This window comes from Lagenorhynchus albirostris, chromosome 3, assembly GCF_949774975.1.
Source record: "Lagenorhynchus albirostris chromosome 3, mLagAlb1.1, whole genome shotgun sequence".
NCBI lineage: Eukaryota > Metazoa > Chordata > Mammalia > Artiodactyla > Delphinidae > Lagenorhynchus > Lagenorhynchus albirostris.
The window spans coordinates 119,886,264-119,958,352 of NC_083097.1; the positions used below are offsets into that span (position 1 = coordinate 119,886,264).

Sequence of the window (72,089 nt, forward strand, 5' to 3'; positions counted from 1 at the left end):
GTCGATTCAAATTAATGATTTCAAACTAGAGAATGACCCAGACTCCCACAACTTAGTTTCCCATTTTCCGGCTGTATTTGTACAGAAGCCAGAGAAAATCTATCTTAATTAACTTTTCTTGCACCTAAATCTTCTTTCAGTGAGGGAGAGAAGAGCTAGGAAGGACTTTAAGTAACCAACTAAAGGGCAGTCTTTGATTTTTTTCTGCCATTGGGTCTATGTCTTTGTTTTCCCGGGAATAAAATGTCTTTTGGGCACTGAACAGAGAACAACTTGGATACCTCTCTTCATGTTTATAGTCTCAGAGAGGCTGCTCTACCATAAAGTTGCGATTCCTAGGTCTGAACATTTCAGAAGCAGCTATGTTTTAATTTTTATTTCTTTTGCTTGAAGTAGATCCTAGAAAAGTTCACTCTTTCAATCAGTTTTTCATTTGACTTAAAGCTAGGCTCCACTTTGAGGTATCTCTTTTGCCTTTATTGTTCAGGCGTGGATGGGAATGCAGTCCCACCAATTCTGCTGTTAATCAACTGTTGCCCACAAGTAGGTACTCCAGGTGCCACATGTACCCTTCCTCCTCTAGCCAGAAAGCACGCACCTGCATATACTCCTCATCCAGCACACGGCAGGCACTTCGTAAATGTGCCTGAATGGGACCATTTAAAAAGTGAGTCTCACTCTTTAAAAGCAGAAGAGAGCATAGCATGACTTTCAGTGCTGCGTGTCAAAGGAACTTTTAAGAAATTCTATTAGCTAAACCAACCGTGGTGACTTCCTGTCAGAGCAGGAGGCAAGAGGCATTTCCCAGCATTGACAACAGATTTGGTTTGGTCAGACTGCTTATACGGTGCCCTGACGAAGTGAGCGATAAAACAGTGTGTAACATTTCTACCTCAACCAGAGCAGGATCCTAGCTGTCAGGTGTTGGAAACAGACTCTGTCAGTGAGAAGTTAATAAGTTTAAGCTGGTTCAAAAGGGCTTCTTCAAGGGCTTTAGCATGCCTTAGAAACACGCTGCCATTGACCAAGAGTCAGTCTCTCCTTTCTTCTTAATCCTTAGCCCTTAACAGTTAAACTCAAGACCTAAACACTCCATTAGCTTTCAGATGGTGATTTCAGATTTTACGAGTTTTTAAATCTCAGTTTCAGATTATCTTTGATGTTCAGGCCTTTCTTTTCATGCTTCATCTCCTAAGAAAATGGCCATTGAGGCTCTCAGATAGGCTGTGCCCTCTCATATGGTAACGGCAAGCCTGGACCACATGGGCTATGATCTCATCCCTCATCCATCTCTTGTGATCTCACTTGCTGTCAAAGTCCAGCTTTCTGGTCCACTCTTTTCTGGCTCCTCTCATCCACTATGGAAGGACTGGAACATGTATTTGCTTCTTCATGTCTCCTGGGTCCTCAACTCTTTTCAAGGAGCTGTTGGAACAAGTGCTCCATTGTGGACCTGATGATGGAAGTCCCTAGTGGATGTGCTCTGTCTCTTCAGTTATTATCATGGAAAGAGGGTTGTTTGATTCAACATTTTCTGTTTCATTACCAACTCAACGGACACTCAAATCAATGTGGTCTTCCAGTTCAGCTTTGACCTTCCTATCCATTTAGGAGGGAAAAATACTCTGACCAATCCAAAGTATTAACAATTAATGTAAGCAAGTATTAGCTGAGTGTGGTATGACTGCCTTATATGGGGAGATTTTGAGATGTGAGAGGATATATCTCATAAGATTGTTAAACAAACATGGTTCAGGTGCTTCTGTCACACTAAATATTTAATCGAATCATGCTTTTCCTTTGTTTAGAACCCATTAGTAGCCTCCCACTGTATTTAGAGTTTAAACTTTGTGCCAATGACCCCCAGCCCTGCAAGATATGGCCGTTTTTCCTAACAACTTTGAGGAAATGTTGAAGTATAATAACCTGCATATATTTATAATGATCTGCACATATTTAACACATACAACTCATTCAAATATTAGAGTAGAATATCAGTGCAGGGGAAACTCCATGAATTTTGAAGTCCCCCAAATTCTTTAGAATTTATTTCTTCCTATAAAGGCAAGACGAACACAACGGTGACCTAATGGGATAAGACGTGTTTAAAATATGTACAAGAACTCAAGGGACCTTTTTCAAAAGGCAAATAAATAAATAAAAGGAGCAGTCTGCCTAATTTGGATGGATGGTGGCCCTGACTTGGCTCACTGGAGTAAGGGAATAGACCCAGAGCCCTTGAAAAGTCTCAGGCAAAACTTGGAATGGAATTCAGAAGAAACTATGCCAGTTGGCAGGCGAAGGGCATACTTCCCCTCTTGCTTTGCTTTTGTATGGAAAGTTTGCCACTCTGACACAGCTGGTCAGACACTTCAGATAAACCATAAAATCCAACAGGATCAGGGAGAGCTGTCGGACTCGTTCGATGGCGGGACTTTACTGTAAGGCTTGGGGCCCTTCAGATTTGCTTAGAAATGTAACTGGGAGAGACTGATGAGTTTTGGAAAAGGGATCCGTTTTAGTTTGCTCTTCGCAAAGGATGCAGAAAACTGAACTTGACAGAAGGATGAGAAGCAGGAGAATGAGTAATCATCCCTACAACCACAACATCTAAGAAAAAGCGAAGCAAGCCACTGAAACTGACAATACCTTTTTATAGCCTCAATCCAGAATCAATACAAAAGGGCTGCATCTAATAACTTCAAGAGGCTGCATTGTACTTGATGGTAATCTACGTTGAATCCCTAAAGCCTCTGCTTCCCTGCTCTGTGACCTTGGGTGAGTTAGTCAACCTCTCTGAGATCTGACAGTCTCATTTGCAAAGGCAATAAAATACCAGTATAGATTGTGCACGGTAGCTGTGGGGATTACACAGGTCTATGTCAGAATGCTAGCACGGTACTAGCCAGGTAGCAGGTACTCATAAGTTATAGCCATCATTACTATTTTATTTTTAGGAGAAATACAAGCAAGTAAAGTTACTAATTTGGCCTTATGGGGCTTTGGGTTTGAAAAATCGCTTCAACAAATTTGAGCACTTAGCATGATTTAGTCTGGGGAATATGGTGGGAAACAGCACGGGAAAGTCCCCTTTTCCTTCACAGAGTGACAATCCAGAGAGAAGATACAGACAACAAATAAGTAAACAAATAAACATGGTACTTTTAGGTAAATATTAGAGCTTTGAAGAAATTAGAGAAAGAAAACAGGGGCTACGATATGCTTGCACTGTGCATGAAAACAATGGCTGAACCTGTGACATCTGGGGGAAGGATGTCAATCCTAAAGGCTGACGTGAGGTGTATAGATTTGGCCCAGTGAATTTATATCCCACAGTCATACACTTATGGAGTCTTAATACATCAGGTTCCAAACAAATTGGTTCATTCATTTCAAAGGGATTTATTTCAGGACCCTCATACTTCTTTTGGTCTCAGGCAAGTTAGATTACTCACTAAGGATTTTGGCAGAACCCTCAACATATGTGTATTTTTAGTACTGGGTTTGTGTGTAAGAAAAATACATATGGAGGGGCTGAATGGATAATGGGAGAGGAGAATAAAATAGCAAACTGTGTTTCTCAAGTGTCAGCTCTGTAGTTATGGAATAGAAGTTATTGGGTGATTTATGGAGTATATGAGGCTAAAAAGCAAACATAAGCAAAATACCAAATTGCTCAAAGTCTCAAAAGTGAGGGTGTCAATTATCAAAGAGCTTGAGCTGACAAAGAAGAAGGGCCAGAATGGGGGATGTGGGGAGACAGAGACGCTGACACAAAATGGTAAGATTTTAGGAGCATGCCCTATTTGAATGTAATGCCCCCAAGTAGGTTTTGAAAAAGTTTGGAAGAACTTCCCTTCCTAGGCCCAGCTGAACAATGTAGCCTCTGAGTAAAGAAGGAAATCGTGGTCTGTATCTTTGAATTTTTAGTGTGACCCTGAAAATGTGCACTATGATTTAAGAAGAGGTAAGAAGAGTTTTCAACAACAGAAACAGCTTTTAAACCTGACTGTAAAACACTTAGAGGGCTCCATATAAATGCTGGTGAAGAAGACGGCGACCTTTGATAACAGCTCCATCTCATGAAGTTCAAGTTGTTAACTGCATATACTTTACACGCAACATACTTTAATATAATTTATGTCACCACTCTGAAACCTAGTCTAGGGAATATATCCCAGATTTGGTTCAGATTCTTCTTTTCTGTTATCCATAGCTGAGCCCCTGATTCAAGCTAACATCATTTAGTTCTTCTGTAGACTCTTTAGCCTTAAATCTACCTTTTATTTTAGTTTACCATTTTTCCTTTCTCTGAAATGTCATCTTCCCAATCCCCTTCCTGGCTTCCTTCTACCCTTCAAGGTTTAGCTCAAACGTCTCTTCTTCAGCGAGCCACTTCTTAAGCAGAATCACCCGCTTCCTGGAGCATCTTATATATGTTTTTATGATCCTTTTGTTCATCATCGTCACGTCTATCACTTATTATGTGCACGCTCTGCACGGGGTACTAGGTTAAACATATTACATAAATTCCTTAATTTAACACTTGCTAGAGCCTCATGAGATAAGTATTATCATTCCAATTTACTGATGAGGTTAAGTAACTTGCTTCATTTCATCCAGCTAATAAGAGATGGCAGCAAGATTTGAACTTAGTCTTCTTTTTCTAGAGTCCATGCTTTTGAGTCCATGCTGTGTGGCTTTCATCCCAAGTTCCTTGCTTTTGCTGGTGCTGTAGTTTCTGTTCATATCTGTTTCCCTACCTAGATGACAAGCATGTACAAGTCATACCTAATTTGGACGGATGGGTGAATTACAGGACTACCAAGTTCATCCTTTGGTTCTGTCCATGTTCCAGTAGACAGAAGTATCAGAGGAGTCAAGGTTGATTACTGAGAGGTCACTTGAAGGAAAATGCCATAGACAGAGCTGGTAGCAAGAATTAAGGGTCAGAGATGAAGAAGCCATTTAGGGCAATGGAACTTACATAGAAAGCAATGAAAAAGCAAGCTCTTGTTCAGGGCAAAATTTAACTGGATACAAGGTTTAATTAAACACACAAAATAAAGGACATTCTTTTTTTTTTTTTTTTTGCGGTACGCGGGCCTCTCACTGCTGTGGCCTCTCCCGTCACGGAGCACAGGCTCCAGACGCGCAGGCCCAGCCGCTCTGCAGCATGTGGGATCTTCCCGGACTGGGGCACGAACCCGCGTCCCCTGCATCGGCAGGCGGACTCTCAACCGCTGCGCCACCAGGGAAGCCCAGGACATTCTTTTTTACTTGGTATCCATAGTGCCTGGCCAACTGTGATAAACTTTTTTGATTTCCTGATTATATAAACTTAAAAAAAGTCTATACTCTCCAATCATATCAATTCCTTCTCATTTAGGACTTGTACACATTTATAATTCTTATTGTCTTGTATTGTTTAAGAGTTCTTATTGTCTTGTATTGTTTAAGAGTTCACACTCCTTGCTGGGCTTAGATCTCTTCAAGAACAGTGCATGTATCTTACTCATCTTTGTGGTCCAATGTCTAGAATCACAATTAGCTTAACTACAAAAGGCAGGCCAGTGCACAAATAAAACTGAAGCAAGGAAGAACATTTCCTACAACATTTGTGAATTGATTTGACTATATACCCAAATCTTTGATTTCTACAGACAAAATACACAGTACTTTACTAGATAGATAAGGATTCATTCAACACCAGATAAATGCAGACAATCACAGGGAATTTCAGAGACAGTAGATCATAACTATGCTTCCCCTCTTTCTCCATTCTTCTGGAATGGTAGAAATACAAATCCTTTCACAGCTTACCATCAAGGCCTTGAAATATTTAGAAGGTAATATTTACTGGAGAAGTAGGCAAAATGGGCAAGTTTTCATCCCTGAAATAAGTTTTCTTACTACTAAAAACAGCATCTGGTGATTGAGAGAACAATCGATCATTTATTTGTGGATTGCTTCATTCATGCAATGAACATATATGAAATGCCTTTTGCATGTGAAGCTTTAAGCTAGCTACTAGGGATCTAGCAATGAGCCCAAAGAGAGGTGGTCACCGCTCTCTTGCTGTTTATTTTCAAGTGAGGGAGACAGTCATCAAGCAATTTAAAAAGAACAAAAATTGCTCCTGTGATTACTGCTACAAAGAGAGCTGTATGGGGCAATGAGAGAAAATAGGGGAACGAGAGGCATGGTCTAAGCCCAGTGTGGAGACGTGGGGACAGAGCTATCTTGTTGGGTGTAAGACCGCATTAGGGATTCTGGTATTTATCCCAAGAGCAATGGGAGGGTTTTAAAGCGCTAAGCTAATGTAATTAGTTTGTGCTTTCAATAGACCACTTTGCTTATAGTGTGGATAATAGGATGGAGAGGGCAAGAGAGGACGTAAAGACACCGATTACACGGTTATTACGTTGCGCTTAGTGAGAGTAGATAGTAACATGGACCAGGCTTAGGGTCTCTGGACACTGAAAACAAATTAGTTTCACTGCTCTGACTTCAAAGAGAAACCAATGAGTTTAGCTAAACCTACTGAGGCTACTTGTTAGCAGGTGGAGGGAAACGATAGCTGCACCACTTGGAAGAAAAATATCACCTGTTTGCTTCTAGTTCAGATATTTAAACTTGAACATCTGACCTAATCAAGATTCTTTAGCTTGAGGAAAGAAATGGATATTTGAGATAATCGGGGACCAAAATACGTGCTCACAAAGGTACAGGTTTAGAACTTGATTTCTTTCTACCTTCAGCTGTAGTTTATTCACAATTCTTCATTGAAAAGAGTAATACTCCCCACACCCCCCCAAAAAAAGGGTTTTAAGACAGTTAACAGATTAAATTAATCCATTTACTCGTTCATTAAAAAAACTTTTTTTTACACCTAAACTTTGCACAAGGCACAGGATTAAACCATGATTTGACCAGGGGCAGGGTCTTATTTGATCTTTGCATCCCCAGTGCCTGCTTTTTTAAACTGAATGCATAAGGAGAAGAAAGAAAAGCTCATTAACTGCAGAGGGACTTCAGATTAGTGGAAAAAAAAAAAAAAGTAAAAGGACTTAATACCTTAATGCTACACGGGAATGGGAAACTTTAGGTGGACTTTGAATGTTTTCTATTTCAATTTCCAATCTGACTGTCTGATTTGTAATTTACATTTGTTTATAGTTGTCTTTATGCCAAGACTGGCTTCTTTCCATCTGTATGTACAAATGTAATAAATTAAATAGTTATTGGTGCTGTGGTTATCTATGGTATTTCCAGAGGTCTTTAGTGTAACCATGAAAATAAACACTCAACTTTTTCTAAAAATTCTTGCATACTGGGAATTGGATGGTGGATCCCAGGGAAACCTGATACACCAGACTTGTCTTTTCTCCTCTGTCGGTTTTGACTGCACAGGGCGGCACTGCTTGGGGGAAACAGTGGGAGTCCGGGTCATCAACACATATTTTCTGAGTCTAGAGAGCTGGGTGTGCAAGGAAATGAGGGCTCGTAAAGATGCCTATAAAGAGGAAGGGATGACACTGATTAATGTGTACTGGCCAGAATCAATGCTATGAGCCTAGCGGCTCTGGGGAGCTATTCACAAGGGCGGTGCATGTTTTCTTCTGCTTTATAGCTACTGGAAGGCCAAGGTAACTGACTCAAGGTCACAGAGAAAGTAAATCAAGGTTCAAGCTAGTCCTAGACCCATGAGCGCCAAACTACTCTTTTCTCTTTATTGGTAAAGCTCTAGCCTGAATCATCTTCCTCCTGAAGATTTGCTCCTCTCCTGGGTTAACTCCCTCAGTTAGAGGCACTATCATTCATCCTGCTGGCCAAGCCAAACCCCCTTGTGCTCGGTCTCAAAAGCTTTCAGCCTCAGGCAGGTGTCAAAGATACATGAAGTGGACAAAATAAGGCAAATGCATATAGAGAGCCTTTGAACAACTGCAGGCCATCAGATACAAATTAAAAAACACATGCGAGTCTGAACTGCTAGCCTGGTCTTAGAGTCATCCTCAACTTCTCCTTTCTCCCTCAGCCATACATCTTAAAGTTTACTCTGCCCAAGTGAGCCTACCTTTAACATGACAATTACATCTTGTTACTTTTCTCTCTTCCTAGAGTCACTGCTCTGGTTCAGTGTCTCATCTTCTCTCTCGTCCTACCTGACCTCCCTGACGCCAGTTTAGCTGCTCTACTCTCCCTGCATCTTTCCACTGCATTGTCAACAAAGTCATCCCTTTAAAGTCCAAATGGGACTGTGTTATCCCACTGCTTATGAACTTTGATAGTTTCCCACTACTCATGGGGTAAGGTGAACCTCAGCGTGGCTCAACCAACCTAATTTTGAGATGAGAGCAGCCTCATCTTTTCCCATTCCTCCTCTCTTGTCCTCCACTCCAAAATATCAGACTATGTGCTAGTCTCTAAATATGCCCCATAGAGCATCCCTCATGTAGGTGGGGTATGAACTCCTGGAAATGGAAATGCGTGAACCAACTGTATGTTTCAGCACATACATTTCAGCACGGTCTCCCCAGAGAGGTATGTCTGGCTGCATTCACTGGCAATGGCTCTTCAGATTTTCTCAAATCCTCTAAAGTCATGACAGCTTTCTGGTCATAGCTTCTTCTAGGTCACGGGTCACACAACTGTCAGTCAATCATTCCAAGCTGCAGCTATACTATGATTGGCCTCATGCCATTGAAGGGATGGACGATCTTTATTGTTTGTGCCCTTGACTACTTCATGAAGTGACTCAAGAAGCAAAGCTCACTTTTTTTCTTTTTTTAAACACTGAACATGGTATTCTTCCTTTGTCTTCGTGGGACTTATAATCCAGGACTGATACTGGCAAGTCTTTCACCAATCGTTATGGGTAAAACCTGTTTCCTAGAATACAACATCAATGGCAGAAGGAAAGGTCACAGAAGAGAAAACCCAACACATCAGATGAGAAGAGTGTGGTAAGGTGTTCACTGGCTGAGAATTACACTGGTCACAAGTTTATAGCACAGTTGACTGAATATATAATATCTGCTTATTGTATGTGTCTATCTACCTACCTGTCTGTCCATCCATCCATGCATGTGTATATATATATTTTTGAAGAAAATTCTTTAGAAAGAGTGTTGCAAAGGACTGCATGAACGGGGATACGCACATGCACTTGGGCGTGCCATTCCCCCGGCCTTGGGGGCACTCTTCTCTTCTCTCCACTTGGTGAATTCCTACTCCTGTTTTAGGCCCTGTTTAATTGTTACCTAGACCCTTACTATTCATGGACCAGCAGCACTGGCCTCTCCTTGGAGCTGGTTGTAAATGCAGAATTTCAGACCCCATCCCAGATCCACTGAATCAGTATTTGCATTTCAACGATATCCCAGTAAAGCTTGAGAAGCAATGGCCTAGTCTTCCCTGCCAAATACAGGGAAGTATTTATGCCAAATACACTTGGCATTTAGTATTTATCGCACTGAATCATGATTTGTTGCTTATATGAACCTGTAACAGGAGAAGGTCCTTGATGATGTTTCCCGAAACATGCCAAGACTAATTAATGCAGAGGTCTGTTATTTATTATGACATCTGTAATAATACACTCTAGATTAGCTGACCCAATTTCTTCTCCCCTTCAGAGGTTTAAAAGCTAAAATCCTGATTTTCTAGCTTCCCTTACAGCCAAATATGGCCATACAACAGGGCTGCTAATGAGATGTAAGTAGAAGTTTGCTTTCTCTTTTGCCTGAAACACGGACACAACATTGGAGGTACAGCTCTGTTGCTGCCATGAGACCAAACAGCTCAAGCCAAGGATGGTAGACCAAGAAGACAGAGAAGTCTGGATTCTTGAGGGCATCCTTCTGACCCCAAACTGCTTCTCTGTAGGCTCCTTATGTGAGAGGAGAATGCACCTTTATGTGTTTAAATGACTTCAGTCAGTTAGCTATTAATCGAGCTGAATGCATTTCTGACTAGTACACCGTCTAATCATTCTGAGAGGGAAAATTGAATCTGCTCTCTTTACTGGTCCTTGCTGAACGTTCTCAAGGTGGAATAGAATCAGGTGTTAGAGCAGTGGCTTTTTGCTGTTCCCTTTAAAAGAAAAAAACTATTTCCCTAAATAATCGATTTAGAATAACATTGACTTGCAATATTTCCCCAGTGGGAAACAGGGACACGGGGCAGCTAAAATTTACATGACTTGAAATTTTGGTGAAAACGTACATCTTGGTCTATCTGAGAAGTTAGTTAAGGTCTCTGGTCAATACTGGAACAGAAACCTCTTCCCCTGTTCTCCTTGATACCTTGACTGTCACAAAAATGGGAGGGGGCAGGCACACGAGGACTTTTAAAAAATATGGCAATGATGATTGCTTTAACAGGAGCTTGTGAAAACATCTGTCTCTGAGTTATGTTTATATCCAGCCGCACTGCTCTACTCCCATGGCACGGGGACACTTTGGGTCATTACCGCCTCTCAATCTCTCTCCTATGTCAGTTAAGCACAGGCTACATTTCACCGGGAAACACTGTGATGGCCAAAGAGAAAAACACGGTGCTGATAGCCATAATAAATGTAGTGGGATTCTGCGGCATCAGCCTGTGTGGCGTCTTGCTCCCCACGCTACCCCATAAACTCTGGGTGGTATTTTGCCCCCATTGCATGGCTCTATCTTTGTCGGAAGCTGGCAGCTGCTTCATGGCCCATGACTGTCAAAACTACCCTCAGGATCGAAATCACGCAAGCTGATTAGTCCTGGAAAAGTTATGTGTCTATTTCTTGGTACATCTGGCCTCTGACCCACAATCTGGTGTCTCCTGGAGTCTAGGAGATTATCCTTTGTTATCCTGTAGTTGGGCCCCATCCTACCTAGAAGAGCCACATTCTCAGACTGTCCCAGATGGGTGCTCTATTTACGAATACCGAGAGAGGACACGGGCACAGCAGCTCAAAGGCATGATAAACATGTCTGAGGCCATCGCCTGAAGCACATTCTTTTTGAACACCCTCAACACGGAAACCTTGGTCCTCTGAGGCTTGAATTTGAGTTTGAGAACCTGACAAGAGACATTTAGAGATCGGCCTGGTAATCTAGCTGCAGAACGTGGCTTTTTGTAAAAAACCATCCAAATAAGGAAACAGACACACAAGATCCACTCTGATCCTAGTCTCTGAAGGTTCTTTCCAAAGAGAAGGGTTCATCTGCCTAAAGAATGAAGTATGGCTGGAGCAAGTGCTCATGGGAAGCCAGAAGACCATGGTCCTGATATGGGACGTTGTGCTGTCTTCCTTAGATCATCAGCTTCATTTCTTAGTCCGTTGGTTCTCAAACGTCGGGCTGCGTTGGACTCGCCTGAGGGGTTTTGTGAAGCTCAGGCAGCTGGGTCCTGCCCTCAGGGTTTCTAATGCAGCCGGGCTTGGTGACGGGACTTGATAATTTGCATTTCTAATGAACGCCCCGGTGACGCTGCTGCTGCTGTTCCAGGACCACACTCGGGGGACCCCTGCTTTCGTCCAACCTCGCACTTGCATCCCATCAAGCCATCTAACGGCTTGACGGTCAATCTCAAGATTCTTTTCTTTTAAAGCAGTGTGCCCCAGTCACATAGCTTTTATTGTACCCCAATTCTCAATTATCCCAACCTCTCGTATTTTATGATGACGTGGTTCACGATGCTAGATCTCAGACAGCGTATAACCAGGCACGCCAAGTGCGAGATCAGGCTAGAGAGAGAGACTTGCCGTCAGAGACCTCAGGGGAGATGGAGTGAGCAGGATATGGAGGTGTAATAGCCATAAGCCATGATGACAACTACTGCACAGGACGATCGCCCATTCTGAACCCCGTCAGTGAGTTCGTGAAAGGATTTCATTTGCTTCCAGCGTGTAAAATTTTAGTATTTCTAACTCGTGGAAGGAGCTGCTGTTCCTCTAGTCACAAGTTTGTCACCTTCTCCCGGTTTGTGTGCCCAGGTGTTCTAAATAGGTATTTCCCCCACTTTCACGTCGTCTCCTTCCTGCTCAGGTACACGGCAGCTGAGCACCTGGTGCGTGTTCAAGATTTCTACTCAAGACTCCCTGGTGAGTTTTCAATTCCTTCCCCACTTCTCTTCGCCCAGAAAAGGAATCTCCCACTAACTCCAAAGTACCAGCTAGCTGTGTTAGCAATCCCTGTAGTTTTGGGGCCATGGATTAGAATCTTATTTGTCCCTTCAGTAAAGGCTTAATTATTCAGACTTTTAATATTCTCTATTTCCTTTCAAAAAAATCATGGTGGTGCTCAGAGGAAGGCCAGTGACCTCCAGGAGGCCAGCTGTCCTTTCACAGAGCACGGCCACCTAGCCTCTCTTCCAACCCCACCAGGTGCCCGTCCCCACCTGACTCACATCTATCAGGCAGAGGGCCAGGCCCTATTGTCGAGCTGCAAAGGGGCTGAAGCACATCCTCTGCTCTTAGACAGTTACGCAGTGAAGAACATCCAGTTCTCATTTCGAATCCCTTTCCCTTCCTCTTCTTGTTCCTCCTCCAATCCCTTCTCGTGGAAAGCCACGGGGAGAGTCACTGGAAGAGTAACTCTGCATATCCAAAGTCACCTGCCTCCATGAAGAGGACACTTAGGACCAGAAAACAATGCATGTTTGACAGAGATTTACAAGCACAAAATGGGGGGAAGATAACCCTTGTCTGACAGTTTGTTTCCTTTTATCCTTGCAGGTCAGGGAACTTCAGAAGCAGGGCTCATTCATCTTGGTTTGGGGACACACCGTGTGTGTTTAGTGCTCTGAAGAGCGCTAAACAACCACAGGATTTCTAAATATTTGCATTCCATAACTGTCCTTGGACAGGATCTGCTGGGTTGAGTCAACCTGGGGCCACTTTCCCCCCTTTTCTGGTGAGGAGCTGCTGACTGGGGAACCGCTTTCACTTCCTCCCCTTGGGGGCTGATGGGCGCTCCTTCAGCCTGGCCGCATCTCTCCTTTAAAATGGTACTTCACAGGGTCCCTACCCGTCTGCCTGCCCCTACTGCTGAGACCCGAAGGGCCTGACTTGCCTGAATGAATAAGCCTTGTCGTTCCCCACTGCCAGCCGCTTGGGTTCTCTCTGAGTCCCTCCTCTTTTCCTAACTTCTCCTCTCTTTCCCAGGCCAAGATAAACCTTAAACCAAATCCTCCGGATAGGGGAGTTTCCTGATGTGTCTGCTGACAGCCAGGGATTGGAGTATTAGGGGATGAGACAAAAAATATTGAGTGTGGCATTTTAATGGAGTTGTAACTCAGTTTGATGGGACAACTTGGGAACTATAAAGGCACCTGGCAATGAGGATACTGGAGACTAAGCATCGTGATATTTTTTTCTTCCCTTCACAAGCAAAGAAAACAAAGCCGACCATTTTTCACCTATGACACGAGAGGATGGGAGGGTGTTTCTACAGAAAGTTTCCTCTCATTCCAGTTCTGACATTGACTAGTGGGTTTGGCTTCATAAAATTCCAGATGCATAAATTTCCTGGGGGTAAGGAAGTGATTTTTTTTTTTTTTTAAAGGATGTATTTTGGCTCTTGGCACTACTGACCACATTGAAGGCCGACCCCAGGACCTCAGATGAAGATGTTTTGCCTTTGGGAGGTACTGTTTTTCCCCCTTCCTGGTTGGGGCCTTCTCTGATACAGCCTCTCACTGAAATGTTCACACGTACGGGGACCAGCTGTGGATGCTGGCGTGTGGTTATCAATGTCAGGGTACACTTCAGTGCACAGCTGTGTGTAGGCCTCATGTCTTTACTGGGCTTTATTTCAACTGAAGTCGGATCTCAGTGCCCGTCCTACCAGCCAGCACGGCAGGAAGGCTAAACTCAGTCATGGCGGGAGCCATCCCCTTCCTGGGTAGCACAGGAGGCTAAGATCACGCCCAGTCTTCAATCTGTCACGGTTGCTGCTGACATCCTCACCCTCGAGTTCTCTTCAAGCCCTGCAGTCTATTTCTGTGTCTCACTCATGGACGGTAACTTTGCCAAGGCTGGAGAACACCTGCCCAGGCTCAGCCCCGTCAGGTGTACCAGGCAGCCTTCCCCTTCCGAGTCCTGCCCCCTCCTTGGGGTGGGGATTATGAGTGGCACTGACATCTGACTCTTCAATAGCTGTCTGACTTTCCCCTTCCCAGGCACAGAGACTTGTCTCCTTACTCTCGCCTCACTCCTGAGGGCATTCCTCTGTCTGCCTCCTCTTCCTTTCTGAGGGTATTTAGCACCATCTCCTCAGATAGGAAGAGCCCTTGTCTTCAAAAGCCTTCTGTTTTTTCTGCCCTGGAAATCTCTCTGAGGCAAGGAAATAGCAAAAGCCCAGCAACTGGAATAAAAAGGTTGGAGGAGGGGCTTTGGAAAACGTGCACAGGGCAAAACTGAAGTAAATTGAAGTAGATTCAAAGTAATGCTGGATATATCTAAGATGTGGCCACACACACACACACACACACACACACACACACACACACAATGGAATATTATCCAGCCATAAAAAAGAAAGAAATTTTGCCATCTGCAACAACATGGATGGACCTAGAGGGTATTACCCCTCAGTAATTGTTCACAGAGAAAGACAAATACTGTATGTTATCTCTTATATGTGGAATCTAAAAAAAAAATGAAATGAAGGAACAAATATAACAAAAAAGGAACAGACTCACAGGCATAGAGAACAACTAGTGGTTATCAGTGGGGAGAAGGAAGGAGGGAGGGGCAATAGAGAGGTAGGGGATCAAGAGGTACAAACTACTACATATGAAATAAATAAGCTACAAGGATATATTGCACAGCTCAGGGAATAGAGCCAGTCTTTTATAATAACTATAAATGGAGTATAATCTATAAAAAAATTAAATCACTATGTTGTACACCTAAAACTAATATAATATTGTAAATCAACTCTACTTAAGTAAAACAAAAACAAAAACATTTCAGTCAGGGAAGCGAGCATTGTACCTAACCATGGTTACACCTGCAAAATGATGCTATAATACAAAGGGAATATTTCGTCCTGAGGGTGGAGGTGCATGAAAAGATGGAGAAATCGTCACAGTGGGTGGTGTGGTATTGTAAGCATGAAATGTCAGCAGAAGGTAAACTTCTTCCAGGCCCCTCCTGCACGCAGCATCCAGAGCAGGAATGAGAAGGATTAGAAGAGAAATAAAAGCAAATTGGCTAGGGATTCGGTTGGTGGAGAGACAGTAAAATGAGGAGATGCTGTTACTTTTATTTGGAAGGGAGGGGATGTTATAAAGGACATTTTGGGTAACGGATAAATGGAAAAATTAGGAAGGATCTAGTAGAGCTCAGCAATAAATTACCCTCACAGGTTCATAAATAATAGTTCCTATTTTGTAAAATGTGTACTACTTGACAGGTGCTACCCTAAGTATAAACAGCATTATCCCTATTTATAGATGAAGAAACTGAGGCTCTAGAGATACCATATCAGAGAGCTACAAAGGGATGGGCCTAGACTGGGGCCTGGGCAGCCCAGTGCTCACTGGCCCAAGTGGGTCGAGTGCCCTTTTCAGGATTGCCTTTGGGGTGAGATGGATCAGAGACCCTCGCTGATGAGGCCTGAGTCTCATACACACTCATTTCTGAGTTTGGCAGAGGACAGAGAGTGGTGGATTTCTAGAAGACAATCAGGGTACTCTTACCCAAAAAAGGGGGGGAAATAAAAGCATTCCCCAGCAGAAACCCATTTCAGAAAACACAGAGAGGAGAACCTGCTGGATGCTTTGGTTGTAGCAGGGGCCTGCCTGGAGGCACCCAGGATGGTGCACCCCATCCCTGCACCCCTGACCCCCACCCCCCCGAAACCCTTTAAGCATCTCTCGAAAGCTTCTATGAACTGGGGAGCATATATGAAACCACTGGTCTCAAACCAGTAAGGAGAATCCAGAAAGAAGCATAAAATTCTTTAAGCAACGAAACAGAGGTCACTAAGTTCAGGCAGCGAATTTTGTACATGTGACTAAAAAGGGAGTTGCTTTGATCTCACCCAGAAACCATTTTTGGTTTAGTATCAAGTAATTTTAATAAGCTTGGTTATCTGGCTCCCCCATCCCAGCCAACAAAGTAACCAAGGGCATTCCCTGGCCCTTGGGAGGTCATGTCACCTTTTGCTGCCCTACTCTCTCACCTCCAGCCAGCGGGGGCAGAAAGACTGGAACACAGATCTTAGTTATACAGCTCTGGGACCTTGAAGCCTCCTTCAATGAGTCAAGCACAAATGATTTCACAGTAACAGAGCCGGTGTTCCTGGGATAATTTTCATTCCACTTTAAACTTTAATGGTTTGTAAGAGCAATGAGTATGCTCAGTCATTGTGGCCACACAGTTTGGATATTGTGCTTGGCACCACTAAACTGGATCAGGGGAGTGCCTGCCAACTTGTGATTTGTAGATGGGTGGGGTAGAGAGCACAGTGTGTAAATCCCTCCCCTCATCTCTCTTTGTCATCGCTCCCAGTCTCACTCATCTCTGCTTCAGGGAAGGTATGGCCCAATGTGAACCTGCCCCCACCTTGGTTAATGCAAACAAGAGTGGGCTATCTCTCCACAAACTTACCTACAAAACAGACTCACAGACATAGAGAACAGACTTGTGGTTGCCAAGGGGGAGGGGGACTGGGGGAGGGAGAGAGTGGGAGTTTGGAATTAGCAGATGCAAACTGTTATATATAGGATGGATAAAAAAGAAAGTCCTACTGTATAGCACAGGGAACTATATTCAGTCTCCTATGGTAAACCATAATGGAAAAGAATATGAAAAAGAATGTATATATATGTATAACTGAATCACTTTTCTGTTCAGCAGAAATTAACACATCATAAATCAACTATACTTGAATTAAAAAAAAAAAAGAGTGGGGCTGCATCCTACCCATAGAGGTACTTTCTCTCTCTTCCAATATTGTGCCCGATGCCAAGGCAGATCCACATGGACGGAAGTATTCTTAAGAGAGAACCGGCTTTTCAATAGCAGAAAGAGCCAAAAGTCCTCCCACACTTCCTTAGGGAGACTTAAGGGACCCTGTGCATCTTCTGGTACCCAGCAGCAGTGAATGCCAAGGTTGAAAATTGGGGTTTGGGCTTGATTGACCGGGATGCTAATCCCAGCTCCCCATGTACTACCCTGTGCTCTGGGGCAATTTAGTTTTCCCTGGCTAGAAAATGGGTGTAGGATCAGTACCTTACAGCCCAGCATGGCTGTGAGTCTCCAGTAAGATAATATATGCAAAGTGCTGAGCAGTGAGTCAACCCCCAGAATTCCCGGTTATCCCAGAAATGTTAACCTGCATGGTTATTACTACTGTAATTGTTATGACTATTAGTAGCTATATAGGTAACTCAAAAGTGTTAAGAATGTTCCTTCTTTGAACAATGTCAAATTGTTTTGCCAGTGATTTCTGTTTTCTTTTCTGAGGTATAAAGCCAAAAAACCCAAAGACTATCTTTGGAGTTTGACCATCCTGGACTTAAATCTCCATTTGAATGCTTATTAACTGAGTAATTTAGGAATCATTACATTCAATCAGAAGCCTTATCAGGGTAGGCTGATCCCTATGGCTGGGGATCACCAGGAACAAGGAAACAACAATCCATTCAAGGATGGAGCAGCATTTGTGCCAGCGGTACCCATACTGAGGTCAGTAGGATAAGGCACTTTGTTTGGTTGCTAGGCAACAAGGGACCCGCTGTTCTGTAGTCCATCAATATCAACATGAAGCATTAACCAAACCACACTCCTGGTTCCACTTATATGATGGCTGCATTGAAATGCTGGGGAACAGAGAGGATTATGTAAGGTGGAAAAAGTGAGAGTTGGCGCAGTACAGCAAGGCTTCATTTCTGAAGCAGGAGTGACTCAATAGGGATCATCAGCTGGTTGTGGTTCCTGCTTAAATTGAAGATCTTAGAAGAAACATACTATGTAGTCCCATGCCAAGTCTGCCCCACAGGGTGAAGCAAAAATTTGGGAATTTTCAGCTAATGTGATCCACATCAACAAAGCAGGTAATTCTTGTTCAAAAGTATAGTTTTTTTTTTTTTTTTTTTTTTTTTTGCGGTACACGTGCCTCTCACTGTTGTGGCCTCTCCCGTTGCGGAGCACAGGCTCCGGACGTGCAGGCTCAGCAGCCATGGCTCACGGGCCCAGCCGCTCCGTGGCATGTGGGATCTTCCCGGACCGGGGCACGAACCCATGTCCCCTGCATCGGCAGGCGGACTCTCAACCACTGCGCCACCAGGGAAGCCCCAAAAGTATAGTTTTAAAGAATGAGTAACTGTTTGGCTCTGAAATCACCAGTTTATCAGGATATTCCTTGTAAGGGTCATTATTTGTAGCTTTAATTATCCCAATATCCAACTCAATAATGCATCTCACTTTGACCTTATAGAGAAAGGCTTAGCCTCTGAAGTTCCCAAACAGATGTCAACACAGTTACACTTCAGAATATTCTAGATTATAAAGGTACTTGCCCTAGGGACTTCCCTGATGGTCCAGTGGTAAAGAATCTGCCTTCCAATGCAGGGGACGCCGGTTCGATCCCTGGTTGGCGAACTAAGATCCCACATATCACAGGGCAATTAAGCCCGCGCGCCACAACTATTGAGCTCGTGCGCCTCAATGAGAGAGCCAATGTGCCGCAAATTACAGAGCCCATGCGCCCTGAAGCCCGTGCGCCACAACTAGAGAGAGAAAACCTGCATGCCACAACTAGAGAGAAGCCCGCATGCCGCAACTAGGGAGAAACCTGAGCAGACTGTGTGCTGTAATGAAAAGATCCTGCATGCCTCAACAAAGATCCCGTGTGCTGCAACTAAGACCCGACGCAACCAAAAAAAATAAGGAAAACAAATAAATATCAAAAAAAATAAAGGTACTTGCCCTAGAATTTATGTGGTTTTCTACCTAGGAAGGAAATAAGCATTGCACTAGGCTATCAAATAACCTATCCATTTATTCAGCAGTATGAATTGCCTCTACACTAGCTTTAAGTGAGTTGATGATGTGAAAGTCAATAACCTAGTATTTTGATCTGATTTCCTTAAGCATGCTCTTATTTATTAATTCAGGAATAACAAACAATAGGTTATATTTAATTGGAAATAGAATTTTCAACTGGACAGTCAGTGTAGTTTAAGTATTATATGTTTGGGTACAAGACCCCCAAGGGTATAGCCTGAAATCAAATAGATACAACTGGCTACAGGAAACACCAAAAGAGGCTAATTAGATAGAAATATGGAACACTGAAAAGGAAAAAAGGAGATATGTGGGAATTTTTGAGATTGTGAATCAATTTTGTGACTCTAAGAAAGAAGCTATGGGGAAAGGCTGGGGGAAAATGCAACAGTATACAAGAAACCGAGGGAGTACCAGAGTAACCACAGGTGAGCAGATTGGTCACAATTAGTCACTGCTCATTTGCAGCATCCGTCATCACAGCTGTTTTGACACAAAGTAGCTGTTGGCCATATCTTTCTTCTGCCCTGCTTGTTTCCACATGTGACTTTACTTAGAGAACTGGCCCACACACCCAGGCCACAGAACTCTTCTGAGATAAATGGAGATGCTCGTGGAGCCACTAAAGGACAGGATTTCATTTGCCGTTGCTGAAAGCTAATGAGAAGAGTAAAAGAAAAGGCGCCTACAGGAATTATACTGGTGGGGCTCCTGGGCGGCTGCCTGGAACCCTGGCCAGGTAATAGCTCTGACAATTAAACTGTGGCCACTGAGCCAACACCAGCATCTGCCAGGTCAGGCTCAAGCTCTTCTCTTAGCTCCACATGGGTTTGGTCCAGATCAGACACCCTAGAAGTGCCTCATGCTAATACAAAACAGCTTGTTCTGAAAACTTAGTCTTGCCCGTGTCAGAGATGTCTTTGCTGATGTCTGGAAGATTGCACAAGGAGAAAAACATGTCTAGTCAAAACGGGTGAAAGGACCTAAAAAGGCTATGAGTAATCAAAAGATCAGGTGAACACACAAAGAAGTTTTCAAAGGACCTGGATGGATCCTCACATGACCAACTCGCTGACCTTTAGGCTACTCTTAATCATGGATTCTCTTTCTAGAATAGATCAGAAGAGTTAAGAGAGAATCACATCAAATGACTCATGGAACCACCCTACTTTTCACAAATATTTACTGAGAATTTCCTCTGCTTCAGACACCGGGCTAGGTATTATGTGCTGGGTACAAAGCAGTAAATAAAACAGATATGGCTCTTGCTTGTTCTGAAAACTTGAGATGGCCCTCAACTAAAACATTAGCAAATAGGACCAAGCAGAACATTTACAGCATAATATATCCTGTATATAGGATATATTCAATCCTATATAGGATTGAATATATAGGATATATTGATATATATATAAGGATATATATATATATCCTTGCATTACTTGAATATATAGGATATATTCAAGTAATATATAGGATAATTCAAGTAATATAATTATAAATATAAATAAATATTTATAATATTTATATAAATATTATATAATATTATATAATATATATTATATATATAATATATATAATATATATAATATTATATAATATATAAATAAATAAATATTTATAATATTTATATTTATAAATAAATATAAAAATAATTCAAGTGTTATATATTCAAGTAATATATAGGATATATTCAAGTAATGCAAGGATAGCTCAACAACAGTCAATCTATTAATATCACTAACCATAGTAACAGATCAAAGGAGAAAAGTCATTTGATCATCATAGGTGCCAAAAATCCATGTGACAGACTTCAGTATCCAGTAAAAATGTTAATAGATAGTAGATATAACCTGCCACAAGAAAAGCCATTTATAGTCTGATAAATATAAAAGGATCAGACATATCCCATTTATAAAAATAATAAAAATATAAAATATTTGAAATAAATGTAGCAAAAAATGTATAAGATATATAAAGAAAACTTTAAAACATTACTCTCAAAAAGAAAACTTGAATAAATAGAAACCATACCATTATCTTGGGTAGAAATATTTAATATCTTAGAGATATTAATTCCCCCTAAATTGATCAATTAAAAGTGATTTTTTGGGCTTCCCTGGTGGCGCAGTGGTTGAGAGTCCGCCTGCCGATGCAGGGGACACGGGTTTGTGCCCCGGTCCGGGAAGATCCCACATGCCGCGGAGCGGCTGGGCCCGTGAGCCATGGCCGCTGAGCCTGTGCGTCCGGAGCCTGTGCTCCGCAACAGGAGAGGCCACAACAGTGAGAGGCCCGCGTACCGCAAAAAAAAAATAAAAGGGATTTTTTTAAAGTGATATTCATCACAATAGTAAGGCTCCTCTCTCTGTCTCTGTCTCTTTCTTGCTTGCTTCTGCTCTTTTTTTTTCTTCCAGAACTTGACTAGCTGGTTTGAAAATACATATGGAAAAGTAAACAAAATCAGATAAAAATTAAATTTAAAAGGGTAAACTATGAAAATCTGAAAAATAGGAGATTCAGTGACTAGACTACCTTATATAGGGATTAAACATAAAAACAATAGCAATTAAACAGTTTTATTCTCGCATAGACAGATAAAACAATAAATACCAAGAGCCTAGAAAGAAGCTTAAATATACATGTAGTCTCATATGTGCATATGATAAAGATTTTTCAAACTAGAGAGGAAAACACACATTATTCAAATGGTTTTGAAAAAACTGACTAACCATATTAAGAAAATATTAAGGCTGTATTACTCCTTCCAATGGACAGCTCAAAGATTTAAACATATGTATTGAAACAGTGAAACTGATAAAAGTACTAGAAAAACAGAAAAAAATCCAAAATGGTGAAGTTTTTCCTAAGCAAGATATTGAACACAAAAGCCAGACAGGAAATAAATGATAAATTTAAATCCATTTAAAGAAAAACAAAACAAAACAAAACTTTCACATGGCAGAAACGAGAACTGGGGAAAAAATGTTTCCAATACATATAATAAAAAGTAGCTATTTTTAAATGTTAAAAGAGCTCATATAAACCAAGAAGATGAATCAATCACGCAAAGGCAAATGGGACTGGGGAAAGATGAACTTTCAGTTTATAAAAAAAAGAAACATAAACGGCTTGTAAACATGAAAAGATACTCAACTTGCTCAAAGATAAGACAAAAGAATAAGATACCATTTCTCACTTATCAGATTGGCAAAGATGATAATATTTAATAATATACAATGTGGTCAAGAGTGTGGAGAAACAGGTTATCTTATAACCTGTTGGTAGAGCTAAAAGTAGGTACTAACTCTTCAGAAAGCAGCTTGGAAATAGGTGTCAAATTTTAAAGGTACAAATTCCTTGACCCAGCAAAGTAAAATCTGTCTATCTAATACCTATACTTCACTTCAACATTCCGACCTAAACAGAAACAACCTAAACAGGCATCAGTAGGAGATAACAAATATAGCTAAACTTTAGATGTATTAACACAGAAAGATGCCCGAGGTATATTATTAAGTTTAAGAAGCAGTATTGTTCTATTTATTAAAAATTATGCTACCAAATTTATGCTTGTATATGCATTCACTATTACTATAAAAACATATAAGAAACTGTTAACTACAGTTATCACTGATTAAGGGGCTGGGAATTGGGAGTTATGGAAAGTAGCATTTTACTTTTTACTTTATATCTTTAAATATTATTTAACCTTTTTCTTTGCCATGCATACTTATTGCTTTCTTATAAAAAGACTTTCCTACTTTGCTGCGCTGTGTTTTTAAACAAGGATTACACATGTAGTAGTATTGTTTTGGATAAAGGCTGAACTTGCTAAAAACGTTGAATGTACCATCTAAACTCTGTTATCTGAATGAAACAAACTCCAATCTTTGTGAAATATATTTAAGTGGCAAGCTGGTTCTTAAAGACTGAAGTAATCTCTCTTCAAAAGCATTCACTTCCAAAACTTACAACTGGATACATTCTGAAACCCAGATTTTCCCCCATGACAAATGATAATTCTCCAAGCAATATGATGGACATACCTGTATAGATGTGTATGTTTTAATTTAAAAGTATACTTTTTTATAATTAAAAAAACCCAGTAAAGATCTATAAATAATAAAGATGGTGTTGCTGTGATAAGCTGAAGCTGATAAAATTTCCATTATGGTATATTACCTGGAAGAGGTTAAGATGTTAAGAATTTATAGGAAACTGAAATAAAAACAAGCACCTGAATATGACATATCACAGATGGAATTTAATTTAAATAGTCTGTATTTTTTTGTACACCCTAGCCACTTTCATTACCATTCAAATGAAAGCATTACCTAATTAGCATGTAATTACTCTGTAATCTTCGTTTAAAAATGGCTTGAAATTTTAGTATTTTTTCTGTACTTAAAATCCTAGCAAAGCAATTTAAAAGTTCAAATGCAAAATAAGTATAGCACCAAAATGCAGTCACCACATTGCTCGATATCTCATGATTTAAGAGGATTTTTGAGCTTTATTTCCCGGCATGGAACCTCAACGGAGTCATTATGCCTATAAGACCTAATAATGATCAGATGTTTCAACTTGGACTTAAATGAATGAAGAGGGAGATCAGCCAGTCCTCTATTATGCTGTAAAGTCAGATGACAATTGGTAATCAAGAACAAAGATTAATAAGCGAACTTCAGTTTTTATCTAAAGTATAAAATTAGGAAGTCAAGTATGAAATCTGTAGATGTTGGTCAAATGTTTTTTTAATTCACTGAATTTTTCCTGGGTTAGACAGAGTAATCATTTATTACTGTTTCTAGCAGTACTGGACTTTGCACTCTAATACAAATTGAAGTTAGAGATGAACAAAACTAGGTCTGTGACAACTTGTTCAATCACTCTTTTCTTTCTTTTTTTTTTTTTTTTTTTTTTGCAGGACACGGGCCTCTCACTGTTGTGGCCTCTCCCGTTGTGGAGCACAGGCTCCAGACATGCAGGCTCTGCGGCCATGGCTCATGGGCCCAGCCGCTCCGCGGCACGTGGGATCTTCCTGGACCGGGGCACGTACCCGTGTCCCCTGCATTGGCAGGCAGACTCTCAACCACTGCTCCACCAGGGAAGCCCTGTTCAATCACTCTTAATGTCTTCAGTTAGAACAAGAAACAATAGCATGTCGAGTTGAATTCATCAATAATCTAGGCCTAATGAGAGAGAATGTATTCAAACCTTCTGAAAGGGAATAAATTAACTGTTTAACTTTTGCCTGCTTTGTTTATCAGTGCTAGTCCAGAGAGGATGTAGGTTTGGGTGAGAAAGCAGCCCACTGTATAACTGAGTAGAAAGCATCCCAGACCAGGAAAGAAGGGCTCTGGGTCCCAATTCTGGCTCTGCCAGGAATGAGCTGGGTGATTTGGAGGAAACGACTGAATCTCCGGCTCACTCAATGTCTCATCTGAGAAAGGAAGGGATTGAATTAGGCTTCTAAGAGCCCTTTTAGCTCTTGATCCATAAATAACACTTGTGACTTTTGCCTGGAAAACAATGGTAGAGAATCTGAAGAAATAGGTGGACACTGTGTTGTCACCTATGACTATATCAGTACATCTGGATCAGTGACTTCCCCTAAAACATGTAGGATGATTGACTCATACATGTGTGAGTACTATAAGCACTATGCTAGTTGCTACAAAATACACCGGTGAATAGAAGACACCTCCCTACCCTTGTGGAGTGTATGTAGTAGTGTTATTAGATGGGGTGAGAGGGCAGTGGAGTGAGACACAAGCAGTTAAAATAAATTAGATTGTTCATTGAATTACAGTTTCAGATACTTTGGTAAAGTCTTCTAAAAACCAGTATGCCAAGTATCCAAACCCTGAGACTGATACAATTCACGTTAATGTGACATGGCAAATTCAGTCTGGTACACATGAATAGCTTTTCAAACTAATCCATGTATGTTACTAATATTGCCTTTTCTCTCTTAAAACAAACAAACAAACAAACCAATTTTTGTATTCAGGAGTCATCAGTGGTAATATTATAATCTTATTTTTTAGTTATTATAGGTATATTATAAAACAAATAATTATCTTAATGTTAAGGACCTAGAATTTCAGCATAAAAGGAAATACATGCAAGTATAAAATCAACCAAAAAAACATATTATTTGAAAATATCAGTAGGAAATCATGATTTTCTTTTCCACTTCATTTTTATGTCCTGGCTTTGCCTACTGAAAATACATAGAAACAATGATCATCCAGGAGTGATGAGCAATTCTAGCACCCAGATTGTGGTCTCTAAATGCTATGTCTCTCTAAAAGGAACCAGAGTTCTTAGAAAAGGCTGAGTGTAGGTCTGGAACAGGAAATGAACGAGATGAGCCTGGGAAATTGGCTTAAGCCTGGGCTAGTAAGCAAGGAAGCCATTAAAGACTAATAGGGAAAATGCCAAAAGACACAGAGCCCAACCATAAGGTGTTTCCACTGTACAAAATACAGGGCAACTTGAATATCAAAAAGAGTAATTATAACAGATTGAAACCCATCTAACAATAATATTAAAAAAACAACAACACTGTTTCCGGGGCACACCTTATTGCTCTGAAAACTGATAAAGGAAAAGAATCAAGAATTTCTCTTGCCTTTCTTATATCTCAGGGTAACCAAATGGCTGATGAGGTAAATTTCTTCATAGAAGAATTCCAGCTAATTAGGAATGACAGACAGAAATAATAACCATTTTGCAACCTTAATAAAATCATGGAAGCAGGCAATGCTAAAATTATGTGAAATGTTGTTGGGTGAAGTTTATAAAGGAGGGATCAAGCTGAAAGCATATAAACCCACCCCTCGATCCCTAAAAGTGGGGCAAACAGACATTATATGCCTCAGAACATAATATAATAGAAAGTATACAGTGCCACCTGTGAAACATTCTTGCCTAAAATATGAACTAGAATCTAATGACTCCTCTAAGTCTAGCCACCAATTATAAGAAATATGGATGACAGAAGAACAAGTTAAATAATACCACAGTGAAGCCATCAGACAAATCCTGAATATGTAACAGGACATAGGATGGATGACTCAATTTCTCCAACAAATCAATGGTATAAAAAAAGGGGGGCTGTGATGAAAGAGATCTAGGAGACAAAAAAAAACCCAAATGCATCTTGTGGTCATGTTTTAATGCTGATTTAGACCAAACTTTTACGGAGACATCTTTGAAACAACTTGGGAAATTAGGTATTACGTGTTTTTAAGGAATTTGTCAATTTTGTATGAGTGATAATAGCATAGTAACTATATAAAATATTCCTTAACATTTAAAAATGCATACTGAAGTATTTGTGTCGTTATGGTTGACACCATGTCTAAAACTGGCCTTAAATGCTCTAGCCCCGTTCCTCACCCAAATCCCATGAGGCTAGATGAAACAAGACTGGCATAAAGTTGATTATTGTGGAAGGTTGGCGGGTGGGTCTATGAAGATTGTAAACTCACTCTCGCTTTTTTGTGTATACTGAACAATTTCCATAATAAAACATTTAAAAAAAAGTACACACTTCCAGGGGCTTCCCTGGTGGCGCAGTGGTTGAGAACCTGCCTGCCGACGCAGGGGACACGGGTTCGGGCCCTGGTCTGGGAGGATCCCACATGCCGCGGAGCAGCTGGGCCCGTCGCGTCTGCAGCCTGCGCTCCACAGTAAGAGAGGCCGCGGCGGTGAGAGGCCCGCGCACTGCGATGAAGAGTGGCCCCCCACTTGCCGCAACTGGAGAAGGCCCTTGCGCGGAAACAAGGACCCAACACAGCCAAGGGTAGATAAATAAATAAATAAATAAATAAATAAACGTACACACTTCCAGAGAAATATTTGCTACTGTACACATATCTATATTCAGCCAGGCTTCACTTGCTCCTAGTAGTTTCTCGCTTTTTCTCAGGGCCCTGGTCGCTGTCTTGTTAAATTTCCATTTTGTTGATTTCCCAGTTTTCTCTGAAGTCAGCACATGTCTAATTCCACTTGTCTCCTCTTGTTGTCTTCACAGGGCTCTTGAGATGGGACCTTGTAAATGTAACGAGTTTCCTGTGCTCTTAGATAACATAAAACCCTGTGTCTATTTTCTCAATCATCTCAGGTTGCCCTTTATTTTTCTTCCTGAGAAACTTTTCAATTTGTGTTGGATTTGTGGTTGAATTTCCTGATATATACTTCTTTCTAGGAAAGAACTTCAGGAATTCAAGATAGCGTTTCAACCTTTACATTTAGAACCTCAAACAAACAGATGATTAATATTTAACTCATTTCATACCAGTAAAAACAGAAGGAGAATGTGTTCTACATTATAGAAGGCTGCTTTCTGTTCACAGAACTTCTTCACTCCTCGTAGGCATGGCTGACATAGAAAGATTGTTCACGATTTATTTTTTTTAGAATTCGGTATGCCATGTTGATCATATACAACGTAGCCTTCAAGTGCACATCTCAAAATAGGCCACACAACATTCACACACTAGACTGGTATCAGCTAAAACCGGGTCATGAATCATCATCTATTTACAGGCCTACTGTGAAGAAAGCTGCTGATGAGGGAATGGCAGCCCATATTTGCTAAGCACGTACTGTACACGAGGCTCTGTATTAGCTACTCCACATACACCATTGCATTAATGATAGTTAATAGTAATAAAAGCAGACGTTATCATTACAAAGATCATTTGCTGGCATCTGCTGTTTTCCACTTGATATATTTTCCATTTGAACAGATGAAAGCTCTGAGGTTACTGCAGCTATTCTTAAGTGAGGTTCGGTAACTTACTCAAGTTTACTCAGTTATTAAGTGGTGAACTCTGACTCCCAGACCTCTGTTGCCTCCGCTAGTTTTTTCCATCAGTCATTTGCATATGACTTGCATGATCTTTGCCACCTCACATACCTCTTGTACAATTATTTACATAATATTTTAAACTTGACATTTTTTTCCTTAAGTGTATTTATCCAAAAAGGAAATGAAATATCGCTGACATAAGTGGAAAATGAATATAATTTGCCATGAATAGAAGGTAACCATATAAATAAATACAATGAAATTTTGGCCTCTGCAGCTGGAGACTGGCTCTCACTCTGATGGAGCAGACTGATTCCTCTCCTCGTCTCTCACTACCCCATGGAGCATACCACCTAAGTCATCTTGTGTACCGTTCGTGGTGTGGGTACCATATTCTAGGCAAACCTTTGTTTAATGTCATCCAATGTGGCTTCAAATAGGTGAATCTATTATGGATCACGGGTCTCTTGTTATAAAACTGAAATCGAGTAAAAGCTCACTTATACTTTGGCAAACACACTACTGACATGAGGCATGAAAGCTTGAAAGAAAAGCTTAGTTCAAACAACTAGATTAGAAAACAGAGATATAAATAGAAACTTAATGAATAAACGGGAAATTGTATTTCTTGGCAACAAATTTTGACCATGTTCAGTTTTCCGGTGAGATAGAGTTCTTTTATATGTAGCTATGCAAAAAATATGTGTATGCATATTTGTGGGTGTGTATATGTATGTGTATACATATATACATACATATATATACACACACACACCCCTACACATGTATCTCAATATATGTATCATTCCATTTATACTGGGCATGCTTATGCTGTGCATGGGCCTCCTGAGGATTACGTATGCCCAACCTAAAATGGTCCTGTAGTGATGCTTGTGTATAGGCTACAGTCCTGATTTATGCACAAGAAGCCAATTCAGAAGCACTGTAAGCAGAATGTCAATCATAGCCATTATCTGGCTGAACACTGCACATTCATTAACTAGCCGGAAGATCCCTCCTGACGGTTTTGGGTTGGCATGTGTGTGGACAGAGGGGTTAAGAATGTCAAATCTATTTAATAAGCAATGGAAAGCTCATTCTTTACCTTTTTTTTTTTTTTTTTTTTTTTTAGTTCAAAGGTTAAGACCTAAGAACTTTGGTCTAAGATCACAAAGTTCTCTGTAGGCTGGAGTTGGATGTCTTTGGATATTAAAAAAGTTCAAAAACCTCTCTTTTGTGAGAAAAATTTCCTACTGGAAGGCAAAACAATTGGGTAGAAATAAAAGTGACTTTGGAGTCAGACAGATCTAAAGTGGAAATCCCCACTTTTTACCTACAAGCTATAAGACTGTATCTATGCCTTAATTTCCTCGTTCACCAAGTGAGGATAGTAGCTCCTTCAGAGGATTTTCATAAGTTTAAACAAGAAAATGTTTGTAAATTATTAAGCCCAGTGCTTGGCCCATTCTATCATCCATTTATTTATTCATCAAACACTGAGTATCGTTATATGCCAGACCCTGTGCTAGGTGGAGACACAGCAGCAAATGAGGCAGCCATGGTGCTCCAGCAGGGAAGCCAGATGAAGAAGATGATGAATGTGCTATAAAAGCAACTGGGAAATAAATTAAATGAGATAGACAGTAAATGGTGGGCATTGTAGTTAGCAAAATTCTCTCTGAGGAAATTTAGTCTGATTAAGCATTTAATCTGAGACCTGACAGTTGAGATTGAGCCAGCCATGGGAGGAAACTGGTGGTATTTGAGAGGGAGGGAGGGGCAGTGGGAAAACAGGAGGCCGTTACTACAGTCTGGGTGGAGATAATGGTGACTTGGGTGAGGGCAGTAGCAGTAAAGATGGATCTGAAAGTTGTAATTAATATTCATTCTCTTCTCCTAAAATTTCTTCCAAAAGAAAATTATATCATTGAATAATTTCCACCAGTAGAAATTCAAAGGAAGAAAGTAAAAATGCTTCTTACATGTAATGCAGGTTCTTAAGATCTCCAAGCCTAATGGCCTTCCTTTCTATGAATAATTTTTCTTCTGGACCAGACCTTGAGATTAGATATGTTACTATGACAAATAGGTCTGCTTTAGATTTGATTATTATTTTCATTTAGTATTGCCTGTTCAGGAAATACTACCAATTTATTCTTGGTAATAAAACTTTTCAGAGATAATATATATGAAAAAAGAATGAATGTTCTCTTTTTCCTTTATGGAAACTCACTCAGCTGACTCACTGGCAAAGAAATTTAATCATAGAAATTAATTGTCGTGTTGTGGTCCCTCTGCCACCGGTAAGGGCGATTCTTGAGTGGCTTGTTGGGACAGCCACAAAAACCCTAAGTGAAAGGCATGAGATAGGACATGTTCCACAGAGAAAAACAACTCTCAGTTCACATTCTTCCTTTCAGTGCTAATACTGGCTTGATTTGGAGAACAGGCAATGGAGACCCAATACTCGGTCTGTTTCCCCAGACAACTGGCTCAGGGAAGTGTTCTCTCCGTAGGAACTCTTGTTCTTGAACTCATGTACTTGAAAGCACAGACAACCTACATGCCTCCTACTTTTGCAGTTCCTGATTGGAGAACCCCTCCTTCCCTAGCTGCCTTTCTCTTGCCTTGAGGTATGGATCTCCAACACTGTGCTAGCCTCGACTTGTCTTGGATGGTTATTTAATTTAAGGAAACCAATTATCAGTGATGCGTGAGCAACGTCTTTAAACTTGCAGGTATGATCAGGTAAGGATTTCTTGCTACTTAACAATCCTAATTGCCTTGGAATGGATTTGGAAGCCACACTGGAGGATCATCACTGAAATGGTCTGAAACAGCTCACCCTTTGCCCTACCTCCCCCCCTCCTTTGGTCATTTTTATGTGGCTGTACATATAACTGCATTTGTGCACAACTTAGCACTGCCTTCATTTCTACAGCTGATGGGTGCTTCGAGACATGTACACATAAAGCAGTCAGCTACTTGTTAATGCCCTCCCATGGGTACAATTAATTGGAGGTGTTCCTATTTAAAAAAAAAATGATTCAACCTCTGATGCCTATATCAGAGAAAACATCATCAGTATAGTGAGGTGGGAACAGCATGGGCTTTGGAATCAGGCTGAACCAGGTTGGGTCAGGGTTCCAGTACACAGTAACTGTGTGATCTCAGGAGTAAAAATGGGGATATATTAATAGCACATACCTCATAGAAATCATATGGGGATTCGATATCAGAGTGTAGTGAAGCAGCTCAAAGTCTGGCGCGTAATAGGCATTCAATAATCATTTTTGTTACCACTACAAGTTGCCACTATTCTTTTGGATTGAATAAAGAGTATAGAAGCATTGCCTCTGGCTGAAAATGAGTTTCCCATAAGGATCTACTAATGACTTTGGTAGAATATCTTCTCTTTTGTATAATTTCTGCCTTGGACCTGCTTCAATACACTGCTAGGTGTTCCTTTATCTCATTGTGGGGGCAGAGAGTGTGCCTCAGTCTTTGTGTATCCTCAGTGTCCTGCAAAGGGCCTGGTGCATGGTAGGCACTCAATACATATGTGTTGAATAAAAGAATCAAACTCAAATAACTTATTTTCTATAATCTTCTGAGCCTCAGATGCTGAAAGGGTTGAAAAATCAGACTTGTTTTAAAATGAAACTAAAAAAAAAAGTGCACGAACTTTTACAGCTGTTCAATACGGTATTATTGGACAAATCCTAAGTATTAAAAATACTTTTAAAAATTTTGTAGATTTCAGGCAGCTGGATTTAAAAACAGTTCCAAATAATCTCCATTTTCTCTAAGCCAATCCATTCTTGATCTGACTTAAAAAAAATTCAGAGACATAATTTTGTAAACAAAAGACTTGGCTAATTTTTCATAGTGAGATTCCCATAGATATAAAAACCAGAATTTTAAAAAATCTACTTAAAATACATTTTAAAACTATACTTAATAATACTGTAGTGTACATTTGAAAGTTGCTACAAGAATAGATCTTAAAACGTTTTGATCACAAGAAAAAAACATTTTGTAACTATGAATGGTGATGGATGTTAACTAGACTTACTGGGGTGATCATTCCACAATACATACAAATATGGAATCATTATGTTGTACACCTGAAACTAACATGTTATACGTCAATTATGTCTTTAAAAATGTATTTTCAGTAAACATTTAACAGAGAAGCAACTAATTAACTTACTAAAGAGTAGGAGAGTGATATTACTTCAAGATGTACACATGTTGTTAGACTTGAATGACAAAACTGTCCAAAAGGAAAGGTTGTGTTCTCTGTCAACAGATGCTTCTTTAGAGATTTTCAGGTAGAACTTTTAGGAGGGTGTTTTGAGTCAGTGATGGTGGCTGGGATTGGGGGTAAAAACATGACCACTGAAGACAAATGCAAGGTCTACTCTGGGGGGGGGTCTTTGTAATATCATCCCAAATCAAGAAACAACCACACAGCTCTACCCACCACCAGTCCCTCCCATCAGGAAACTTCCACAAGCCTCTTAGATAGCCTCATCCACCAGAGGGCAGACAGCAGAAGCAAGAAGAACTACAATCCTGCAGCCTGTGGAACAAAAACCACATTCACAGAAAGACAGACAAGATGAAAAGGCAGAGGGCTATGGACCGGATGAAGGAACAAGATAAACCCCAGAAAAACAACTAAATGAAATGGAGATAGGCAACCTTCCAGAAAAAGAATTCAGAATGATGGTAGTGAAGATGATCCAGGACCTCGGAAAAAGAATGGAGGCAAAGATCAAGAAGATGCAAGAAATGTTTAACAAAGACCTAGAAGAATTAAAGAACAAACAAACATAGATGAACAATACAATAACTGAAATGAAAAATACACTGGAAGGAATCAACAGCAGAATAACTGAGGCAGAAGAACGGATTAAGTGACCTGGAAGACAGAATGGTGGAATTCACTGCTGCAGAACAGAATAAAGAAAAAGGAGTGAAAAGAAATGAAGACAGCCTAAGAGACCTCTGGGACAACATTAAATGCATCAACACTCGCATTATAGGGGTCCCAGAAAGAGAAGAGAGAGAGAAAGGACCTGAGAAAATATTTGAAGAGATTACAGTCGAAAACTTCCCTAACACGGGAAAGGAAATAGCCACCGAAGTCCAGGAAGTGCAGAGAGTCCCATACAGGATAAACCCAAGGAGAAACATGCCGAGACACATAGTAATCCAATTGGTAAAAATTAAAGACAAAAATTATTGAAAGCAGCAAGGGAAAAACGACAAATAACATACAAGGGAACTCCCATAAGGTTAACAGCTGATTTCTCAGCAGAAATTCTACAAGCCAGAAGGGAGTGGCATGATATACTTAAAGTGATGAAAGGGGAGACCCTAAAACCAAGATTACTCTACCTGGCAAGGATCTCATTCAGATTCGATGGGGAAATCAAAAGCTTTACAGACAAGCAAAAGCTAACAGAATTCAGCACCACCAAACCGGCTCTACAACAAATGCTAAAGGAACTTCTTTAAATGGGAAACACAAGAGAAGAAAAGGACCTACAAAAACAAACCCAAAACAATTAAGAAAATGGTAATAGGAACATACATATCAATAATTACCTTAAATGTGAATGGATTAAATGCTCCAACCAAAAGACACAGGCTTGCTGAATGGATACAGAAACAAGACCCATCTATATGATGTCTGCAAGAGACCCACTTCAGACCTAGGGACACATACAGACTGAAATGAGGGGATGGAAAAAGATATTCCATGCAAATGGAAATCAAAAGAAATCTGGAGTAGCAATACTCATATCAGATAAAATAGACTTTAAAATAAAGAATGTTACAAGAGACAAGGAAGGACAGGACACAACATAATGATCAAGGGATCAATCCAAGAAGAAGATATAACAATTATAAATAAATATGCTCCCAACATAGGAGCACCTCAATATATAAGGCAACTGCTAACAGCTGTAAAAGAGGAAATGGACAGTAACACAATAATAGTGGGGGACTTTAACACCTCATTTACACCAATGGACAGATCATCCAAACAGAAAATTAATAAGGAAACACAAGCTTTAAATGACAAAACAGACCAGATAGATTTAATTGATATTTATAGAACATTCCATCCAAAAACAGCAGATTACACTTTCTTCTCAAGTGTGCACGGAACATTCCCCAGGATAGATCACATCTTGGGTCACAAATCAAGCCTCAGTAAATTTAAGAAAACTGAAATCATATCAAGCATCGTTTCTAACCACAACGCTATGAGATTAGAAATGAATTACAGCGGAAAAAAACGTAAAAAACACAAACACATGGAGGTTAAACAATACGTTACTAAATAATCAAGAGATGACTGAAAAAGTCAAACAGGAAATCAAAAAATACCTAGAGACAAATGACAGTGAAAACACAATGATCCAAAACCTATGGGATGCAGCAAAAGCAGTTCTAAGAGGGAAGTTTATAGCTATACAAGCCTACCTCAAGAAACAAGAAAAATCTCAAGTAAACAATCTAGACTTACACCTAAAGGAACTAGAGAAAGAAGAACAAACAAAACCCAAAGTTAGCAGAAGGAAAGAAATCATGAAGATCAGAGCAGAAATAAATGAAATAGAAACAAAGAAAGCAATAGCAAATATCAATAAAACTAAAAGCTGGTTCTTTGAGAAGATAAACAAAATTGATAAACCATTAGCCAGACTCATCAAGAAAAAGAGGGAGAGGATTCAAATCATTAAAATTAGAAATGTAAAAGGAGAACTTACAGCAGACATCACAGAAATACAAAGCATCCTAAGAGACTACTACAAGCAACTCTATGCCAATAAAATGGACAACCTGGAAGAAATGGACAAATTCTTAGAAAGGTATAACCTTCCAAGACCGAACCAGGAAGAAATAGAAAATATGAACAGACCAATCACAAGTAATGAAATTGAAACTGTGATTAAAAATCTTCCAGCAAACAAAAGCCCAGGACCAGATGGCTTCACAGGAGAATTCTATCAAACATTTAGAGAAGAGCTAACACCCATCCTTCCCAAACTCTTCCAAAAAGTTGCAGAGGAAGGAACACTCCCAAGCTCATTCTGAGGCCACCATCACCCTGATACCAAAACCAGACAAAGATACTACAAAAAAAAGAAAATTACAGACCAAAATCACTGATGAATATAGATGCAAAAATCCTCAACGAAATACTAGAAAACAGAATCCAACAACACAATAAAAGGATTATACACCACGATCAAGTGGGATTTATCCCAGAGACGTAAGGATTCTTCAATATATGCAAATCAATCAATGTGATACACCATATTAACAAATTGAAGAATAAAAACCATATGATTATCTCAATAGATGCAGAAAAAGCTTTTGACAAAATGCAACACCAATTTTTGATAAAAACTCTCCAGAAAGTGGGCAAAGAGGGAACCTACTTTAACACAATAAAGGCCATATATGACAAACCCACAGCAAACATCACTCTCAATGGTGAAAAACTGAAAGCATTTCCTCTAAGATCAGGAACAAGACAAGGATGTCCACTCTCACCACTATTATTCAACATAGTTTTGGAAGTCCTAGCCACGGCAATCAGAGAAGAAAAAGAAATACAAATTGTAAAAGGAGAAGTAAAACTGTCACTGTTTACAGATGACATGATACTATATACATAGAATCCTAAAGATGCCACCAGAAAACTACTAGAGCTAATCAATTAACTTGGTAAAGGTGCAGGATACAAAATTAATGCACAGAAATCTCTTGCATTCCTATACACTAATGATGAAAAATCTGAAAGAGAAATTAAGGAAACACTCCCAACAAAAAGAATAAAATACCTAGGAATAAACCTACCTATGGAGACAAAAGACCTGTATGCAGAAAACTATAAGACACTGAGGAAAGAAATTAAAGATGATACCAACAGATGGAGAGATATACCATGTTCCCGGATTGGAAGAATCAATATTGTGAAAATTACTATACTACCCAAAGCAATCTACAGATCCAATGCAATCCCTATCAAATTACCAATGGCATTTTTTACAGAACTAGAACCAAAAATCTTAAAAATTTGTATGGAGACACAAAAGACCCCGAATAGCCAAAGCAGTCTTGAGGGAAAAAAATGGAGCTGGAGGAATCAGACTCCCTGACTTCAGACTATACTACAAAGCTACAGTAATCAAGACAATATGGTACTGGCACAAAAACAGAAATATAGACCAATGGAACAGGATAGAAAGCCCGGAGATAAACCCATGCACCTATGGTCAACTAATCTATGACAAAGGGGGCAAGGATATACAATGGAGAAAAGACAGCCTCTTCAATAAGTGGTGCTGGGAAAACTGGACAGCTACATGTAAAAGAATGAAATTAGAACACTCCCTAGCAGCATACACAAAAATAAACTCAAAATGCATTACAGAACTAAATGTAAGACCAGGCACTATAAAACTCTTATAGGAAAACATAGGAAGAACACTCTTTGACATAAATCACAGCAAGATATTTTTTGATCCATCTCCTAGAGTACTGGAAATAAAAACAAAAATAAACAAATGGGACCTAATGAAACTTCAAAGCTTTTGCACAGCAAAGGAAACCATAAACAAGATGGAAAGGGAACCCTCAGAATGGGAGAAAATATTTGCAAACGAATCATTGGACAAAGGATTAATCTTCAAAATATATAAACAGCTCATGCAGCTCAATATTAAAAAACCAAAGAACCCAATCAAAAAATGGGCAGAAGACCTAAATAGACATTTCTCCAAAGAAGACTTACAGATGGCCAAGAAGTACATGAAAAGCTGCTGAACATCACTAATTATTAGAGAGATGCAAATCAAAACTACAATGAGGTATCACCTCATACCAGTCAGAATGGGCATCATCAGAAAATCTACAAACAACAAATGATGAAGAGGGTGTGGAGAAAAGGGAACCCTCTTGCACTGTTGGTGGGAATGTAAATTGATACAGCCACTATGGAGAACAGTATGGAGGTTCCTTAAAAAACTAAAAATAGAACTACCATACGACCCAGCAATCCCACTACTGGGCATATACCAAGAGAAAACCACAATTCAAAAAGACACATGTACCCCAATGTTCATTGCAGCACTATTTATAGTAGCCAGGTCATGGAAGCAACCTAAATGCCCATCGACAGATGAATGGATAAAGAAGAAGTGGTACATATATACAATGGAATATTACTCAGCCATAAAAAGGAATGAAATTGGGTCATTTGTAGAGACGTGGATGCATCTAGAGACTGTCATACAGAGTGAAGTAAGTCAGAAAGAGAAAAAGAAATATCATATATTAATGTATATATGTGTAACCTAGAAAATTGTACAGATGAACTTGTTTGCAGAGCAGAAATTGAGGCACAGAAGTAAAGAAAAAAACGTATGGACACCAAGGGGGGAAAGCAGCTGGGGGGAAGGTGGTGCTGTGATGAATTGGGAGATTGGGATTGACATGTATACACTGAAGTGTATAAAATGGATGACTAATAAGAACCTGCTGTATTAAAAAAAAAAAAAAAACAACCACAGAAGGTAATCAAATTCATGAGAAAATCAGCGAAACTACGAGTCCTTTCTCTTTGTAGCAATGAACTTTGGTCAATTCTCTAGAAAGACATGTTTTTCCTATTTGCTTATTCTTTAATAATTGCTCTTTCCTTCTCTTATCTGTCCCGTCTGGTGAACTCCTACTCACTCTGAAAAGCCCAGCTCCCGTGTTTCCTTCTCTCTGGAGCTGTTTCTAAGATTTCTCTTCTCACTGCCAGGCAGAATAGATACCTGCCTTCTCAGCACTGTGACATGTTGTATTGCAACAGCTTTGTCTTTGTCTTTTTCCCCACTAGACCAGGGGTCAGCAAACTATGATGCATGGGCCAAACCTGATCTGTTGCCTGTTTCTGTACAGTCTGTAAATTGAGAATGGCTTTTATTAATACATGGCCAAGTGATGGAAAGAAAATCATAAGGAGAATATTTCATGACATGTTAAAATGATAACGAGAGTCAATTTGTACTATCTGTGGTTACTTCCATGTTACAATGGCAGAACTGACAGAGACCATATGTTGGGACAGAGACCATATGTAGCCCACAAAGCATAAGATATTTATTACCCAGCCCTTTACTGAAAAAGTTTGCTACCAACTGCTCTGTGGGCAGGGACCATCATGTCACAGTCATGTAGCTGACATGTCCTGTTACCATATGCTGAGCACGATGCTTTACCTTCCTTGATCCAACAACCCTAAGACGGAACTGCTACATCATTTCCATTTTACAGATGAAGCGACTGAGGCACAGAGATGTTGAGAACTTCTCTGAGAGTTATATGAGTAGCAGCTTGTAAATATGGGATTCAAATCTAGGTCTGTCTGCCTCCAGCCGTCAGCAGGCACCCATGTGGTCATCATCACCCAGGCCCTGAGGGCAGTACTTGGCACTGTTTGTGGAATAAATCCGTTACATCTCTCCCTGTTGCCTTCAACTGTATTCCTCTATTTAGAGGAAGGAACTCCAAAACAACTTCCATGAGTTTTTCTGAGTAGAGTGAGCCCATTACTAGTAGACGGGTTAATTAATCTATTAATGGTATGTGTTGAACATATCCCATGGGCCAGGCTCTGTTGCAGGGCTGAGATACAGAAAAGAAGGAGCGTGCTGTCTAGAGAGGAATCCTGGGCCCTGAATATTGGAATAAGGAGGCAGAAAGCTCTTTCTGGACCCTATCCAGCAGGGTAGATGAGTAGCAGATACAAGATTTCATGGAAGCTTCATGGTAAATGTTCTTGTATTGTTTTCATAGGGAAGCCCTCACTGATTTTGTTTAAGTGTTTTCCCCTCATGGGGAAGATTTGGTGATCAGTTTAGATGGCACTGTGCTTGCTACCACAACAGTGAAGGTTTTCTACTTTGCTCACGACTTTGTCTCCCCATGCTTAGGAAGGAAACAGCTGCGTTTTCCATGTCCCTGTCACTACTTGGGTACTTACTGCAACCCTTGGAGTACAGTGATTCCTTTAATGACCACATACAGCCTGAGGGCCAAAGGGAAGGTGGAAGGGAGAGGGCGGGGTGGGGAAGAGTGGGGGCATCCACTAATTAGTTGTGTGACCCTGTCACTTAAAATACTTCCTGTGTTTTATTTTCTTTACTTGGAAAATGAGGATAATAACAGTAATTACCTTGTAGGGTTGTTGTGAGGATTAAATGAGACAAATACAAGGATCTTTTGCACCGTAAGTTCTCAAATATTAACTGCTGCCTTGACCATTACTCCTACCAGTGTTCTAACTACTGCTGTCATAGTATTACTAGGTTCTAGAAATCTAGCCTTGAAAAGAGCAGGCGGAGTCAGGCTAAGGGCATATGCCGAGTGTTGTGAAGTGTGCTGAGCAGTAATGGAATCATTATAACAGTTTCATAGTGTGCTATTTGCTGGAATGTTTTTCCAGACAAAATATTATCTTGAGATCCCTACCTGAAGCCCCTCTGGTGTCCAGTTTAGGGGGTCTGATTGGAAGTCATGTCTTCATTCTTTAAGACCATGGGTCCAAGCTGGCACCTCTAACGCTATGTTGCTTATAGTCCCTCAACACCTCCTCACCAAAGCTCTCGTCCCCAGCTGGTCATAGGCACCGCCCAGCCATGCACCTGCCTCCAAGTTTCATCTTGCTCAGGGCTCTTCCTTCAATGCAGAGCCCTCACCTGTGGGCTCTGTAAACTCCCAATGGGATTTCAATTGTAAACTTTACTGCACGAAGTGTCTGTGGACCAGCAGCATTGGCATTACCTGGGAGCTTGTTTAAAATGCACAATCTAACAACAACAACAAAAAATGCAGCATCTCCAACTGTTATATCTTCATCTTGGATTGATCCCTTGATCATTATGTAGTGTCCTTCTTTGTCTCTTGTAACAGTCTTTATTTTAAAGTCTGTTTCGTAAATATATATGCACCCAACATAGGAGCACCTCAATGTATAAGGCAAATAAATGCTCTATGGCCATACCATTCCACCCTGAATGCACCCGATCTCGTCAATATATGAGGCAAATGCTAACAGCCATAAAAGGAGAAATCAACAGTAACACAATAATAGTGGGTGACTTTAACACCCACTTTCATCAATGGACAGATCACTCAGACAGAAAATCAATAAGGAAACACAGGCCTTAAATGACACATTGGAACGGATGGACTTAATTGATATTTATAGAGAATTCCATCCAAAGGCGGCAGAATACATATTCTTTCAAGTGCACATGGAACATTCTCCAGGATTGATCATATGCTGGTCCACAAAGTGATCATCAGTAAATTTAAGAAAATTGAAACACATCAAGTATCTTTCTGAACGCAATGCTATGAGATTAGAAATCAACTCAAGAAAACAACTGTAAAAAACACAAAGATGTGGAGGCTAAACAATATGCTACTAAACAACCAATGGATCACTGAAGGAATCAAGAGGAAATAACAAAATACCTAGAGACAAATGTAAATGAAAGCATCATGGTCCAAAACCTATGGGACGCAGAAAAAGCAGATCTAAGAGGGAAGTTTATAGCAATACAATCATACCTCAGGAAACAAGAAAAATCCCAAATAAACAACCTAACCTTACACTGAAAGCAGCTGGAGAAATAAGAACAAATGAAACCCAAAAGTTAGTAAAAGGAAAGAAATCATAAAGATCAGAGGCAGAAATAAATGAAATAGAGATGAAGACGACAATAGAAAAGATCGATGAAACTAAAAGCTGGTTCTTTGAAAAGATAAACAAAATTGATAAAACTTTAGCCAGACTCATCAAGAAAAAAAGGGAGAAGGCTCAAATCAATAAAAATGCAGAATCTCCAGCCCCAAGCAGACCTATTGAATCAGAATCCATATTTTAAGATGATTCCTCAGTGATTTACATGTACCTTCATGTGTGAGAAGGACTGTTGCAAGGAATAACTCACTTAAGAAGGCAACATCTATCCTCAGGGAACACGGAATCCACGGTAGGCTCGAGATGTGAGCATAGCAGAAGGCAGGTGATTCCTCCCATCGCTCATCTGACAGCCACACTCATTGCAGTTCAGGTACCACACTTGGCACTGAGGAAACCTCAGGCAGTCCTGGATTCGAATCCGAGTTCTCATGATGCTCACTGTGCATCTGCTCTGAACACTTCCTCCTTCTAAAGATCTCTGCAAAAGCAGGAGACCATTTAACACTCAACATCAGCCTTTCTATAGATTGCTTTTTAGCTTAGTGCTCAAACACACTTTCCCTTGTTGCAATAAACACACAGAAGTAAATAGGACTTGGTCCCCACAACATCTTTGGATTCCCAGGAAGAGCAGAGATGAGTTAACAACATACCCTTCTCAGGTTCTTACCACCTTCATTCTGAAGACAGCAATATCAGTAACAAAACTTCCTCATGCTCTTTGAAGCTTCAACAATTTATGAAGTGCTTTGGGACAGTTCTTTGGGCTCAAACTTAGAGGTGGGCAGGAGGGATTGTTATTACTATGCCAGTTGTACAGTGAGGAAAGGGGCTCAGGGAAGTTATCTGCCAATACATATGATGGACTGATGATGGGCTAGAGCTACACACAGGTATGGACCCCCCGGAGCCCGTCACTGAGCTGTGGCCTCTTTCTTTTCATTGCCTCCACGGGAGAGGCAGACCTCATTTGATTGCACTTCACTTTATTGCCCTCCATCTCATGTTTTTTTTACAAATTGAAGGTTTGGGGCAACCCTACTTCGAGCAAGTCTGTTGGTGTCACTTTTCCAACAGACACTGCTCACTTCATGTCTCTGTCTCATTTTGGTAATTCTTGCAATATTGCAAACTTTTTCACTGTTATTACATTTGTTATGGTGATCTTTGATGTTACTACTATGACTCACTGAAGGCTCAGATGATGGTTCGAATTTTTTAGCAGAGACTTATATTTTAATTAAGGTATGTGCTTTTTGTAGACATACTGCTACCGCATGCTTAATAGACTACAGTATAGTGTAAACGTAACTTTTATATGTACTGGGAAAGCCAAAAAATTGTGACTCGGTTTACTGTGATATTTTCTTTACTGTGGTGGTCTGGAATCAACAATATCTTTGAGGTATGCCGGTACTATACATTGGTACTTTTCTGTATTTAAAGAAAGAGACTTCTAGCCCATCTGCAAGTGGCTTGTGATCACCAGGGCAAGATGGGCCCAGATGTGTCCAGCTCTAAAGCTCAGGCTCTTAGCTATCATGGAATCTCTTTCTGTACATCATCCAGGCAAGGGGACTAGGTACTTCCTCACCTACTTTAGAACTGTAAGGTAAAATTATATATGAAGGCAGAACTTTTAGAAGAGAAAATGCCTAATCAAGAATAAGAAACATCCTGTTCTGTTTCTCATTCCCTCCCCTTTACTAGTAAAAGGAAAAGTTCTACCCTTTCCTGTGTTTCTTTTGTGTTTTACATCTCAACCTGATACACAGGGGGCAACGTGGAGAGAGTTAAGCAAGGGTGATGCCTCAGAGACTGGTCCAGGGTGAGGCTAGTAGCACCAGCAATATACAACACAGATAATACTAATTGTTATTAATAATAATATAGATGCAACGCCTTTTCCTTGAGGGCTTACCATGTACCAGACACTCATTTAAATATTCTATCACACTATGAGGCTGGCATTAATATCCCCATTTCATAGCTGAGAAAACTGAGAATCAGAGAGGTGGAGAACCCTGCCCAAAGCTGCATGGCTGCATTAAGGTGAACACAGATGTGTCTGACTCCACAGCAGAGGCTCACAAGCACCATGTGATGGACATTCAGAGGCTAGTTATGAAGGTGGTTGTGCTTTCAACTGTCTCTTAGATTAGTTAAAATAAGGCAGTCAGACAGGCCTGAAACTTCTGGGTAAATACAGCTGTAGGGTTCTCGAGCTTAAATGATTCAGACCAGTGGTTCTCAAACTTGCCCATGGTTCAGAATCACCTGGAGGCTTGTTAAAATACGTGCCGCTGTCCCCCTCCCTTCTCCCTCCTGGTGAGTTTCTGATTCTGTTGGTCTGGCATGGGGCCTGAGAATCTGCATTTCTAATAAGTTCCCAGGAAGGGCTGTTTAATTTGCAAGACCCAGAGCAAAGTGAAGATACAGGACTCCTTATCCAAAAAGCAGGAAAAAACAGTGCCATTAATTAGAGTACTAAAAGATAAAACTGTTTCCTTTCTTCCATGGTCCCTTTCAACTAGTCATGGTGTTTTTTATTTGCCATTTAATGTTCTAAAGAGAAATTAAAATTATTAGCATGAAGTTTACTGTTCATCTGTAAGTTGCACAATGCCAGTTATAAAGAGTATTGAACTCCTCTGTGGAATCACCGAAATTATACAACTCATCTTTTGTAGCTCATATATATACATATATACATATGCATACATACATATACACACATATATTCCTTTCTAACCAGAAGAGTGGAACTGCTGCACAAAACTGAGTCTACTGTTTTAAATTGCATTTCTTGATATATATGCATTCTACCAACTTTTGCTACTTTTGAATTACTGATGGGTAAGGAAGTTCTGAAAAGATAAGGAACCATGTGTTGCCCTCTCTCCTTCTTTGCGTGTAAGTAGTTGGCTAGTTCACAAGTTAGAGAAGATATGATAGGGTTTCTTGGTGGACTGTTGTTCTTAGAATGCCATTGCTTTTTTTCTGGGTTCAAAGAAAGTTCTGAGTCAAATAGAAAGTGTGACCTCTGTGGGCTGTCAGTGCCCCCTCATCTCCCTAACTTCCCCTAGTTGATTCAGTTGCAGACCTAACATGCTTACCTTATACTTGCTTTGAATCTCAAGGAACTCTCACACATATGCAGTACCCTGGAATTCTGTGCTCATGGGACGCTGTGAATGCTGTCTGTGAATGGGGAAATCTGCTCCTACCAGCACTCTGCTGTCCTCTTTTCCCACTGGACTTTACTTACAAAACAAAGTTAAGAATTTCAAGATGGCAACAGCATCAAACCAAGTATGAGGCCCTTCTTAGTGAGAGGGGCCCTGCCCAGGTGATAATGATGATGCTGGTCTGGGGCCCCCACTTTGAGAACCCCTGATTCAGAAATTTCTATAATGTTCCAGTTCACTCTGAATGTATACACCCAAGATCGGGCACAATTTTGCTTCTCATCCCAACAACAAAGGCTTCCAGAGATTTTCCAAAAGAATCAGATTGCTTCCCAAACAAATGACTCCTACAACATAATGTTTTAATGAGCTAAAGGGCAAGAAAATAAGAAACATCCAAATTAAATCTGTTAAAAAATACATATGGTTTTCCAAAAGTAAAGGCTCGAAGCAAAATTTAAATCATATTTTACTGAACGCAAAAGTTTGGGAAAACACTGCAAGATACTCAGCTGGACTCAGGACGCCTGAAGCATTCCCTATTTCTAGAATTTCATTTTGGCAGGTTAGCTCCTGACCTAAGCTTATTCCACCAAAGGGTATAGGATTTCAATAGTGCAGAGGAGAGGCTATTTTCAGAGTTAACATTTTTCTTATTTGTTATTAATTTTCCCATACTTTTTAAGGTTAATATAATTAGCTCAAGTTATTTCTGTCCTCTTAGCAAGGAAGAGTTTCCCTCTTCCTCACCCCACAATTTATCTTTTTCTTTGCGGGTATGATCCAAGGATAAAATCTGCAAGTTCCAAAGCCAATTCCCTCAATTCTGAAGCGTATCCCTTTCACCTTGACAGGATAATATTTTCACTCCCAGCAAATGTGAACATTTATAACAGATGTACAGAAGCAGATTTTGTTTGGGAATGAGCTCACAGGTGAAGCCGGCTCTACAGAAGTGCAAAGGATCCCCCAAATCCTCACCATTACCGTGTGGATACCTGGGTACACACACAGCTTTCTGACCCTGTCGTTTGGTCCAGCGAAGGACTGAAAATATCTAGTCAGGGGTTTTCACTTTTTTAAGCTTATGGGTGTGAACCATTAGCAAATTTAGGCTTGATCAAGTGGCTTCCTCTTTTCTGGGAAAATTGTTTTCCCTCTTCTCTTTCTGTGTTTTTGGCTTTTGTTCGAATTTGCTAGCATGCTGCTTTCGTCTGTTTTCCTACACAGTTCTTTCAACTCTTAGGGCCCCAGGAAAAGAAGAAGAATAGAAAAGATGGCTTCTCAGTGTGATCTTGAATAAAGAGCATGACTTGCATTACGATGGGGCTTTTACACATCAGAGATTTGGAGCTGACCTGAACTAAGAAGCACAAGCAGCTTTGTCACTAAATTTGTGTGACCCTGCATAAATGGCACCATCTCCAGGCTTCAGTCTTATTATGAATAACATAGGACCACTTATCCTAGAACAAATGTTCTTGAACACCGAATATGTGTTAGAATACAGATTCCAGGCTCTACCTTCAGGGTTTGATCAAGTAGCTCTGCCAGAGACACTTCCTGTTCACTGAAGAGGCAAGGGCTGTTTGGCAAGGCCAAGAGCAGAAGTGGCATGCATTTGCCAAAGCGTTTCAGAGCTGGTGCATGACCATCTAAGTGCCCTTTTCCCTTTTCCAGATGACCCTGCAAGCCATGTGTTCCAGTGGTAAACCTCCAAGATGGAAACAGCCTGGAGCCCTGAATCATTGCTTGGAAGGGAGTCACTAGACCCATGGTAGACTCTGAGTAAAAAATAAACTTTTATACGTTGTGTGACAGGTATTTGGAGGTGGGTGTGTTTCTGCAGCATAAACTAACTTAAGACAAACGCAGAACTTGACACCAAAGGTGGAGTGCTGCTTTAGCAAGCCCTAAAATGTACAGCATTCACTCAGCAGTCAGGTGACAGGCAGTGAAGAAACTGATAACAAAGATTAGAAATGTGGAGACTGTTATTCAGTGACGAGGAAATTTTGTTAAAACTGTCATCTGTGATAACTTGGGAGGGAGACCACGTGAGTGCTGAGCTGGAGGCTGTAGGGGGAAGAGTTTTAGAAAACAGAACATCAATAGTGTATATTGGCCACCACTGGCTGCAGTCAGCACATGCTATAAAGAAGAGAAAGAAAAAAGAAAGGCATGCTCTAGAAAGAATTAGCAGAAATGGAAGGCAACAGAGCCCAGAAATGTGATGCCTTTAAAGATTGGAAAACCCACTGCAACTGGACCATGAACTGTGGGAAATAAGATATAAAAAGGCTGTGAATAACAAATGTCCAGAAACACACATGATCCAAATGACTCAGGGCAAAGATCAGATTTCATGTGTGGCTGTTCAGTTGGAAGGAACCAACAAAGAAATGAGGCAGTTTTGAAAGCCATGTCTCAAACAAGATGTGGATGGGGTTCCTGGCACATGGAACTGATTGCAAGCAAATGTACTGGAAGTCTTCTGAATCTTTGAGAAAGCTGTATTTGTCTAAAAATCAAGAGACTTAAAATGACCCTTAGCTCTCAAACTCCCTTGATTAGAAAGCCCTTAAGGAGGGCATATGCCACAATATCCATTTTATATGGAGCAAAGGAAAATCAGGGGAGATTAAGAACTTCCCAGATGGTGGAGCCAGGTGCTGCAGAAAGTAACAGACCGGGGACTTGCCCTCTCCTCCCAGAGAACAGAATCAGGGTCTCATTGAGGAACCTCCCCCCACATTTGGGTAGGTAGCCACCATAGCCATTGTCCAGGGACATCTCAGAGTGCAACAAACCAGTGACTGTGGTGCATCTCCCTTTTCCAAATGGGAGCATCAATTGCATTTACGAGGTCCCTGTTCCATCATTCTCCATTGGGGTTACCTGTTGGAGAGTGGCAGATAACTTGCCTTTTTAATTCATAGTTCTCTAGCCCAAAAGGAGTCACATCTGAACCAGGTAATGACTATTGGCCACCACCCAGAAATCCTAGATTTTGAGCTCGGTGCCTCTATTGGATGGGACTTTGGGTTGTCTTTCTTAGGGAGGGATTCAATATGTTCTCTGTGTAGGAAAAAGGGGCAAAGGATGGAAAGTGCCAGAGACATTTACTGCCCACTCTATGGACTTGTGTTTCCTTGTATGTTCCAGTACCTTGCAGCAGCGTGGGTCCCCGTACTTAGTCATGGCAATGGGCTACCAAACCGAAGTGCAGTAGAGTGGTATGGATTCTCCATGCCCTTTTGTTGAGATAATAGAACCAGAAAATATCAGAGGACTGGATCCTGGGTCACTACTTGGAAAAGAGTATTGGGGAAAACCATCAAACCTGCAGCAAACTTTAAGTGAGGGGGAAATAAATCTTGGTTTTGTCTAGTCACTGAGATTTGGAGGTTAACCTAGCCTCCAAATCCTCAAAGACAGGAAACACTGTCTTTGAGGATTGCCGTTAGCTAAATTGTCGAAAAGGGCCTTAGAAGAGAGGAATAAAACTAAAATTTATTTTAATCATGGTTTCCAATAAATGAGTACATGCATTCTTAGAATACTCAGAACACTTCCTGCTTTAATGCATGATGATTGTATTGTCGTTTTTTTCTTTTTTAAAATTTTTATTGGAGTATAGTTGCTTTATAACACTGTGTTAGTTTATACCGTATAGCAAAGTGGATTGCATTGTAGTTTAAGTGGAAACTGGATCTACTGCTCATGCTACTGGTGTAAACTACAGACCTGTCAAGCGAGCCAAACAGCAACATAATAAGCACTGGGGACAACACACAATGCATACCTCCTGGGCCATGTTTCCAGGGTGCAAAGTCTCAGCTCTCTTCCAGACTGAACAGGCCCAGGGAGTTCACATCTCTCCACTGCCTCCCAGCCAAATTCACGCTCTGAGAGAGGCCAGTCCTCTTTGTGAGCAGAAAGAGTTACTCTTACTCCTTGTCCCCTAATACCCACTCTTGCCGATTTGGAACCCACATACCCTCTGAAATGGGTGAAATTGTACCTTATCCAAGAACCCTTCTGAGATTTATTCCAGCTGGTTCTGATGGATCTCCTTACTTCTGGGTCTATTCCATCCATTGTTAAATATCATTCTTTTTGCATCTCTTTCCTTAAGCTTAGCAGCTGAGAACTTAGGTTTGATTATTGCACTACTATATACTCACTGAGAAATGTCTGATGAGCTCTTTCTCTCTCCCCTCCCCCACCCCCTCCTGTTCACTCATCTGTGAGGGGACAATAACAGCGCCTGCACTGGAGGGTCACCACGAGATTTACACGAGACTGTGCACATTAGCACAATGCATGACATACCATAAGTGGTTAATTAAATTTGGCTATTCACATCAGACTGTATTATTCTCAATCTAATCTTGCATTTTAGCCTTTTTCTGCCATGCTCCAAACTTCGGAGACTAGTAGGTGCCCAACATGTAGTCACTGCCAGACCTCCTGCCTCTCTGGGATATAAAGGAAGGCTTTCCCAAACACTTTAAACCATCCCATAACCAAGTTCACTTACACTATACTTGAACAAATCTTTTTCTTTTTTTTAAAACTTAAAGTAAACCTTAAATTATGAGTTTGGGATTAGCATATACACGCTACTACATATAAAATAGTCGCATGGTGCATGGAACTGTACTCAGTATTCTGTAATAACCTATATGGGAAAAAGAATCTGAAAGAGAATGGATATATGTATATGTATAACTGAATCACTTTGCCGTACACCTGAAACCAACACAACATTGTAAATCAACTATACTCCAATATAAAATAAAAATAAAATTAAAAAAAAGTAAAGTAAACCTTGACACTGAGCTTGGTGGTAGTTGTAGGCCAACAAGTTAGAAGAGCCTTTTTGGTAAGTGGGGGGGAAAATGGAACCTTGAAGAGTACATTCTACCCATCAGAACTGTTGAGAAACTAGCTTGAAAAACAGCCAGCTTACCCTGGGTTTAGAGTTGTGAGTGGGGGAGGGGGGGAAGGATTCTATCTTGGGTTTACATAAGAGTTGTGTATTTCTCCACTCAACCTGCATTTTGTGTCTAAATTAGAGGCATTTCCGTGAAGGGGAGGACCTTCCATGTTAATTACCCTAACCATCTACCCAGGATGAGGTCTATTTCATTAATTTTGTCAACACTTTGATAGGGTACCCACTCTTTCACGAATTATTTCTACCTGTTAGAAAAATGTATTGAGCTTAAACATGCCTCCCTATAACTCATACCCATTAGCCAAGTCCTGTACCTGTCTCAGCTCCAGTGTCTACATTAATGAAATTCGAATCTGTCCTTGCTAAGGGGAAGGGCAGTCATGAGGAAAGACTACCTTCAGGAAGGGAGCAGTCAGTCCCTACCTGAGCCCTTTCCGAAGCTGTGTCCTGATTATTCAAACAGTCCAGCAGTCAAGACAGAATTTCCCAATAGCTCATCTCGGATTCAGGCATTAAAGAAATGTTGCTTAAAATTCTTCCTTTCCTCTATCCTCCTCCCTTGCCCACTGCTGCTGCTTTGGTAACTTGCTCTCCCAAAAAGAAGACAGAAAGATAAACAGACAGACAAATGAACTCTTCTTGGAGGTGCTAAAGTGCGTATATCAACAAATAAGCAAAGTAAAAGTTTATTTAAAATGGTGTCCATAATTAGAAATTATGATGTGACTCTATTTATGCACAAGTGTAAGAATTACTGAAAGGGTGGCCCATGAATAAGAAAAAATAAAACAGAAATAATACCACTCATTCCTCAATCCTAGCCTGAGCATCTTTTCAACTTTCTTCCACTTCTGAATACAAAAGCCCTAAAAATCAGGGAGGGAAGCTCTCTGAAGTTTATCAAGGATGGAGAGAAAATGAGTGGGCAGAACAAGACTCCTTTAGAGTGGGCTGGGGAAGAGTGGGAACACAATTTATCCATCACATGCAGCACTTAAGAAGAGCGCCATAATCACACTGATGTGACCGCAGCCCTAGGGAGTCTGTGGCGGACATCTGATTCTGTTTCTCAGTTGAACACACTGAGGCAGATGAATATTTCATTCATTCATCCAAATATTTTCGAGTGCCTTTTATGTGCAAGGCACTGTTTCTGTAAGTTAGTCACCAATTACATGGCAGTTCTTCAGATGGTTAATAACACCTTTATCTCTACTGTAAAGATGAGCAGTATAGTCCTACAGGTGTTCAGTACTGTATTAGACATTCTAAGTTTCAAATATATCTGTATCTCTGTATCTCTTCATCTATCTATCTATCTATGTATCTATCTATCTATCTATCTATCTATGTATCTATCCATCCATCCATCCATCCATCCATCCATCCATCCATCATGACTGGAGGCAATTCAAGACAAAAAGCTTAAGAAACAGAAGCTGGGCCCTGGGGAGTGGTAGATGGATCTGTCATTTCAACAAGAAATAATTAAAAGTGTTTTAAGAATTCTGTTAAGTCTCTATAAAACATAACACAAACCTAGAGCTAAACTCTCTGAACCTGCACCAAATGTCCAATTTGTTGGACGGTCACTCTGCTGGGGATTCATATCTATATATCTTTTATTTTCTTCCTAATCAGCACCTAGCACAATGTCAAACACATAGCACACTCTTAATTCTATAGAACTCAGAGCTGTAGGTGGCTTTGGAGACCAACAGAGACCAATCCCTGAATTTTTGTAGGTGAGGCAACAGGAACTTGCCTGGACCATTAGAACAGCTTCCTAACTGTTAAGCCTCTCACTCCCCCAAAGTCTACATAGACATTACCTCTCTCTTAGCTTGGCCAATGGCTGCCTATCTGTCAAGTTCCAGCTGGGTGGCCTCATGTCACCCAATTCCCACTCAACCTCCAAACAAAATTAGCTCTCCCTTCTAATTCTCAAAGCATTTCTTCACCCTCTTCTACAGCTTTCCACTACTTACAATTAAACTTTAATTTCTGTGACTCACTGGAACACATCTATCTCCTAACCAGGCTGCGAGTGCCATGACAGCAAGGACTAGTTAATTCGTCACCGTATTCCCAGCGCCTAGTACGGTTCTGGCACATCAGAGCCCAACGAGTATTTGCTGAATAAATAAACGGTTGGAAGGCCATGCACCAGAGCTCTTTTTTGAAGTCACAAATCTGATTGTCTTTCTCCTGCCTAAATTCCTTCTTGAGTTCCCCAGTTTTTAACAGTGAAGAAAAAATGTCTTAGCATGCCTGAAAAGAGCCATCACAATTTAAAGAGCTTTTCTCTAAGCTGCTCAGGTCCTTTCAGACCCCCAAGTCTTTGCATACCCTGTTCCCTCTAAGGAATGCCCTGCCTGCAGTTCCCGAACAAGTGGTAAGCACCCACTCATCCTTCCCCTTGTTGGTAAGGTCCAGACTCCCAAAGGGAGGGCTGGTCAGTTGGTTCTTGTTGCTCCCATAGCACTTTTTCTGTTTTCCTATAGGAACAGAAGGGTGACATGGAAAGGGCATGCTTTCTTTCCTCAAACCTGTCCCTGGATTCCCTCTACTGCCCCTAAGGCTGTTGTGAATGATGAAAGGACAGAGGCAACACGCAGCCAGTGGTCCTTCCACCACTTGCCATTGTTTCTCCCACATCTCTGTCTCCTGTTACTTTCCTGGGCTTTCTCCTCATCTCCCTCTGGCTTTGCCAGGGTCCTCATTTTTAAATTTCACTCCTGGGACTTCCCTGGTGGTGCAGTGGTTAGGAATCCATCTGCCAATGCAGGGGACACAGGTTTGATCCCTGGTCCGGGAAGATCCCACATGCCGCGGAGGAACTGGGCCCGTGCGCCACACTACAGAGCCTGCGCTCTAGAGCCCGTGTGCCACAACTACTGAGCCCATGTGCCACAACTACTGAAGCCTGCGTGCCTAGAGCCTGTGCTCCACAACAAGAGAATCCACCGCAATGAGAAGCCCACGCACCGCGTTGAAGAGTAGCCCACGCACCGCATTGAAGAGTAGCCCTCACTCGCCACAACTAGAGAAAGCCCGCGCACAGCAACGAAGACCCAACACAGCCAAAAATAAGTAAGTAAGTAAATAAATAAATAAATAGATTTCACTCCTGTTATGTCAGGTGTGATGCTTTAGCTCCTCTTTTATTTCTTTGGAAATATGACCCCTGAGAAAGGGGGCAGGGGTTCCCATATCATACCCAAGGAATCCTAGCAAGGTATTTTCCAGAATGAAAAGCTCCCTCTTCTGAGGGAGATTCTGCCATTCCCTTCCCATGCAAAAAGAGGGCAGTCAAGTTTCTGGCTTTATATTGTAACTTTTCCTTCCTCCTGCAGGTAACTTAGAACCTAAGCAAAAACAAGGATCTTTTATAAAGCCACTTCACTTGGACATCTCAAATTCTCAGTGGGCTTTGTAACAGTGGCCACCCATTTCTCTGTCGGGGGCCCTTTTGAAGCTGACTCTATGAACTCCACGAAGCTCTATGAAGAAAGGCCCTGTCAGGGAGGGGCTGTGCTTAGAAATGGCTCTGTAGGGTTTAAATTCCAATTCCTCCTTCTGTGTTCAGACCAACTGCTCTTCAAGTGTTCAGTAAAGATGATTGTTTTATGACGCCCGTACTTGACAACATAGAAAGAAAACAAGCCCCACTAAGACAAGGCAGCCAGACCTGATGCTACTCCCCTTTCACCTCCCTTGCGTGGTCTCCTCCATGTGTGGAGAGGCCAGAAGCTCAATCAATTTTGTTCCTTAGAGAATAGGGTTTCCCATTTCCCCAACTGTTTATAGGCAAAAGTGAGACACAGGACTGAAGATCTCAGAGATTTGTTTCCTCCCAATCACCCCTCCAACCCCCAAAGCAGACAACTGGACTACGGCCTCTTTTCATCATCTCCATCCTTTTGTTTGTTAAGTCCAAAGGACATGAAGAAAAAGGAAGAGAGAATAGGAACAGAGAATAAGCATAGATAGATGTAATTCAGATAAATCCTACTAAACAAACAAAACCCAGATTTTAATTGACTCAATTACATTTAAATCTGGTGCTTTTTTACTGAAACAAAATCATTCAGAAAATATGACATGACATTTAGTAAAACTCCTGAACACACTGAAGGCATTAAAAAAAAAAAAACAGATACATTTATGTATCACTCAGCATATTTGAAAAAACTTTTCAGTACCAATAAGGGACACTCTCACATTACTTGTGAAAAGAAGGCAGGAAGGGTATTTTCTCGGAGTCTGAGATTATATGATAAATCAAATAAAAGATCCTCTCTGCAGCAATTGGGGTTATGGAAAAAATGGTCAAGAGATTCTAGAGGGTTGTTGTTTTTTTAAACTAGTCTATCTTCAATTCAACCCAGAAAAATAAACGAGGGTAAAGCAAGTCAGTGGAAGAAGATAAAAAGGATGCTTCTTTTTCCTTTGAAACGAATTAAATTTAACTGCAGTCATCAGAATTTGAATATGCAAAATACGAAATTAGTCGATACTATAAACTCCAAGTACCAGTTTGAATCTATAAGAGAAACAGTGAAACACACTCTTTGTACTTTTAGATTAATATACCAACTTTGATCTGCATAAACAATAAACGTTTATGGTGCACTTGCACACATAATTTCTCAAATATTATCATACAAAATCTCACTTTTTTTGTGGCTGACAAATCAGCCTTCATGCAAAGAGTCTTTGGGACAGGCAAAAGAAAGAAACGAAGAAACAAAAACCATAGGATCAGGAGGGGCTCAGATCACAATGGACTCTCATTGCCCAATTAAAGTCACGGGCAAAGTGTATAGAAGACATACTTAGCTATGAAGACCAAGTGTCCACTGCTATTATAGTCATCCATGATTAGCTAGCTGGTACAAGTCAGGCTCACTTGGTTATAGATAGATAAATGACATGTATCTTTCAACATTCTACATATGACACAGAGATCTATGAGAAATCAATTCCTCAAACATTTAGCATGAAAGAAAGTGACCAACAACTCTAGTTATATCTGTATTACTCTCACACACATTCTACCCACCCCCAACCAAATTAAATTTTGATTTCTCCCCTCAACATGAACTCTACCTAAAATTCCAACCTACTGAAAGCCTCAGGTAGTCACCATCCTGACTAAAGAGAAGTTCTCTCTGTATACACAAATCGTGACAGTTGAAGTCCACTGTGGATCTCTGCTAATGGATCCCCAATTTAGACCCTGGGCAACTGCAGCCAGGCCTTGTTTAACAAGGGGCCCTCGGCTCTGGAATCCCTTGTCTGTCTAGGTCAATCAAAGCTCCACTTGCCAACATTCTGGGCTTCACGCCAACCTTGTATTTTTAGACTAATCAAGTGGCAATCTGGGGCTAGAGTTTTGATAATGTGATTTTTTTTTTCTTAAAGAATTGTTTCATTCAGAGCTGGTACTATGTGTTTTCAATCATTTGAATTCATCTATTTTATCAACATAAACCATTTGTTTAATGGATTTCTTGAATTTTAAAATTATGTTCACTGCAACACTCCTGGGCATAAGTACAGAAAATGAACACATCAATTATAATAAAACATTCAAGGACTGAAACAAATTAGGAGAAAAGACAGTAACACATGGGACTCAACATCTACCATACTTGTATATGCATAGAGTGCCTATTTTCTGTCTAAAATGCATCTCCATACCTTCTACTACCCGCCTGTTGGGCTGTGGCTCTGCTGATGACATTCTGGTGAGATCAGAAAAGGAAATGATGGTGTGTGGTCATCTACCCACGTTGCTCTCCTCCCAGCCCTGTGCCATGCTCTGAAATGCCCGTAGCTCACCTCTGAGAACATTTGTAGTTTCATGCCACAGAGGAGACACACATTAATTATAGGTTGGAAAGGGGGTCCTGGAATGCTGTGGTGGCACATTCCATCTCAATAGAGAGGATCTGAGTGCATGTGCTTGGAGTGCTTATCCTCATGCATGCCCTGACTCTCGACTGCTCCCTTTCTCCATGTTGTGATTTTGTTTTCTTTACTCTTGCTATTATATTTGATTTACACCACTCTAAGATCGGAAAATCACAGTGAGAGAAAACAGTGATAGAACGTTGTGTGGAAAGAAAGATAGTTAATGAAGAAATTTTAAAATATGTATTTTGTGTGTTGGAGTCTTAATTGTAATCCAATTTCATGAAGCTAGGATCAAGCTACTTGATCCACGACTGGACCAGTCAGGTGAATTATCTGGGAAGTCTTGCTTTGGATACAAATGGTAAGTATTTCCCTCTTTCCTTATATCCCTTACTTTCCAGTTTGCTGTTTGATCTTGGATATTGCTCTCTGCTATTTCACTCTGTCAAAAGCCTTCAAAACAAAATAGGTTCACTTTAAACATCCTGTATATAAAATAGGTTCACTTTAAACATCCTGTATATAAAATAGATAACCAACAAGGACCCACTGTATAGCACAAGGAACTATACTCAATATCTTGTAATGGACTATAATGGAAAGGAATCTGAAAAAGTATATGTATATGTATGTATGTATAACGGAATCACTTTCCTGTACATCTAAGTGCCATGAATCCTCTATGTAAAACAGAGACAGGAGATCTGTAAATAATTTTTAATATGGATAGAAATGCAAATTTTATTTGTGTTCCATCATCACATTTGTAGTGGACAGAATGACCCATATGCAGATTGGTAATACAGCTTCAAACTTGTTTATGCAAATGCTTCAGTCAAGAATAATCAACATACCCCTGTATAAAAACATTTACAAAAAATGGATTAGAGATGATTAAAGATTGAAATGGTAAAATGTGAAGCAAGGTGAAAATACATAAAGAAGAACAGAAGTATAAAGTACTATGCAAAAGCACCATTGCAGAACTGTAAATTTGACCTCTTACCACTTGTTCTCACAACATTAACAATACTGCAACATCTCACATTTTTCAATATGGCTCTTAAAACTTGTGTTCGTGATGTGCTGATGAGATGTTAAAGGCTCTAATTCATTACAGAGGATGTAGTCAAGGCTAATATGAGCAGAGCTTCCCTAGCAACCAAGCATCAGATTTTATCCCAGTATAAGAAGACCAGTCAATTTTCTACTCCACTGATGTTTGCTATTACAACAATGAAGTAGAGCATGTTTTCTCTGTAACCAGATGACTAATTTGGCTATTGGCTTTCTGTTTCAATTTCATCTTTTATTTAAATTAGTTGAAAATACACTTTCTGTATTCTTCTTCTACACATTCAGGGTCAGATATAAACGTAGTTTATTCCATTTGGCTCCAACATTAATTTGATAAGGGATTTCTATCTTGTCATTTTTTCTCCCTACTTCTACAGGCTCATTATTACAGGTAAGATGATCAACTGGGATTCACAGCCTACAATGCTGCCCAGTCCAAAGGGAAATTGTGGATATACCTCAAAACTTGCATTTGAATGTGAAACCACATAGATGGACTAAAGCTGAGAAATCTTGAGAGAAAAAAGTCATTTCTTATTGTGCGGGTCCCTTTCTCTTGAAGCCAGATGCTACATTTTAGAGACAGAATTCTCTCATGCCAGTTCACTTTGTGGTAGATGAGATAATGGAGAACTTCAAAACGCTTATGCAGATGACATTTTGATTATATGGACTTGAACAGAGTTTTCTGAACATTGGCCTTGTTACTCCCATTAGTTGATGGCTCTTTGAGAACAGAAGCCATATCTTATACTTCTTTGTATGGTAACTAGCGAAGCGCCCTGCACAAAATAGATGCACAAGAAATGTCTCTGCTAAATAAAGCATCCAGAGAGGTATAGATGAGAGAAAGGTAGGAGATTAGAGGTTCCAAGGACGTATCTCTAAATAGGTACTTACATGTGTTGTGTGCTTTATTTTTGTCCCTCTCTGAACCCAAACGGCCATTTACTTGAGTCTACTGGGATGTAACCATTCCCGTTTCTTAGCGTAACAGCCCTGCCTTTGAAGTCACTAAAGTGCTAAGTAGGAACGGTCAAGAGGATTCATCCCATAGATCAATCAGTTCTGTTGAATTGCTGGTGATCCCTTAGACTAGTGTATAGGGAAGGGAATTCATACTATACCTGGGCTCAGTGGAAAAACCATATAAGATGGCCATCTCTGGATCTGACAGTTAAGACAGCCTTCTCTGCCTAGTAGCATGATCCTTCTCCCAGATTCAGCCCTCATTCATCTTTCAAAGCCCATATCAAATTCTACTTCTTCTAAGAGGGATTTTCAGATCTCCAGCCTTCAGCTGGAATTAGTCACCCTTCCACCCCTGCTCACATAGCACATTATTCTGGCTTTTACTCTTGTATTTGTCACTGTCTCATCTATCTATGCATCTCTTTACTTACCTACTGACCTACCTAGTTAGTCATTTATGTCAATTTCACTAAAGCAGTTGCTCTTGGAGGACAGGGACAATCTTTTTCACTTGTCTGACTCCATATGCCCAGTATGGGCGGGCTTTACTTATAAGACATGCTCCATAAATGATGATGAAGGAAAGTGAACAGTAGACTAATGGACAAAAGGCCACCCAACAGATCACTGTAGGGATTAAGGGACTGATGGTATGTAAGCGGGGTAGAACCTCAGTCACTGCAGAGTGATTCAGACCTACGGCTGTGGAGGCAAGCGTATGGGATACCATAGCCCGTGTCAACGGCACAAGATCATTCTTGACTTTTTGCCAGTTCAGGAGGAGATTAATAGCAAACTGAGTCATCCAGTGCTATAAACGTCACTCTACCTCGTGCTCTGTCACCAAGAGGGGATGACCTCAACCGTCATTGAGAAAACAAAACAAGGAAAGCAGACATCATAAAAAGGGCAATGCTCTGCAATTCACAGCCTGTGACTTGGCCGAGTTACTTCATATCTATAAGCCTTAATTTCTTCTTCCCATAAAAACAGAGATAACGGTGTCTATATTCTGGAATTAAGTGAGATAATATATGCAAAGAGCTTAGCATGGTAAGCTCAAATAACATTCACATAATAATGAAGATGATTGGATCCACTATTTTCTTTTACCTTCTTTGCCATTTCATTTCCACTCTTGCGATTTTGTTTTACTGTGTATGAGTGAAAAACTGTATACTGGTGGAAAACAATATGGCCTGAGTTGTTTTTTTTTTAACTGTCTAAAGCTAAAACAATTTTCTTTTTAACATCATGGAGTATCACTGAAATAAAAACTGATGTCATGTGACTTATTTAGTTTTCCCAAAAGGACATGTTTACTGGTCTACACATAGCTAGAGCAGCTGGCCTTATTGTTATGAATCACGAATCCTTCAATTCATTGATGCGTGAGTCAGTAAAGTTGGGATAAATGCCTTTAATGTACGTTCCACAGGACCCCCAGACTTCTATGTTCCTTCCCACTCCCTAACTTAATCCTAAAATGTTAGGCATCTAGACAATAGCATAAACCAAAAACTCATTCTTTAGGACCCTTCCCAATCATTTTCACGTGTGAATATCTTTGTAGATAGAGCAGCCATCTCTGTCTACAACAAAGAAGTCCCAAAGGTTAAGTAACATAACCATAGCAACCAAGCTAATCAATGGTCAAGTCAGTACAAAGAATCATTCCAGTTGCTCCAGAGATGAAGGAGATAGCTATTTTCCTCGGAGAGGCACAGGCCTAGCTGTGGTCACCTAGCTGGACTGATACCCACATAGTGGTAATGAGCAGCCTATGGAAAAATAATAAATTGAATACTAAAATCCCAGGCACAGTGCCAAGCACTTTACGTGAATTATCTCTAATCCTCATAACAAATGGATAAGGTGGACTCTTATTATCTCCACTTTCTAGATTCGGAAATAGGCTAAGAGATATTAAACAATTTGTCCAAGGTCACCCAAACAACAAGTGGTAGAAGATAAGGCTCAAATGCAGGTCTTCCTGACTCCCAAGTCCAAACTCATAACCAATATGTACACCACTTCTTTAAGCCACTTAACACTGACTATGTCTATTCTATGACTAGATTTTATAGTGACTTTGACCCAGCTTTTCAGAGAAATGGGAGTGGGGTGGGGTGGGATGGGGGAGTCAGGGAGGACGGAAGAATGGCTTGTCCACTCAGCCATTGTTTGCCTTCCATGTTTATTCATTTCTACTACATAGTCAGGTACCATGCTAGATGCTCGGTCACAGCTGTGAAGATAAATAACCTTCTGGCTCTTATGAGGCCGAGTGCCCCAGGAATCCTGCATCTACTTCTCCCAGCAAACCGAATGTATATGAACACCTGAGAAGATGTGAGTACCATGCTGTAACATCACCTACAGCTTTGTATAGGCAAGCTGATATGAGAGAAGAACTGTCTGACGCCTGGAAACACCTAAGAGAATGTTCATGAGAAGACACGACTGTTTCTCTTAAAGCCAGTTCTGAAGCCCGTGTTCTGACTTAGGGTAGGTATGATGTACCATATATTCCCCTTGATGTGAAGTGGATCATATTACAGCCCTGAAGTTATGTGTTACCATAGTGAAGCAGCAGGCATAACATTGCTGTTGGCTGATGACTGTTCCTAATAACAGATGGGCTGTCTCCATGCAGGGTTCTGAATGCATAGCAGGACACAGCTAGGGGTCTCCTTGTTTTCTGTGACCAAGGGTGGAGCTAGCCCCAAGGCAGCTCCCTAGAGCTCGTCTAATGAATCTCCAAGCTGCCCTGAAATTAGTCCTACCCTCTTCCTATCCATGCCAGGGCTGGCTTCCCTGATAGCCAACTCTGTCAGTCATTAAGAGCTTCAGGACAGGAAAGAATGGGCCACCTATAGATCCCCCAAATGTGTTCAGCAATCATGCCTCACTGCATCATCTGGCACCAAAGAGCAATTTTGCAAATATTTCTCCTCATCATCTCTTTCCATCAAACTAAAATGGCAGATTAAAAAAAGAAAAAGCCCCAAGTAAAGGATAAAAAGTTTCATAATGGGATTTGAAAGCCTGGGCAATCATGTCATTAAAAAAAAAAAAATTGCTGGCTGCCAAACAGCTCTCTCAAATGACACCAGGCACATTGCCTAGTTAACTTCAGATGAATAGGTGTTGGAGTCTGTCTGGGCCTGATATTTGGAGGCTTCTTAAAGAGGGGAATCTAAGGCAGGCATGCAAACTACAGTAAGACTGAGCCGTGTGTGGTTAGCTTGAAGGAGCGTGGACGGTGGTCTTTATTGGCTTGCCAGAATTTCTGTGTGGAGTCATGCCCACCATTCCTTCTCCCAAAGAGACAGAAAAACAGACACTCCCCTGGTCCGTGCAATATGGTGAACAGATGTCTGCCTCACACAGCCGAAGTGGGTTGGGTTTCCTGAGATGTAAAGGTAGCAGAAGGTGTCTTGCGAACAGTGAGGGAAAGAAGCTAATAAACCATGCACCGCTACCATTCCAGGATGGGGACTCAAATATCCTTCTGGGTCATCCATCAGTAGCTCCCTCCAGTTCAAGATCCAGATGCAAGAGCATGTAACTCAGGAAGCAATATCTACCAGGTAGTTCTCAGAGCCTTGGTCACCTTCACCTGGGCTGACAGTGACATCACTGCTACCCTTAACCCTACGTTTACATTTACACATTCAAACTCTACCCCTGACTCACATCCTCTGTTTCCTTCACAGACTTTTTGTCTCCTAGCAACTCTGGGCTAGGAGACATCCACCTCTCCCTGGGCTCACCTTTTTCCTGAGTTGACCCCATGGACCTGAGACAGCCAGGGGGCCTTTGCCTAGCCCTTGAGTCAGATGAATATACAGATGCCTGTACCTGTGCCCGTGCACCTTTATAATACTTGTGGCCCATCTGCTCTTTGTTTACCAGCTTCTGTACATATGTAAGTTAACTCTGAGCTCTCCCTTGGCAGACATCAGTGTGTAATGTCTTATGTCACTATCTAGGGTGAATCAAGAACGTTACTTACAGTGAATCAGGGACATTTTTGTTCATGCTACAGAAACCGGTTTGTCTTTTTAAAAAATGTACCTCATTTTTCGAAAGCTTAATATGTGAAAATGCAGGTCCAGGTAAGAAAATTAAATTTACACACAGCTTTTCAGGAACTCAGTGGGCTGCCCAAAGCAGTGGTTTTCAAGGAGGGGGATACCACCTCCCTAGAAATGTCTTGGCAATTTGTGGGGGCATTTTTTGCTAGCCCCAGTGATTGAGGCAATGTGGCTGGCATTTAGCGAATGGGGTCCAGGTAGACTAGATTAGACCGTCTTATACAACAAAGCATTGTCCCAACAGACATCGTGGAGCCTAAAACCAACTCTTTTAGACATAATCACGAAATGTTTTTATACAGTTGTAATGCAGTCTGAATTTTCCAGGAATGCAACTACTGTAAAAATCAAAGAAGGAGACTGGCTTCTGATTTCCTTGGAACTTTACCAAGAGGCTGTCATCATTGGGAAGGTGGGAGGGAAGAGCAAAAAAAAAAAAAATCACACCACAGATAGCAATACACTAAGTAGTTTTTGAGTCACCAGTGTACACACCTGTATCAAGCTGCATTGTGGTTGCATTCATGGTACTACGTACTATCAGTATTAGTAATAGCAATATCTATGGTAATACACTATGTCTTTTAAAAAAATCTCTTCTATGGTTGTCACACCTGAGATTTTTACTGATTAAATGTTATGACTTTTATTTCCCTTTTTACATTATATATAGGGTATTGTATTCTTTTCTAAAATTTTATATGAGTTATCAAATCTATGAATTTCTATATAGGATGGTCAAGAAGATGTTATTTTTTTAGAAAAGTGAACTTTGGGTTTGATGGAGACAAGAATCACTGGCATAAAGCAACATCTGTCTGCAATTCAGACAAACAGAAGAGATTTCCTGCTGTACTAGATAAGAACAGTGGAGTGAAGATTTTCTATGTTAAGCGATGTGATAGTCTGAAAAAGGTGTTCTATTTGATTGTACTTTAGTCAGCCACCTATCAAACAATCCTGTTTATGCTTAGATCATTTTCATTCCAATATTTGAGACACTTCCTGATGACATCACTTTGCCAGATATCATGTGGATTAAGAAATTCAGGGACCTGACCATCTGGAAGCATAGACTGCCTCCTCTTGGAGGGCAATCTGCATTAAGATGAGAGCATTTAACAAATTGGCATTCATAACCTTGACACGCAGGGCATCAAATGAGTGCTTTGAATTGAAATTCTGAAATGCCCCTGATCCTTTCTTATAACATCACTGAGGTGGTTATAATGCAATGCTGGTGTCCTCAAAATCAATTTAGGTGTCTGGTGGCCCATAAGGAGTATGTATTATAAAAGAGAAGGAGAACAAATTGATTTAGAGGAGTGGGAGGAGAGATGGGCTTTAGAGTTAGGTAGATCTGGGTCCACACCTTGGTTCTACCACTTACTAGCTGTCCAACTTGGAAAAGCTCAATTTCCTCCTCTGTATAATGGGCATCATATCAACTGCCTCACTGAGCTGATCTGAGGATGAAATGAAATGACAAGTGTAAATCCCTCTGTAGAATGCCTAGCATACAACAGGGACCAAACAAAATGCACAAATCACCATCATCCCATTTTCCTTGGGAACTCTTCAATAAGTCCTAGGACCTAAGAATTGAAAGCAACCTAGTCAGCAAGTCAAATGCTCCATTAGACTATCTATATAAACCTCTTCTGTAGATGATGAACGAAAAATTCTAAGCCCATATTGTTCCCATATTGTTCCTGTCTTGATCAACGGTAACTAATTCTATTTTGGTGACCTGAATATCTTAAGAGTCAAAGCAAAATATGAAAGCATATGAAGTTTAATTTATTGAAACTTATAATCAGCTTCTCCCCCCCCACAACCATCTCCCTCCCCCTGCCCAACCAAACTGCTGAGACATAAAAACAGAATGGATGGCCAGCTTAGATATGATATCTATTTTCAAAGATTGCTTTTTAAAACTTTTAGTGCTCAGCATATTAAGGGCCAAACTGCTATACAGAACATCCCCCCCATTCTCTATGTACTTGAGCTCAAGATAACAAAGAAATTTATTCTTTGCCATGAATACGAGACCATTTACGGTAAAATTGTTAAGATTACTCAAAGGCCGTCCCAAAGAGATGGGTATTTCATAGTCTCGACTATGTGGGCAGAAGAGGCTTTCAAGATTGAGGTCTTGATAGGGATAATTGTACCTCCTTCCTGAAAGAGGCCCTGCTTACAGATTACTTCCTCTTTCGTTACTAATAGTTGTGAATTTTGCCCTGTGAAAATAAAATTCATCATAATCAACTAGCGTCAGGGGTCTATAGCATTCTTCCACATAAACACATGACCCATAGGTATGTGCTCTGTTTCTGATGTCATTCTACCCATAACCTATCTATTCTCTCCCTGAAACTAGGCCTTCCTCAGTAGTCATCAGTGTAAGAAATTCTTTTAGTCCATTCTAGATAGGCAGCTGAGGTCCACAGACTGGTGTTGGGGAAAGATTCTTTGACCTAATGTTTCTTTGGGAATCATCAATTCATTACTCTCTGCATAGTTAGTTTTCTCCTTTCTAAAACGGCGGGGGGGGGGTCTTACTTTGCCTTTACCATATGTATGTGAAAGTCCACGCCACAGTATACCACGTAATGCTTTATACTGTAACATTTTTTAAACTGACAAATAATTGACGTATGTGACATATAACACTCTTTTCACTTTAGGTGTACAACATAGGGATTTGATATATGCAAATATTGCAAATGATCACAATAAGTCTAGTTAACATCTGTCACCACACATAGTTACAAATTTCCTCTTGTGAGGAGAACTCTTAAGATCTCCTCTCTTAGCAGCTATCAAATACAGAATACAGCCTTGCTAACTATAGTCACCATGCTGTACATGATATCCCCAGGACTTACTTATCTGATAACTGGAAGTCTGTGCCTTTGGACCCTCTTCACCCATTTCACCCATTCCCGACCTCTGGCAACCACCAATATGTTCTCAGTATCTATAAGTTCAGTTTTTTGTTTTTTTGTTTTTTTAAAGACTCCACATGTGAGTGAGATCTTGTCTTTCTCTGTCTGACTCATTTCACTTAGCAAAATGCCCTCAAGGTCCATCCATATTGTCACAAATGGCAGGATTTCCTTTTTTTTTTTAATGGCTAATATTCCTTTGTGTGTATTTTTATGTATATGCATGTATATACACACACGCACACACATATACACATGCGATTTTCTGTGTACATCTATATATCTCCCTATATATCACATTATCTGTTCATCCATCCATGGTCACTTAAGTTGTTTTTATGTCTTGGCTATTGTAAATAATGCTGCAATGAACATGGGGATGCATATATCTTTTCAAGATAGTGATTTCATTTCTTTTGGTTAAATACCTAAAAGTGGAATCGCTGGATTATATGGGGGTCCTATTTTTAATTTTTTGAGGAAACTTCATACTGTGCGCCATAGGGGCTGCACAAGTTTGCATTCCCACCAACCGTGCACAAGGGTCCCCTTTTCTCCAAATCCTCACCAACACTTGTTATTTTTTCCTTTTTGAGGATAGGCATTCTAACAGGTGTAAGGTGATTATCTCATTGCGGTTTTGATTTGCACTTCCCTGATGGTTAGTGATGTTGAGGACATTTCATGTATCTGGCCATCTGTATGTCTTCTCTGGAGAAATGTCTATTCAGATCCTCTGCCCAGTTTTTAATTGTGTTGTCTTTCTCTATTGAATTGTATGAGTTCTTTATATATTTTGGATATTAGTCCTTTATTAGATACGATTTGCAAATATTTTCCGTCATTCTGTAGTTTGCCTTTTCGTTTCATTGATGGCTTCCTTTGCGGTGCAGAAGCTTTTTAGTTTGATGTCGTCTCACTTGTTTATTTTTGCTTTTGTTGCCTTTATTTGTGGCATCTACAATGTAAAATATTAAAGATGACAGAACGAGGGTGCCATCCTTTGGTCATTCCATGAGTTAGGCTTCACTCATTATTATCATTAATAATAATAATAATTAGTCTAATTCAAGGAATGACTAGAGAATGTCATCAAGAACAGCATAGAGTTCTCATATTTTCCTAACATATGTGCCTTGAATCTATTAGCTTTTTAGCTATATTTCTTTGTATTATTATTTTTTGTGGCTGCCCTAGGGATTACAATATACATCCATAACTATTTACTGTCTATGTGCAGTTAATATTTTACCACTTCAGATAAATTGTAGAAGTGCTGTATCCAGATAGGTCCATATCTACCCTTCTTTCTGTTATGCTAAAGGGTTATTTGTATTACATCTACATACATTACAAATCTCACAAGACAATGTTACAATTTTTGCTTAAACTGTTACATGGTTTGTAAATAAATTGAGGAAAAAGGCAAATGTTTTAAAAGTCTTCTGTGTTTACTCATTTACCATTTTCAGTGCTTTTCATTCTTTTCTGGGGATTTGAGTTTCTATCTTATATCATTTCCTTTCATCCTGGAGAACGTCCTTTAGGGTATCCTGAAGTTCAGGTCTGCTGGTGATAATTTATTCTAGTTTCATTTTATGTGAAAATTTCATTACTTAGTCTTTATTTTGCAGGGTGATTGCTGGGTAATGCTCTGCCCTCTTTTGGTCTCCATAGTTTCTGCCATGAAACCATCCAGTAACCAGAGTACTCTCCCCTTGTATGTAATGTGTCATTTTTCTCTTGCTGCATTAAAGGTTTGCTTTTTATCTTGGGATTTCTATAGTCTGACTATGATGAGCCTTGGTGAGGGCTGCTTTATGGTTATTCTGCTTGGTTTTCATTGACGATTGTGTATATTTACATTTTTGTTTCACCAAATTTAGTAATTAGTCATGAATTCTTCAAATATTTTCACTCTTTCATTCTCTCCCCCTTCTCTTTATAGAATCCCATTTACACATATATTGGACTATTTGATATTACCTAACAGGTCTCTGCAGCTCATTTTTTGTTGTTTTTCAGTCTTTTTCTCCATTATTCACAGTGGATAATTTTTTACTAAGCTATCTTCAAATTCACTTGCTCTTTTACTCTACAACTCTATTCAACTCTGAAGTCTGTCCAGTTAATTTTTAATTTCGGATATTATATTTTTCAGTTCTAGATTTTCGTTTGGTCCTTTTTCTTCCATTTGCTTCTTTTTTATTGTTTCTATTTCTCTGAGGAAATTTCTTATCTATTCATTCATCCTATGCATCATTTAGGTTATAATAACCATGTTCGAATCCTTGTCATTTAGCTCCAACATCTGGATCATTCTGGGGTCAGACTCAACTGATCTTCTTTTCACTTGAGAACATGTCCCATTTTCTTGATTCTTTGTATGTTGGATAATTTTGGAATGTATCCTAAACATTGTGAATATTAAGTAGTGGAGATTCTGGATGTTGTTATTTTCCTCCATCAAGTGTTATTTCTTTTGTTTTGGGTGGTAATTATCTTATGAACTTCAACACCAAACTGCTTCTTAGGGGGCTGCTGCAGTCTCTGTTCATCTCTTCTGTCTTCAGCTTAGTTGCTTTGAGTCTACACCATGCGTGATAGCTTAAGAGACAGTCACAGATATGGGTAGACAGAATTTGGGCATTCCCTACATCTCTCTCTCCAGATCTTTCCTTTTGGCTATTCCTCCACTCTTTTCAGCGTATCTTGGTTCTCCTGGCCAGAAAGACTTTGTTTTTTTCACAAGCACCCCTGCTGCCTTGAGTATGCTGTGTCATCTGTCCTTAGCCTAAGCTGTGAACATGGAACTTAATTTATACAGCTCCCCTTCTACCCTCCTGTAAGTGCGTCCTTCCTACTGGAGCGTCTCTTGTTCACTCTCCAATATCTCCAGCTTTTTACGTTATATCAAAGTTTAAAGTGGTTTTCTGCAGGGAAGTCATCCAAGAAGGTCTCATTCCATCATTTCCAGAAGGAGAAGACATATCACCAATTCATTATGAATGTGGAAAGCTGGGAAGCCCCACTATTGAAAAGATACTGAGCATGAACCTAAGAATTGCTTAAAATCTGAGCCATTCTCTTAAAAGAATATCAACTAACATTTTTTCCCTCTTCACTTAGAAATATCACAACCATTTAAAGATGACTTACTCCATCCTTAATTACCATATTCAAAGTTATAAAAGAAGTATTTTAATTTGACAGGATTTGGTTTTCAGAAATTCATCTGGCTATAGATCCATTTCCCCAAATTATCCCTGACTCACTTCGAAGATTGTGGAATAGTTAGAGCTTTCATTTTTTGTTCCCAACAGATGCCCAGCCTGTAGTTTCAGAGATGTGCATGAAAGAGGGTTTAAACCAGTTCACATTTATGGGGTCAGTTCACATTATGGGGTCAATGCCCTTTTTGATTTCTTCTAATGAGATCTGCAGCAACACTGGAACTTTGTGGCTTAGGTTCTGTCCCTGCTGGTTATTTTCCCTCTAAAGCCACAATCTTTCATGACATTATAATCATTTCCACAGTCACCAACTTTTGTGTCACAAGCTGAAAAGTAATACATTCAGATGAAAAATATGTAATAGGAGGAGAAGGGCTACTAGGAAATAACCTGTTTTTAATCACATAAATGTCATTTGTAATAAGACACAAAGAATAAGAAATATTAAAGATATAAATTAATAGGAACTTTTCTCTACCAGTTTCCCGTTTGGCTTCTGTATCTCTTTTAATATTATTGACGTGACTTTCCTTTTAAGTACACTATCTGGTGGATTTAAGAGGCAAAAGCGTGAAGTCTACCTTATTAGCTTGCCAGCAGCATCAGTATCTATTTAGATGAGTGCAATGTTAATTATGTAAAAACAGAAAGTATGGAAACAAGATTAGAAGTTTGCTCAAATGTTAACAACAGGCATCTCTGAAAAGATGGGGCTAAAGGAATTGATTCTTTCATCTTTTTACTGGCAGAAAAACATATTTAAGCTCATGATCCTTACACCAGATCCAGGATCAGCACGGGCTAGATGAAAGGATACTAAATCAGAGTTAGAGTGTACACTCTGGGAAGATGGGTTCACCAGGACCCTGGAGGGCTGGTACAGGAACCCATCAGCACTTACTTTTTCTAGCACCACCCCTCACCTCCACTACACTCTTTTTTCTTTTTTAAATGCGTATTACTTTATTATATTTATTTTTTGGCTGCACTGTGTGGCTTGTGGGCTCTTAGTTCCCTGACCAGGGACTGAACCTGAGCCCGCAGCAGTGAGAGTGCAGAGTCCTAACCACTGGACCACCAGGGCAGTCCCTCCACTACACTTTTCTTCTCACCCCTGCTTCTTGTTCTTGCCAATCGATAACTCTTAAAAAATCCTTGTACTATCATTTTAGCAGGGTTTGAGAAGAGAGAAGAGGCACTATTCTAGGCTCTGAGGACAGAGCAGTGAACAAGACAGAGAAGTTTCCCACTCTCCTGAGTTTATGTTCTAGTGAGGGTTGTTAATATATAAATGCAGATGAGTAGAGACACAGATGACTTCACACAGTATTGTCTTAAGAATACAACAATATAGGGGGATGTGACAGAGTGCAACAGGTGAGGGGATGATTACTTTAGAAAAGGTCATCAAGGAGGCTTATCTGAGGTGGTAACATTTGAGTTAAGAAGAGCTATGATAAGAAGGAGCCAGCCTCATTAAGTTCTAGGAGCACAAATTAAATCAATGGTGTGTTTTTACCATAAATGGGGTCACTGAAGCAAAAACAAAATTATATCTATGTTTAATGTCTTAAGGAAATAAACCAATATATCTACAGTGGTTACATCTGGATATAAATTAGAATCTGAGAATCCATTTGCCACTGCATAGTTTTCCACATTTTTAAGAAAGAGAAGAATATTTAAAAGAAGAACTCAACGTATATCTAGAAGGAGATACAGGGCTCAAAACAAAGGCAAACTTAGATCCCTATAAGCAACATTTAACCAGCTCAAAATAATTGTGCATTGGAGAGGGGTTACCCTGAGGATCTGAGGGAAGTCCCCAAACACAGAGTGTGACAGACAGAACTCTCTAGGGGTTGGAGCAAGGGCAGCAGAGTCAAGCGAGCACAGCGGGACTCCTGCTACATTCAGGCCTCAATTCGTGCCAGCAGGGACCACAGCACAGGGACCACCTCTGCAGGGAGCCCTTGGGGTCAAATGCTGCTTTCTGGAGGGAGTTCCGTTCTCAACACAAAGAGGAGACCGAGGGAGGCACAAGGAGCTGCTAGAGGGAAGCGAGGAAGAGGGAGAGGTTTACTGATAAAGAACTAGGTGGCACTTCTAGTTTCATGACATGTGCAGAAATAGTTTAACTACAAGTCATTAGTTGAACAAAACTCATTTGTCTTTAACTTAAATCATAGGCTTTTGAAGGAAATTTAATTAATGAAAACACAAACTATTAACTATCTGAAAGCATATGTTATGCCAACAAGAGATACTCTTGTGTCTTAATTTTTATTTTCTGGGAACCAAGGGCAAAACTGGAAACATAAAACTTTCAACAGTTTGAGGCTCATGTTTGGCTAGAGCCTGAGGAAAGAAAATGCAAGGGATTTGAGCTGAAGTCTAAGTTTAGACAAAGAAGCCCCACCATTTCTATATAGAGGCAAAAAAATTCTTAACTCGTAAAAATCAAATTTTATCCCTCCCACTCCCAGCGTGTCAACCATGATAGAAAGGAGACTGAAAATCTCAAATAGTTAACCCCCTTTTTTTTTTTTTTTTTTTTTTTGCGGTACGCGGACTTCTCACTGCTGTGGCCTCCCCCTTTGCGGAGCACAGGCTCCGGACGCGCAGGCTCAGCGGCCATGGCTCACGGGCCCAGCCGCTCCGCGACATGTGGGATCTTCCCGGACCGGGGCACGAACCCGTGTCCCCTGCATCGGCAGGCGGACTCTCAACCACTGCACCACCAGGGAAGCCCTAACCCCATTTTTATATGCTGCTCTCATGTGCATCAAAGATGGGGAATCAGCAAAGCAGGGAACCTTCTTATAACACACACAACTCAGTAACAACAACAAAAAAATCCATTAAAAATAGGCAGAGGACCACAGATGTTTTTTCCAAAGAAGATGTACAGACAGCCAACGGACACATGAAAAGATACTCAACATCACTAATCATCAGGGAAACGAAAATCAAAACCACAATGAGGTATCACCTCACACTTGTCAGAATAGCCATCATCACTAAAAAAAGCATTGGTGAGGATGTGGAGAAAAGGGACCCTTTGTGCTCTGTTGGGAATATAAATTGGTGCAGCCACTATGGAAAACAGTATGGAGATTGGTTCCTCAAAAAATTAAAAACAGAACTACCATAGAATCCAGCAATTCCACTTCTGGGTATTTAACCAAAGAAAATGAAATCACTAACCCGAAAAAATATACACACCCTTATGTTCACTGCAGCATTATTTACAATAACCAAGATACGGAACAACCTAAGTGTCCATCGACAGATGAATGGATAAAGAAGATGTGGAACATGCATACAATGGAATATTACTCAGCCATAAAAAGAATGAAATCTGGCCACTCGTGACAACATGGATGGACCTAGGGCACTATGCCAAGTGAAATGTCAGAGAAAGACAGACACCATATAATTTCACTTATATGAGGAATCTAAACAACAAGACAAACGAAACAAAACAGAAAGAGATTCAGAGATACAGAGAACAAACTGGTGGTTGCCAGAGAAGAGGGGAATGGGTTTGGGTAAGATAGGTGGAGGGGATTAAGAGGTACAAACTTCCAGTTATAAAATAAGTTACAGGGATGTAATGCACAGCACAGGGAATACAGTCAATAATATTGCAATAACTTTGTATGATGATAGTTATTAGACTTCCCACGGTGATCAGTCTGTAAGGTATAAAATGCCAAATCACTGTGCTGTACCCCTGAAACTAATAACATATTGTAAGTCAATTAGGCTTCAATTTAAAAATTATGCTTTAATTTACATTTTCTTAAATTAAAAAAGAGAGTAGTTTCTTGGTCATGGTCAAGATGGGAGTAGCAACTCAGAAGCTTTGGACTCATACCTTAACATGCTACAAACCCCCCTTCCAACGGGGAGTTTGTGGATGATGCTCTCTGAGGACATCCCAGCTCGTAGGTCTCTATATGGACTTATGAGACCGCTTCACAGTGGCCACGGACAGGCAACCCATAGGCCCAATCTAGCCTTGTGGACACGCTTGGCTTGGGGCCCCTTTTTTCTTTTTTTTTATTGCTCTAACATTTAGAAATTGGAAGAATAATCCAAGTTTATGGATTTGGGGGAAAAAAATATCAGAAGATCTGGCAACTTTGGGCCTACATTCTTCTGTGGTCATACTTGGCTGGAATTAGCAGCGGCTGTCCCAACTGCATGCAATACCCACCTTGTATTTATGTTATTTTGTACACACTTTTGTTTGCTCTCTCTGCTGCTGCTCGGGCTGGACCAAAACAGTCAGCCTTTTCCACTGTGGCTCACGATGCCTGCCACATAAACACAGGAGAGCTGGCTGTGGCCAGCTGAAACGGCCAGCACTCATGCATAGGTTGGCTCCGTCTCTACTCCCTGAGCAACAGAGACGGTTCTTGCTTCCACTGAAAACTGAGAGAGCTGACTTTCAAAACACTGAGGAGTGATCCTCAGGTGGGTGAATAAGTTTGAGATCAATGAAAAGCAAAGTACTAATGAGAGCTCTGTTCATTTTTTTCCCTTTCTCGAGGACATTTTTCTTCTCTATCGTATCCCTTGGGGGATTTTAAAAGGAGTATTTGGGAGCGAGTTTCATGGGAGAGTCACAGGTTTTAATGAGAGGGCTTAGAAAAATTTAGTCAAGTGCCAGGGCTTGTATTTTAACTCGATTTCCTGGTCTGAGAAGGGCCGGCAAGTGGCCCACAGCCAGGCAAGGCGATTGTTAAGGGTGGGGATGACTCACTCTGAGGGGTGTGGAGAAGATGACCCAAAACTTTGGAAAATCTAGTCTTAACTCACATTAGGAAACAGCCCCGAACAAATATACTTTCCACCCCTACTTTCCCCTTCCTCTTCCAACTGTGTTACATTCTATCTGTAAGTGTATTGGGGCTTTCTAAGTCCTTTATGGGTCAGCGGAGTAAAGTAGTCCTTTCATATGGTCAGAGCCCTGGTTGAAAATCATTGTGCAAGATTTTTAAAAGCAAAAAGATCCTTCACACAAGCTTGGACTCTCCTCTCCCTTATTTATATTATTCAATGAC

General features: G+C 40.4%; 1 long non-coding RNA gene across 1 annotated transcript; it reads left to right on the forward strand.

Annotated features, from left to right (window-relative positions):
- Positions 1-2,444: 2,444 nt before the first annotated feature.
- On the forward strand, positions 2,445-45,586 carry LOC132518507 (uncharacterized). The gene is made up of 5 exons (XR_009539903.1): positions 2,445-2,778; positions 12,030-12,085; positions 13,548-13,629; positions 30,407-30,572; positions 45,480-45,586. It is a non-coding gene; the product is annotated as an uncharacterized LOC132518507 (long non-coding RNA).
- The last annotated feature ends 26,503 nt before the right edge of the window (positions 45,587-72,089 follow it).